The 72,089-nt window shown below is 43.5% G+C and overlaps 4 protein-coding genes across 9 annotated transcripts in view; all 4 read right to left on the bottom strand.

The window, feature by feature from the left end:
- loxl4 (lysyl oxidase-like 4) overlaps positions 1 to 25,192 on the bottom strand; it is a 336,094-nt gene extending 310,902 nt beyond the window's left edge. For all 4 annotated transcript variants that reach the window (XR_014569801.1, XR_014569802.1, XR_014569803.1 and 1 more), the window contains exons 1-8: positions 25,095 to 25,192; positions 23,071 to 23,436; positions 20,559 to 20,863; positions 19,465 to 19,679; positions 10,301 to 10,339; positions 9,722 to 9,941; positions 9,067 to 9,244; positions 1 to 61 (exon numbers count right to left, since the gene is read on the bottom strand). The exon at positions 1 to 61 is cut by the window's left edge and continues 94 nt beyond it. Coding sequence is in view for 1 of the 4 variants with exons in the window: in XM_083774165.1 (XP_083630291.1) it covers positions 1 to 61; positions 9,067 to 9,244; positions 9,722 to 9,941; positions 10,301 to 10,339; positions 19,465 to 19,679; positions 20,559 to 20,863; positions 23,071 to 23,422 (1,370 nt within the window). In the remaining 3 variants the exon portion in view is untranslated. The remainder of the gene's footprint in view (positions 62 to 9,066; positions 9,245 to 9,721; positions 9,942 to 10,300; positions 10,340 to 19,464; positions 19,680 to 20,558; positions 20,864 to 23,070; positions 23,437 to 25,094) is intronic.
- Positions 25,193 to 30,581: 5,389 nt separating this feature from the next.
- On the bottom strand, positions 30,582 to 51,633 carry LOC310865521 (uncharacterized protein). Of its 3 annotated transcripts, none has more exons than XM_083774666.1 (16): positions 51,444 to 51,633; positions 44,610 to 44,689; positions 44,422 to 44,502; positions 44,087 to 44,143; positions 43,235 to 43,447; positions 41,950 to 42,063; positions 40,287 to 40,332; positions 39,755 to 39,845; positions 39,455 to 39,596; positions 37,615 to 37,719; positions 37,315 to 37,408; positions 36,449 to 36,488; positions 36,190 to 36,267; positions 35,056 to 35,158; positions 34,397 to 34,518; positions 30,582 to 33,158 (listed from the first exon to the last, which is right to left on the bottom strand). In XM_083774666.1, the coding sequence occupies exons 1-16, from the start codon at positions 51,499 to 51,501 to the stop codon at positions 33,023 to 33,025; spliced, it is 1,560 nt and encodes a 519-aa protein (XP_083630792.1). In that variant the 5' UTR covers positions 51,502 to 51,633; the 3' UTR covers positions 30,582 to 33,022. The 3 variants fall into 3 exon arrangements, 2 of the variants coding, with proteins under 2 accessions (XP_083630792.1, XP_083630793.1); XM_083774667.1 differs by lacking the exon at positions 51,444 to 51,633 and adding an exon at positions 51,127 to 51,378; XR_014569829.1 differs by having other exon boundaries at positions 33,144 to 33,158; positions 34,397 to 34,510.
- A 1,598-nt stretch (positions 51,634 to 53,231) lies between these two features.
- Positions 53,232 to 65,194, bottom strand: pyroxd2 (pyridine nucleotide-disulphide oxidoreductase domain 2). Its single transcript, XM_083774609.1, has 16 exons — positions 65,071 to 65,194; positions 64,350 to 64,369; positions 64,030 to 64,123; positions 62,956 to 63,029; positions 62,669 to 62,824; positions 60,420 to 60,576; positions 59,216 to 59,277; positions 59,021 to 59,118; positions 58,700 to 58,841; positions 57,080 to 57,214; positions 56,533 to 56,605; positions 55,943 to 56,096; positions 55,711 to 55,862; positions 54,756 to 54,862; positions 54,088 to 54,208; positions 53,232 to 53,402 (listed from the first exon to the last, which is right to left on the bottom strand). Exons 1-16 carry the CDS (start codon positions 65,189 to 65,191, stop codon positions 53,332 to 53,334), a joined length of 1,737 nt encoding a protein of 578 aa, XP_083630735.1. The 5' UTR covers positions 65,192 to 65,194; the 3' UTR covers positions 53,232 to 53,331.
- Positions 65,195 to 71,813: 6,619 nt separating this feature from the next.
- sanbr (SANT and BTB domain regulator of CSR) overlaps positions 71,814 to 72,089 on the bottom strand; it is a 16,727-nt gene continuing 16,451 nt past the window's right edge. The window contains exon 19 of the mRNA XM_083775859.1: positions 71,814 to 72,089. This exon is cut by the window's right edge and continues 221 nt beyond it. Within this exon, the coding sequence (XP_083631985.1) occupies positions 72,087 to 72,089 (3 nt within the window). The 3' untranslated portion in view covers positions 71,814 to 72,086.

Here is a 72,089-nt window from a genome sequence, read left to right as displayed (position 1 = left end):
TCCGTAATGGAGCGCTCCTGTCCCGTACACTGGACATTGTTCATATGGATGGGTCCAGTGCCTGAAGGAGGGAGGGGGGGGGGGGGGAGGAACAGGACAAGACAAGAGGTATAAGCTCAAATATGGGATGAAACAAAGAGAATCAAGGGTTAGGGAAGAGTTTATACATGATACATTGAAAATAGTAAAAAAGGCAAAGAAGTTTAAGGATAAGGGGTAAAGCACTGCCGAAAATAGGGCTCCACATTTCTACTGCTAAGAGGGAATCCCCATTTGGCAAAACATTGTTCTTATGAGCTTCAGGCAGCATTACTTAAACCAAGTAGTAGCTGTCCTTACCTAACACCAGGGTCTAAAGGTCTCAATGGAATAGTGGGGAGACCACCTGCAGCCACTGCAGATGTAGTTTTAACATACTCTTGCAGCTTTAAGCTGATCTTGTGCAAAACAACGCAGACATCAGGCGTCACACTGCATTCACCCTGAACGCGCTTTATCTATACCTGCGGATCATCACACAATGAGACACTTGCAATGCCACAAGAAACGCGCGCGCGCACGCACACGCACGCACGCACGCACACGCACACACACACACACACACACACACACACACACAACGTGTCACATTGTGAGCTTGCCACTCTTGCCGAACGTTTGCCGCGCAACATGGGCACTATAGGGTTCATGTGGTAAACTTAAGCGATAACAGATAGATAAATGTTTTCCGTGTGCACATGTCCACGGAGGCTGCTTTGTGCACCTCTGCAGCAGTATCAGTGTAAAAGGTTCCTATCTGCCGGAGCGAAAGATTTCTGGCACTATGAGCAGCGATGCCACCATCGTCGGTCGTATATCAGGGATCTGTCACAGCTCATTACCGCCATTCTCTCTTGCTTTTGGCACCACAACAACTACTTTCCCCCCAAGGCAGAGACACAAGATGGAATTGCCAGTGAATCCCAGCAGAGAGCAGGGCCAAATCTAGGTCAATAAAACCCACAAGCTTTATGTACAGTACAGTCAGTGCTTCCCAAATCTGTCAGCCCGTAGACGCAAAACAGAAATTAGATATTCGCCCGGGACCCAAACTAGTGAAAATACAGTGTTTCCCCTAGCCAGAAGCTGATAGTGTGGAGGAGCTTTCACGCATGCACGTTTGTGCAGCGCGCGTGCATGCGTCGGACCCGTGCACAGGTGCAGGCAACATTTTGTGATTTTTTGCGGTCTTTTGCAGTCTTGTGGTTATTTGCCTTGTTTGGCCTATCGCGGCCGCCTACTAAAGATCATACTGTGGGGGTTGGTCATGATTGTGTGGGGGGCCCCCACACAATAATGCATATAGGGGAAACATGGAACTAGCAGATCTACAAGCTCACAACGTGCACAAAATCTAAGGGGACCCATAACAATGTGTCCACGACCCACAAATGGGTCCCGACACACTGTTTGCGAAAAGTGCAGTACAGTAGCCTATTATACTATATACTCTATTGTTCGTTTTAATGTTTGAAACAAGACGAGGCCAAAACGACACAGAGGAGCGGACGGCAAGACAAAGCTGGTTGTGAAATAGGACAGCTGATGACAAAATGCTCAAACACAATGCTAAATAATAAGCGCGTCGGCATATTCAACAAAAACTAAAACCCCCAAAAATGTAAGCTTGGAAATTTGGTACTGTACCATCGAAATAAATAGAATACACTAACTATAACCTAAACCACACAAAAAACAGAGAGCGGATGTGTGCGCGTCTGTGTGTGTGTGTGTGTGTGTGTGTGTGCGTGTGTGTGAGAAAGAAGAAAGGTGGTTGAGCTAGTAAGGAATAGTTTGCCAGATTGTGGCCCTAACTTGGTGTGTCCCTCCATTGGTTTGGGCAGATTGCAGGCCTGGTTCCATATTGGTCACAATGCGTGGGTGGGTTCATGTTTTGCTGCACTAAAAAGGCACAACAGAGCCCATGCTTCCGCCCTCTATCTGCACGGCGCAGACCGCGGGCTGGAACTAAAACTCCTACTGTTTGACTTATCAGGATAAACACGGTGACCACATGATGGCGGCGAGGTGTCCTGAGGATGCACGGCCATATGTGTGGCGACCGACGACCAGGTTGCCGAGTTCTGGGAAAACGCTGGCCGGGAATGAAACCAGAGCCTTCCCCTCCGATATGTATGTACGGCATATATGAACCTCACAGTTAAAATTACACGGTGAGGCAGAAAATACACCGACGTCGGTCGAGTGAGGAAATAGAAGCAGAGACATTGTCCCTGTAATTTACCTCAGTGATGAATGTAATGATGATGACAGTTGGGAGAATGGCAGTGGATGGGGTGGAGTCTAGACTCAGTTTAAACAGCGCTTTTCCCTTTCACTCTCCTCGTGTGACATCGATTTACCGATTGGCGGGAAATAACGAGGCGCTTCGATTCGCCCATGCAAAGTGTAAACAGCGCCACTTAAATATTGTACTTATACGAGAAGCATTTTAAGCAACAGATCACGCTATAATTACAATCAGAAGATGCAGACGAATCAATTGGACACATTAGAAAGAACACACGGTGATGGAAACAGTCCGGTCACATACTTGTTGAGAATAGCACACATAGTTGGTCAGCGGTTTGCAGGGAAACCCTTTCCTTTTCCTCTCTCTGAAATTACCCTCCGTTTAAAGCACATTAATATGTGTTTTTACTGTTTTTCTTTCCATGGAGCTTCTTTTTCTATGTCTCTAATCCACTTTGTGGGTCACTTTCTTGTCATCAAATAGGCCCCTTCCCTCAGCCAAGCCTAAGTAGTAAAATCATAGAAATTGTGCGCGTTGTGTGGAACTTAATCCAACTGGCAGGCACTGAATCATTATTCCGCTGTCGACCAGTTTTATTGTTGGTACAAGTTTTGTGACACTGTCTCGCTAAGACAGAATGTGTGTGTGTGTGTGTGTGTGTGTGTGTGTGTGTGTGTGTGTGTGTGTGTGTGTGTGTCTGTGCGTGCATGTGCGTGCGTGGCCTCCTGCATGAATACACAAACCTGTTTCTCTAAAGCCTCCTTAGCCTACACACACCTGTCGACATGTGGCAGTATTAAACTTTCGCAGAGAAATGTGTGGTGCGAGTGGTGACTTTCTTCCAGCAGTCGAAATATTATTAAATTAAATTTCAGAATGGTAGACCTGAGGCCTGAGGCCTACCATTGCGTGGCACATCTATGCACGGAATGTCTATGTTCACAGGCTTCTGTGCGGCCTAGAGGGCAACTGAGCATGTGCAACACCATACCTCTTACACCATGGTGTAAGAGGTGTCCTATGGGAAACCAGGCCAAGGTAAGGTAATGTTTACAAGGCATCTTTCAAAGCATGGCTGAGGAAGTAGAGTGGAACTGGTAGGTTACCCGGTCCATCACCGGTTCCCCCTGACTGGCTCCCTGAGGACGTGTCCTTGAGCAAGACACTTAACCCCTAAATGCTCCCAAAGAGCCTTGCATGGTTGCCTGGTTGCCTCTGCCATCACTGTGTGAATGTGTGAGAGAATGTGATGCACATTGTAGAGTGCTTTGGTGCTATATATAAATGCAATATTTACCATTTAATAAAAAACAGAATAACACAATAATATGTGTGCCTCCGTTTTAATGATGAGTGTATATATTTACGGTAGGTGCAAGCAATGGCATGCGTTTCAGGCTAGTTAAAAGAAGTGAAGACCTCAACCAGTTAGATAAGGCAGTGGTGTCTAATAATAATAATAATAATAAAACTTTATTTGTATAGCACCTTTCATGACATGAAATGCAGCTCAAAGTGCTTTACAGAACAATGGAGAATAAAAGAAAAGCAAGGCAATGACATTAAAAAACAAGCAGTAATGCAGTACAGTGAGGACATGAAAAACAAAATATATATCAATTAAAGGCAATGTTGTAGAAGTGGGTCTTGAGCTGAGCTTTAAAAATGTCTACAGAGGCTGCCTGACGAAGGTACAGTGGGAGTTTGTCTAAGAAGTAAGAACCACGATATCATGGTCAGTATATGATGTTAGCATCATTTGGTCAGTATCATGTCTAGAAGTAGAAAATGAATTGAATCAAACAAAGTCACAGAATGAGAATACCAATTGCACACCAATTTCAGCTCCCAGTTATATCTTAGAAAAGTGGTAACGTTTCGGGCCGCAGCACTTCCTCAGACAGTATCATGTCAGCTAAATGATTGGTAAATCCGAGAGTTATGGGGGTATGTGGCCTGATACATGGTAATCTGGGGGTCCTTAAAATGTTTAAAAGTTTGAGAACCACTGCCGTAAGGTTATGCGAGGTGTGGGTGTGTGTGTGTGTGTGTGTGTGTGTGTGTGTGTGTGTGTGTGAGTATATCATGTCAGTATATCATGGTCAGTATCATGGTCAGTATCATGGTCAGTATATTATGGTCAGTATCATGACAGAATCACGGTCAGTATATCATGGTCAGTATCATGACAGAATCACGGTCAGTATATCATGGTCAGTATCATGGTCAGTATATTATGGTCAGTATCATGACAGCATCATGGTCAGTATATCATGTCAGTATCATGGTCAGTATCATGGTCAGTATATCATGGTCAGTATATCATGTCAGTATCATGGTCAGTATATCATGGTCAGTATCATGGTCAGTATATTATGGTCAGTATCATGACAGCATCATGGTCAGTATATCATGTCAGTATCATGGTCAGTATATCATGGTCAGTATATCATGTCAGTATCATGGTCAGTATATCATGGTCAGTATATCATGTCAGTATCATGGTCAGTATCATGGTCAGTATATCATGGTCAGTATATCATGTCAGTATCATGGTCAGCATCATGGTCAGTATATCATGGTCAGTATATCATGTCAGTATCATGGTCAGCATCATGGTCAGTATCATGGTCAGTATATCATGTCAGTATCATGGTCAGCATCATGGTCAGCATCATGGTCAGTATATCATGGTCAGTATATCATGTCAGTATCATGGTCAGCATCATGGTCAGTATCATGGTCAGTATATCATGTCAGTATCATGGTCAGCATCATGGTCGGTATATCATGTCAGTATATCATGTCAGTATCATGGTCAGCATCATGGTCAGTATATCATGGTCAGTATATCATGGTCAGTATATCATGTCAGTATCATGGTCAGCATCATGGTCAGTATATCATGGTCAGTATATCATGGTCAGTAGCATGACAGCATCATGGTCAGTATCATGGTCAGTATATCATGTCAGTATCATGGTCAGCATCATGGTCAGTATATCATGTCAGTATCATGACAGCATCATGGTCAGTATCATGTCAGTATCATGTCAGTATCATGGTCAGTATATCATGGTCAGTATCATGGTCGGTATATCATGGTCAGTATCATGACAGCATCATGGTCAGTATTATGGTCAGTATATCATGGTCAGCATCATGTCAGTATCATGTCAGTATCATGGTCAGTATCATGGTCGGTATATCATGGTCAGTATCATGACAGCCTCATGGTCAGTATTATGGTCAGTATACCATGGTCAGTATCATGACAGCATCATGGTCAGTATTATGGTCAGTATATCATGGTCAGTATCATGACGGCATCATGGTCAGTATCATGGTCAGTATATCATGGTCAGTATCATATCAGTATCATGATCAGTATATCATGGTAAGTATCATGGTCAGTATTATGGTCAGTATATCATGGTCAGTATCATATCAGTATCATGATCAGTATATCATGGTCAGTATCATGGTCAGTATCATATCAGTATCATGATCAGTATATCATGGTCAGTATCATGTCAGTACCATGACACTATCATGGTCAGAATCTTGTCAGTATCAGTATCATGGTCAGTCTCATCATCAGGAGGTTTCCTTCAATGGGTTCTAGTGGGTCCCCAGCTATTGGTAAATCCGAGAGTTATGGGGGTATGTGGCCTGATACATGGTAATCTGGGGGTCCTTAAAATGTTTTTTTTAGAACCACTGCCGAAAGGTTATGCGAGGTGTGTGTGTGTGTGTGTGTGTGTGTGTGTGTGTGTGTGTGTGTGTGTGTGTGTGTGTGTGTGTGTGTGTGTGTGTGAACCTGCTGGTGGCATGCTGCCCTCCTATCACACCTGGCTGTCACTCAGTCATACTGATAGGCAGTCATCCACGTCTTCTATCACACATAGAGCCTTCAGATCCGCCTGGGGGTTCTGACACTGAGCAGCCATGTTTGCTTTGTGTCTCTCCAATCCCAGACAGATTACCATCCGACGCACCGTGAGGTCATAGAGACACAGACCTCTGACTCCATCAAAGATAAACATGTTTTTTTGTCCCATGGCAACACAACATGTGCCTATAGGGAATTACAACGGCTTTAGCTATAGGGTTCATGTGGTTAACTTAAGAGATAACGGATAGATAAATGTTTGTCCACAGAGGCTGCTTTGTGCACCTCTGCAGCAGTATCAGTGTAAAACGTTCCTATCTGCCAGCCAGAGCACAATATTTCTGGCACAATGAGTGACGATGCCACCATCGTCGTGAACATGTTTATTTTTCTTACAAAGCCGCGATAAAGGAAAGGATTATGTCTATAGGGAATTAACGGCTTAAGCCATAAATTATAGTTTGTACTTAGTTGTACGATGGCAATTTTTTTTTATGTACAAGCTTGTAGATAGGGAAATTCTTCCCTCTCTTAAAAAATAGAAGTACATTTCTGACATACCCAAAACAGATCCGCAAGGTTCCTTGAGCAAGAAACTGAACCCCTAATTGCGAGTGCGTGTGTGAATGGGTGAATGTAATGCACAATCCCTGTAAAGCGCCTTGGATAAAAGGCGCTATATAAATGCACCATTTACCATTTGGCGACAATAGCATTGTGAGATTATAGATCGGCTATTATCGCTGAAGAGGTTTGCTGTAGAGGGAAAAACGCAGGGGGACTATGAGTGTAGAACTTTGGCGGACTCCAGTCAACTATAGGGAATAGGATTGCAATCTGCTCTCCGCTTCGGAAGAAAGAAATGTATTCGGAAAAGCGTTTTAATGTTCTACGTTTTGAAACACACCGTTTATTCTCTCTATCCAGCGTTCTCAGAAAGGTTTCATTCTACCGCCGCGAGTCTAATTTAAGCTCTTTCCAACACCATATAGGCCTGTGTTTATGTGGCCTCCGGTCGGAGTGCATGGAAAATTATATGTGACAGTAAAATGTCTAAAAAGCAGCGTGTTATAGAGTGGCAGCCGTGAGGACACTTTGATGTCCGACCCTGCTATGGCTGCAACACAGCAGCATGTGTGTGTGTGTGTGTGTGTGTGAGAGAGAGAGAGAGAGAGAGAGAGAGAGAGAGAGAGAGAGAGAGAGAGAGAGAGAGAGAGAGAGAGAGAGAGAGAGAGAGAGACACTGTTACCTCCATTCAGGAAACACAGTATAGAGGAAACCTGCATTTCCAGGAGGAAGACAGAAGCAATAAGAAATGAACCTGGCATTTATCAAACCAGACTACAGCTGCAGAACCACATCATAACGGCGCACACACACACACACACACACACACACACACACACACACACACACACACACACACACACACACACACACACACACACACACACACACACACACACACACACACACACACACACACACACACACACACACACACACACACACACACACACACACACACACACACACACACACAATGTTCTTAAAGCCTTAATTGCGGGTGGACCTGGAGGAAATATGAACTTATTTTGGGATCAAATTAAACCCTCTCGGTCCCCTCCTTGACAATTACAACACCTCTGCATGCAGACTGCTGGAACTGTCGGAAGCACCGGAGCTATCCGGCCTGCATGACGACCGAAGGTGCATTTTCAGCTTTCGTCCGACTCAGGGGGAAAAAAATGCCAATGTAGAAAACTGACATCATCTATTCTGTACGCACAGCATAGTACTGACTCAGTGTCAATTAATCCACGTGTTCCCTTATTTTATTTGTTACATTAACACCGGGGATTTTTCTCACGCCGCATAATGCATTAAAAAATAACCCTGGAGCAGCTAGACAAGCAAATGATGAGCTCCTATTTCATCTTATTCAGTGTGATTAGGGACTACGCCCGCTAGGTCCCAGGGCCCGGGGAAGCCGTTCTCATGTCTGCTGATGGGGTGTGGACACCGCCGGCACAGCTGGAGACCCGACTGGGAACATTTTCTAGAGAGGAAAAGGGGATCAGTACACTCGCCAGGTTGGCAGATGAAAAGCAGCGTTTGTGGAAGTCGGTACGATACACGCCTGTGACTTCTTAACAGTCACCCTTTGCCAAAGTAAACCACCACGGCTTACAGCAGAAGCAGCCTGTAGAGAGAGAGAGAGAGAGAGAGAGCCTGAGCAGTTCCACTTCACTCCGATAGCGAACCAGTGCGTGCATCTGTGCAAGATGTTTGGGCAGCTGGCGCGCCTGGTCTGGTGGCGGCTCACGGACTGTCTCGCACAGCTGGAGAAGAACACAGACTGTGCTCTGCCCTCAAAGTAATAGCTATAGTGTGATCAACACATTTGCAGCTTACACACACACATTTTATGCATGCAGACACACACACGGCGCGCGCAAACACACAGCACACGTGCGAGCGCACACACACACATGCACACACACACACACACACACACACACACACCCCCCCCCCCCCTCTGGAAATTCTGTGGCCATTCAGTGCCAGACGAGCGCAGCCTGTTAGATAAGCTGAAGACTGGAAAAGTCCCTCCGAATCGGCCTGGAATGCCATGAACCACTGCCGAACACATAGATCCAATTCAGATTACATCCAGATTGAGATTAAGATCCCGAAGCACGACTTTGACCCATTTAGGACTGAGGCCGGTTCTAAAAACGCCTTCTAAATCCTAGCCTATAGGTTTTCTGAAAAACTTGTTCAAAGTTGTTCAAAAATGACAAAAACGCGTTCCCGTCCTGAATGTGTTACGGCGCCGTACTCCGCTCTGCTCTGGCAAAAGTAATAAAGCTCATCTCACCTTGTCCCATGAAGGCTCCGATGGGGGCGTCCTTGGCGCTGCCAAAGCCCAGCTCCCTGCACACCACACTGGCTGCCGTCCTGTCCCACAGGTGGTCCACGATGGTGCCCCACTTCCCCTCTCGCAGTACCTCCACCCGGCCCGCACCCAGCCGGGGTCCCGACTTCAGGCGCACGGGCTGCACACGGGAGAGAGGGGGAAAGGTTTAGAGAGTGTGTGTGTGCGTGCGTGCGTGCGTGCGTGCGTGCGTGCGTGCTCTCAGGCTATACTGTATATCAGGCCTATAACGTGTACAATGTCAAATCCATGAATGCTGAGAACCTTCTTTTTTTAGGGCCCCTCCTATGCACAGCTTTGTTGTGTGTAGGTGTGTTTGAGTACGGAATGTGATGATTTGATTGGCTGATGTATGATGATAAGAGCGCCCCTCACTTCACACAAGTTGTAATTCTTTAGGGGGGATATAGCCCCTCCTATGTCCAGCTTTTGGTGTGCGTGCACAAACTTTGTCCTACACAAACATTAAATCCCATTGACAGTGAATGGACAATTTTGAGTGTTCGTGTAAACACAAACATTACGTGACACAAACATTGAAGACGAAGGTGAGTTGTGTGTGTGTGTGTGTGTGTGTGTTTTGCAGAGTGTCTCTCACCACAACTGCATTAGGGGCCTGGGGTCTCCCCGAAGATGAAGATATGCGTGCGAACTGGGGTCCCGCCACACACTTGGCCACGGCGTGTCGTCCACTCTTACAGGGGGAGGGGTTCCGCGGTATGGACAGCTGAGCGTGGCACTCTGAGAGACTGTTTTCCGTGCCCAGGCAGTGCACCTTCTCTACCCAGAAGCCCTTTTTCTTTGCCATGATGCTCAGCCTGGGGAGGGAGAGGTCAAAGAAAAGGTTATAAATGGATTCAATTGTAGCGACCACCAAGTGGCACGCTACGAGCTTGTAGGTCTGCTACTTTCGAAAAGTCATTAAAATATTTTAACTAAAATATTTGCTTCTGGGGGGTCCCTGGAACTACATATTTTGAGATGGGGGGTCGGTGGCCCAATAGATATAATTCTGGGGGTCCTTGACATGAAAAAGGTTGAGCACAACTGACATAGACATGGGTTTTTCAGAAAACTATTAGGATTTAGAAGCCTTTTTTTTCAGTCAGTCCAAAATGGTTTAAGTAACGGAAAGAGTGGTGACCACCAAGGTGACTAAAATTAATGTCTTTCTTACCTTGTTGAAGGATCTGCAACCTTGGTGTCCCAGACTTTCCTATGAGAAAACAAAAAAGGAAGAAAGGGAAGTGAGTTCCATCAGCTCTGTATATTTGCTGAGGTTTCTGACGCACACACACACACACACACACACACACGTCTTTCATCCCAAGAGGTGAGCTACACTGTATATGACCAATTCCCCCAACAAGAAGACAGTGCTTACTGTGAGATACAGTGTTCTGTTCTGCCACACAAGACGGACTCCATTCTCTCTATCGCACACGCACACATGCACGCACCCCCACCATTTATCTCAATAAAACTAGGTTTATTTAGCTTCTGGATGACCTAACGATGCCCTCTGCTCTCACACTGAGAAAGAAAACAGGTAGCACAGCACTCCATCCATATAAGTAGCGTCACGCTAGGCTACATGTGGCTTTGTGGGGAGTATAAAGTTAGGTATATGGAGTGGCGATGACTGGTATAGTTTAAGCAAGAATGTATTGTACTGTTTTCCCTGACCAAGTCCACCAGTGTATTTCCATCTGGAATGTCTAGGCGGGCTGTCAGCGTGTATGTGGAGAATGAATGGTTAGAGTATTGAATATGAATATTCCAGACATACAGGGAAACAATACTGCTTCTTGGAAGCGTATTGTTGGAAGGAGAAGTGTTGGGCAGGGACATGAGAAGGAAATCTGCAAGCCACAGTTTGACCATTTCACTTGAGTTTGTCTACTGTATGCAAACTTTCATATGTAAAAGTGTAACCTCTGTGCCCAGAGTCAAATTGTTTCTATGGATTTTTTGTTTGCAATGTTTACATTTTGATGTACTTTATTATTTTCTACCAATGAGCTGGTCTATGAGATTTTGCTATTTATCCGCTGGACTATATGCTACAAGAAGCCAGTGAGATGCATGTGTTGCATGTGTTGTATGGCAACAGTGATTGAGAGACCCCGCCCACAGCTCACCTGGCTGATTGAGTGACGGGCAATCACAATGTTTGGGCCACCTGGAGAGTTTCCGTAAGGCCAGTGTGGAGGGGAGCAGAGAGTGAGACAGACAGACCCCTTTTCCACCGGTTGGTTCCCAGTGGGAACCGGTTCAGTTCTTTTTGGTTTTTCGTCCATGAGCCAGAGGTCCAACATTTGTGGACGAACTATACACTATATTAAATTGTTTATAGGATCAATACAAGTAAATAAATACATGATAACCCTTCCACAGTAGTAGCTTTTTCATATTTTCGATTATTTTGCATATTTTCCTACATAATGCCTCATTTGCATATTAAAAAATGTAAAATTTGTAATACAATAAATCATTGTCTTCGTGTAAGTACTCAATTGGGGAAGTTTCATGGTGATAACAATCTAATATAGGTATGGTTTTTCCCACTCAATTCATAATTAACGTTTCAATTTTGGAGCTCTGGCTCATGGACTAAAAACCAAAAAGAACTGAACCGATTCCCATTGGGAACCAACCGGTGGAAAAGGGGCCACAGTCTACTGAGAAGCAAGAGGATTTATTTTATCCCAAGTCTTGCTACATTGTTCGTTGGATTGTATTGGATATCTCCCTTCGGATATAAAGACCTTTCTTTCCATTTTGGAGTATTTTTCCCGGATATTGGATTTCTAAACTGGACCAGACTTTGCGAAGGAGTTTAAGGGTGGCCAGAGGAGACTGGCCACATCCGGTGCATACTGTAGACTAGTTTGGATTTTATTTCCTTTTGGACATTTGAGTTTGTTTTTGGACAGTGCCAGGACACTAATTGATTTGCAGAAAATGTTTAGTTATAAAACTATTCGCCCGTTTCCCAGAGAAGCAGAGATGGAGCGCACGATGGGAAAGCAAACATACACAGGCAAGAGTAGACATTTGAGCCACAACAGTTATGTTGCGAGTCCTTTGAGGAATGAAAAAGTATAGTATATAAAATAAAACAGAATCATCATGTTAATAGAATATAGATGGTACATCGTGCTGCAAATATGACTTAGCGCGAGAGAGAGAGAGAGAGAGAGAGAGAGAGAGAGAGAGAGAGAAGAAACAGTGATGTTCACTAACTATAATTGGATTTAGCCAAAGACGCAAAAACATAGATCATGATGTTGAATCTCTTTTGTTTCCATTGTGTTTTGTAAGACTCATGAGAGAGTTATGTATGGAGTGTATCCTGTAGTTACAGTACTGCATGTATAATATACTGTAAATACAGGATGTTAGATATATAATATAACTGGATGAAAATAAAAACATGACATTGAAACGGGTCCTTAGACGCCAAAGCCACATGTAGAGGTTAAATAAAATTGTGACATTCAACAAAAGCCAGCGTACGGCATTGCTGGGAAATCAAGGCTTAATCCAGCAAGCAAACCACCAGTCCGAACACTGGCTCTGTGCTGGCCAGCACGTCCGAGAAACGGCAATGACCGAAAAAGGGAGAGCCATAAAACAGATGTGGTGACCGGCCAGTGGGGGTTGGGAGAGGCATTCCCAAACACACCACATAGTACACACACACACACACACACACACACACACACACACACACACACACACACACACACACACACACACACACACACACACACACACACACACACACACACACACACACACACACACACACACACACACACACACACACACACACACACACACACACACACACACACACACACACACACACACACACACAAATATTCACATCAATGGCTCCAAACACTCAGGTTGGAGGTGATCTCCCTACTCTTCCATTGAGAACATAAACATTTATAGATTACAGCTAACTGTCACAGGTGTGTTAGTGTCACCACCTTCATCTTCTTGTCTATGTTTTGAAACTATACAGAGCACTGCTGACCAAGTAAAGTCACGTAAGCTTCTGAAAACAAACTGAGGACGCTGGACTCAAGGGCCACATTGTCATTTACCTGAGTTAGGTCATGGGTTTCTGTGTGTGTGCTTGAGCTAAACTATAATATGGTTATGGTCAAAATGACTCGTTTCCTAACGACAGTGGGACAGAGAGACAACCTAAAAATGTAGTCATGGTATGGAAAGACTTACAAAGACGGACATTATTCCTCTCTTAACGACTAAAAGCCTATATACGACTATAGGCCCATGGGCTGTATTTTGCGTGTCTTAAGTACCAGGTCTTATTCCCTAACTTGAGTAAACTAAAGACCTGGAGGCGTGATCAATGCCATTTGGCTATTCTGAGTGGCCAAAGAGCATTGATCACGCCTCCAGGTCTTTAGTTTACTCAAGTTAGGGAATAAGACCTGGTACTTAAGACACGCAAAATACAGCCCCAAGTCTCTATGTCCCAGAATAGGGACGGTAGGGTGGTGACAAATACTATATTGCGTTTGGAAGATGAAATGTCTAATAATAAATTACATACTCTTCACATTGTCACATCTCATTCAAATGGTTGATGGTGATTCTAGAGTGACAACAGAACTGAAATCTTTCAGTTGCTGCACCGTTGCTTTAACCACAGCAAGTCTTGGGCATAGTAGGCGAACATTTGGTGAAAGTAGGCAAACATTTGGCAAAAACAGACAAACATTTGCAAAAACAGGAGAAGTTTGAAACGTATCACATTGCAACGTGTTGTGAGCTTGCAGCTATTTGATGTATACATAAAGTGTATAGGTATTAAGTGGCCAATAGTAAAGCTGTGGTCAGCCTTGTATAATTTATGAAGTAAATTAGGTTCATAGTCACACCAATGACTTATACCTTTCAAGATTAAACATCTATACAAACATTTTGTCTATGTAGGCATAAATATGGCGTAACGGTGTCATTTGAATCGCGTTGCATGACAAACCCACATGCAATGTCACAGAGTCTGTGGTGAACTCAGACTGACGTACTGTATAGAATTTAACACTTATTCTTAACAGAGGCTTGAATTACTCTCATAAAATATCTTGAATGCGTCTGCCATGTGGCTCTGTAGTAACATGTCGAGAATAGACAGTGGTGCCTAAACACATACAGAAGCGCGCGCACACACGCACACACACACACACACACACACACACACACACACACACACACACACACACACACACACACACACACACACACACACACACACACACACACACACACACACACACACACACACACACACACACACACACACACACACACACACACACACACACACAATTTCCCACGAGTCAAATAAGTCTGTCACTTGATTATGAACCTCACCACAGACCCATCACTTTTTAGTATCCTCAGAAGCCCACACTGCCTGCAGTTCTGCACATGTCATGAGACTAATGTACAGACAATTGAAGGACACCCGCACCTCTTTTATTTGACTCCATTACATCACTGTTTGTACAATTTGTAACCATGGCAAATGTCACACTCTCTCTCATCCTTACTTTTCTAAGGTATGAACCTCAACTCTTCTTCAGTGTTATGAGGTATACAAGTAGCTCTGTACGAATAGAGCAGACTAGACGAGCACAAACATGTGGTAGTAAGCAAGTAACAGCTTTGCAGTAAAGTGCTAATTTAACCACATAAACCTCTGCATCCCTGTTCTGGGCATGAGGAGAATACAGTCGAACATTCTGCAAAAATAGGAGATCTGCTTTTTTTTTTACAAGCTCATAACACTTCTGGTTGCAATGCATTGTGAGCGTGCATAGATTGTCCATTTTAGTGTACAGTGGTTCTCACACCTTTTAATTTCAAGGAACCCCATAACTCAGAGAGTGCACAAAGTCTACAAATGGAACCAAATGGACCCGTATCTCACAGTTACACACCTGCACAGGGCCACTTGTAACCCACCCAAGGACACTTTGAGACCCACTGGTGTATAGTAGAGTGTTTCCAGTGAGCCAACATGCACAATAGCAGCACCCCGACTCTGCTTAACCAGAATGGAACAGAACCTTCATTAGTATCATCGGTAACACCTGTGAAGGAAGTAGGGAAGTGGCCCAAGTTCTTTCCAAAATGGCGTGTGTGCATATAGCCCCTTGGAAGTGTTGATAGTTCTATCTCCGAAGCCTTCATCAGAACGATTAATTAAAGGGGAGGCTCCACCCCTCGTTGGGGGAACATGGGAGACTTGAGTGAGGCTAATGACAGAGTCCCGCCCGCCTCTTAAAGGACAACAATCACACCGCTGTTCGTTTTACGGCAGCCTCACACTCCCTAACCCTGGCATGCTCCTTAGGCCAGGGGTGTCGTAACGGCTCGCCACAACTGCTATGGAGCTATATTATATTATTGCTCAAGATACAATAGGACATTTCAAAGTGAAGTGGTACGATAAGAGTGTTCCCAATCTGTTGCGTTTCGTCAAGATGTTTATAGAAGGGATATATACAACACTGTGTGAAAATGCCACTTAGGTGAACCTAAATTGCAAGACACTCCCAAAATAAAATATGCTATAAATTGCAAGAGTCCCAAAATAAAACACGCTATAGCTGTTATTATGAAATCTACAGAAGGCAACGGAGCCGATGGCTCCTGGATTGCAAGATAAATGTACCCTGCACTGAGGCAGATTGAACTGTTAGATGTTGCTACATTTCAGCTTGGCTTAGAAGTCCAGGTTCCACACTCTGTTCCAAACCACGAAAAGATGGCGCTGGCATGCATGGGGAAATTAAAAGATGGCCAGATAAATTAGAGAGAAGCTCGTTGAGGAAGATCACACGGACTTGGGACACCAGACCCGACTCGGTTGCACAAAATGTCATCCTAAGGACTGAAAATGATACCCCCCATCTTAAGGAAAGTTCAGCAGAAGCATAATTAAACATAAAATGGTGGTTAAGTCTCCAAATGGCCGCAGAGACAGACGAGACGGGGAACGACAGACAGCTGCTGACACAGCGACCTATTGCAGGCTGCAGCTGTAATTGGGACATATTTTACACCAGCATGCGAGAGATCCTGGGATCTCTGCCTCCCTCTCTATCCATCTGTCTCGCTTCCTCCTCCTTCTCTTGGTCTCACCCTTCTCTAACTCTCTCTCACACACACAGCTATAATTGGGGGCATTTTTTTTCACTCTCAGCAGAAACCCTGGACAGACTCAGTCCTACCCAACCTGTAATTACAGCATCTTCAGAGTCCCATCCAAGAGACACAGCCAGCCGGGAGACATGGTCTGGTCTGGGCTTTCTAAGAATGGACCAGATGGACAAAGAGCAAGGTATGTACAGGAGTACTGTATGCAGAGGCAGCAGGAATGCCGCTTGGCTAACTCTAAACACTTCCAGGCTCGTCTCAAAATTGACGGGGCGTCTGGTTGGCGCACTAGTTCCTGCCCACCACCGTGGAGGCTGGTGTTCAACAAACTCAATTGGCTGTGCTCACGGGTGTGAGGCCAGCAGGGAAGGGCAGGCACTTCATCACCGAAGAAGCATTGGTTTCCCTGTACTCTGCGTCCAGAGGAAAATATTTGGCACTTTGGCTATCAGTGTGTGCGGCCACTTACTTGCTCCTGCAAGATCCTATTTACTGTAGTTCACTCTCCCGTGGATCGGCACCACTACAAGGGCTTTGGTGTGCTTCGGTACAATACAAAATACATACAAATAAATACTGTACAGATTATGCCAATCATTATATGGTCCACTGCCTGTCGCAGAACATCAGCGGAAAATCAAAGCCGGGACACAACAACCAAACCGAATGAAGACAACCACTTCCATAGCAGAGTCTTTCATTTACAGGAGAAAGTAATCTACATAATGACATGCAAATCTAGCAGCTTGAATTTAAGTCTGCACAAGACTTTGCTGTGCACTTACGTAGAGGCGGATATGCTGGATGTATCATCCACTTTGTAGTGGCTGTGAGGTTAGAGACCTTAAAGAGCCAATCGCGCTCTATTCCTCAACTTCCTTTCACTTGACCTTAGAGGAAGGTTTACATGCAACGCCCTAAAAGTGCCAGTGAGCGACGCCTCCCCGTAGGCTTAGCTCCAAGTCCTTCAGGCTACAGCAGTCCTGTCCTCCCTTCTTGGTGAGCTGCCAAGCCCCTCAGGTTTCGCCCATATACATATCAAGCTATACCATCCACCCCACAAAGCCATTACTTATATATATACCCCTCATCTCCCCTTGTCTTCATCAACTACGCTGCGACGGAAATCAAAGACGAGCAGTGAAAACCGTCAAGCCCGCAATGTGGGGAAACCTCCGGCAGGCTGACATACGATCCAGATCGGACCGTGCTGTTTTAGTTAAAGAGCATCCTTGAGCATTGCTTCTCATTAAACGTCGTGATGTCTAATGCATGTCCACCTCCAACGGAGGAATCATTTTATAGCCCGCTTTGTGTTCCCTTTTAAACCCAGCATAGAGCTCGGCACAGACCTCGTTTCTTTCAAGGGCAATCCGGGAAATACTTGCGTGATTCATACTTCAATATGGGCAGTTTTAGAAAGCCTATAAAGGAGTTGGAGAAGTCTATAAAGGAAATGAATTGCCCCCAAACAGTAGCAGCCTTTCGGCTCTGTGGAATCTAGCACCTAGAGTACACAGAGCAGATGTTGTGGTCTATCACCCAGTTGACTCAGTGTACGCCGGGCCAGGGCGCAGCCACGTGAGAGCAAGCACAGCCGAGCCGTGAATCACCCAGAAACAGCAGCCCTCCGGGAACGTGCTCCATACGGGGCGCCTCGTCCTGTCCAAGTCAAGTGAACGGATGGCGGCCGTTTGTTCTCATAATGGCACTGGTGTAATTCTCTGCTAATGTGTGGTCCTTCCCGCGGTCACGTCTGCAAACCGCTCTGTCTGTTTTCTCTACAGGAGGAGAGGAAGTGCAGCCGTGTGTCGGAAGGGCCAAAGGGAGACGCTCGCCCATGTCCACACACACACTGTACAGCACCCCACAAAACACCCACAGCACCCAACCCAACATGTACAGCACCCTGCCCATGTTTACACACTCAATGCACCCTATACCCAACAACACCCACATCACCCTAACCAACAGCGAGTGTCGGATTTGCACGCACGCACGCACGCACGCACACACACACACACACACACACACACACACACACACACACACACACACACACACACACACACACACACACACACACACACACACACACACACACACACACACACACACACACACACACACACACACACACACACACACACACACACACACACACACACACACACACACACACACACACACACACACACACACACACACACACACACACAGCTCAATGAAGGTGCTATTTTAAGAGCAGGCGAGAGCGAGGGGATAAATGGCTGAGTTAAGTCCACAGAGAGAACCCTGTCCATAAAACAAAGAGGCACACCCATGCTCTCCATCCAGCAACGCAGCATATTGACAGCAGAGTTAAAGACCAATCAGCACCGATATTACTCCTCTTCACACACCAATCTAAAAGTTAAAGTGGGGCCGTTTGTCTGAGACCTGTGCGTTGAAAATAAGCATCGGAGAGAGTGGAGTGCGTGTGTGTGTGTGTGTGTGTGTGTGTGTGTGTGTGTACGTGCATGCGCTTGCGTGCGTGAAAGACAGAGTAAGAGGAGAGGAGGTGAACAGAGGAGATTGGCCTAGTCAAGTAAGGGCAAGTAGCGAGGGAGTCTGATCTCTTCATCATCACCGGAGAAGGGAGGAGAGGGGGTGGTGGCAGAAGCTGGGAGAGGAAGATAAGCCCAGAAAGGGGGCTTTTACTCAAAGTTGCTAACTTGCTGCATTAGCGGGGATGCGTATGTATCTGTATCTGGCGTGTGTATGTGTGTGTGTGTGTGTGTGTGTGTATGCTTTACTCTCTCCTCCAGAAGTTTGTTTATTCATTTAACAATGGAATGAATGGCTGAGGTCATCACTCCCGAGAGCTGAGGCCAGTGGCGCAGCGCTGGCACTCTAAAGGGTGATTTATACTGCAAACCTGAGTTGTACTTAGTTGCGCACGCCGGAAATAGCCGATCTACAAGCTCACAACGCGTCGCTCACAGACGCGTTGTGAGCTTGTAGGTCGGCTATTCTCGACACCTGCTGCGGTTACGCAACCAACTATGAATCAAGGGCGACGACTTCGGTTCAACAGAGGTTCACCGGAATGTTTACAGTTACGAGGTACAAGGAGAGGGTGACTTTACTTACTTGTATGTCTTGGCGTTGTGCTGGGTGGCCTCTGGGAAGCCCAGCATCCCGCACACCACTCTGCTGCTGTTGAGAGTCCAGCCAAGGTCGCACACTTGCCTCCACCTCCCAGCATGCTTCACTTCCACGACGCCCTCCGTGGTCAGACTCTTCCTCTTGGTGTGCATGAGGATGGGCCGAAGGCGCACCTCCTCGATGCGCACCTTGCTTTGACCCTACATGGGAGAACGCAGACATGACTCTGATCTGTCATGGCTGAATCAGAATGGGCTCTATATGCACACGCGCCATTTTGGAAAGAACTTGGGCTCCTTCCCTACTTCCTGCACAGGTGTTACCGCTGATTGATTGATTGATTGAAGTATTTATTAACAGTTTGCAGAATTACAGTACATTTCAGGCACAACTCAATAGGGATGATACTAATGAAGGCTCTGTTCCATTCTGGTCAAACAGAGTCAGGGTGCTGCTGGTGCATCTTGGCTCCCTGGAAACACTCTGCTACACCAGTGGGTCTCAAAGTGCCCTTGAGTGGATTCCAATTTCCAAATGGGTGTGTAACTCTGAGTGTACAAATGGAACCAAATGGACCTGTAAGGCTCCATTTGGTTCCATGTGTATACTCTCAGAGTTATGGGGGTCCTTGAAATTAAAAAGTTTGAGAACCACTGCACAAAAAAATGGAACAGAGCCTTAATTAGTATCATCGGTAACACCTCTGAAGGAAGCAGGGAAGCAGCCCGGAAGTAGAAAGAGAGCCTATTAAAGCTGCAATGTGGAGCGTACATGGTTCCATTCTATTCATTAACAGTTGCGCTAGTCAAGTTTGGTTTGATTTGGATTAACAGCCTAGAGAACAGGTCCATTTGAGAAACACTAGACCCTGCGGTGTCAGGTCGGACAGGTTGTTAAGTAGTACTACCAGAAGCCCATAAGCCCACTATCTCTCTATAGGCCAAGCGGGGACTCCCTCTAGTGTGAGCGGTAGATGGTTTCGTCTACCACGCAGGAGAATGTCCCGGGGAGGACATCCATCCAACTTTCCAACATTTACACTGAGGATTTGACTGTGTGTGCTGCTGCTGTATATATACCTGCAGGTGGTTGTTTTCTCTGTAGAACCTGGGGACGTCCTGGGCGTGCCCGTTGCCGTGGTAGCCCTGCGGCGTGGTCCTGCGACTGGCCAAGATGCTCTGCCACTGTGGCGAGGGGCTGACGTCGGGCCGCAGGGCGATGGAGTGCGCCCTCCGCGACGTCTGGTCCAGCCTGCGCTCCGGGCTGCACACCACCCCCAGGTCCTCCGAGTGCTTGCAGTCGTTCACCCCCCAGCCGTTGTGCTTGCAGTCCCTCAGCGACCTCTCGGTGCCGTCGCAGCGCACGTTGTCCATCCATATGGGCCCTGCGCGGAACGGACAAAGATTATTCAGCGCCTCGCTTGATAGCATCGGTGTTGTGGCGATATCATGATATGAGACTGGATACCGTCTAGGATGTTGGATCGAAATCTGATCGTAATATTAAAATATGTTAACTCATTTTTGCTATTTTTGTTATAGTTATAGTTATAAATGTCTGAAAAACTAAAGTAAAATTGTCATAAAATAAGTTCCTCACCTCACCCCATTTGACTTTTACTGGTGTTTACTGATTTAGGGTTGTTCCTTTGCAGTGTGTTTGGTTTGGTAAATAGATACACAGTATTTCACAACATGCATCCGAGGCCAGGGAGTCGCACTCGCACGCACCTCTATGCCGTTTGAAACCACTCAACCCTCCTCTTTCATTTGGATTTAAAGGCAGCAATAAAAGAATGTCCATAAACCGCAGCAAGTGTAGCACAAGTCATTATTCTAAAACAAATGCCCCTCTCAGGGCATGTCTTTGCCACGCCAGTCTGCCAGGCGACCTTAATGAGGACTAGCACTGGAATCACTGGGGTTATCTTTGTCACTTTATGATGGCTCTTAGGCTCTCCCAAGTTATTTTGAATGGCTTAATTGATGGTCTTTTATGAAAGCGTGTTGTTAGGGTAATAGGGTGTTGTTGGGCACAGCAATTGGAACAATGTTGATTTTGACAGCAAATTCTGATTTTAGTTTTAGTCATAGTATCTTGAATAGTTTTCATCTAGTTTTAGTCACATTTTTGGCACCTGGAAAGTTTTAGTGTCTCATAGGAGGGATGTGGGCAGAAACCGTCCTTCAGTGACATCATCATTAGGCAGATTATTTTTTAAACAAGATTTAGATTTTCATTATCGTGAGAACGATGGCTTCCCTTTTCGCATTGCAACTTTTCAGGACTAGAAAGCCTGCAGTTTCTATTAGCTTGTATTCCCCATCGATGAGGACGGTTTCTGAACTGCCCTCCTATGAGACAGACAGAGTAGAAAAATATTGCGCCATTTCTTCATGATTATTAATGAGGACCTATTATAAGATAGGTTGAAAATTGGTCCTTTAACAACAGTTTTGTTTGACCATAACTACTGAAGCCCTATTTAAAAAAAAATAGCAGATCTACAATTAGATATCTAAATAATATTGTATTGACATTTGTTTCGTTTTTTATTTATTCTCGTGTTTTCACCTATATGACCATAATCGCTTATAGTTACCAGCCTACCATAGGGATGATGCCTGGTTTAAAGTGGTTAGCTTAACCAGCCTGCTGTGAGCCTTGGGTAATAGTGATGAGTATGAATGGAATGTCTTCTCAATGCTAGCCAAGGGAGTTACTATTTAATCATCAGATTGTTCCTGTTCGTCTGGCTGGGCAACCTTCCAGTCGCAACAAGCATGATCCTCTAACCTTCAAGCCACCGACTGATGGTTGGTATGTTGTTTTATTGCCGGCTGGACAACATGTTGATCTATACCTCTACTAGCAACCGAAGTAGAGACTTTTCATCATTGGCTGCCTCTAAGCCAATGGGAGACATACCCTTGATAAAACCCATAGGCTACTCTGAACGCCACAACGTGAAGCCATGAGCTGAGGCAGAGGCTGTGGCACACAAACTGATTATAGATGTTCATAAACGAAAGCTTGCTGTAGCTGGCAATTATGACTGAGTCATTCTGGATTTTTTTCTTTGTTCCAGGTAACAGGTGTTGGACTAAAGCGCACCTCCTCAATCCATGCATGTTGTATGACCGTCCTGCTAAAAGCCTAAGGCTTCGTACACACATAAAGAACAAATGTTCTGTGCTCTGCCTGTGTTTCATGGCCGCCCCAATGCTTTTCCAATGGAAGTCACGTGGTTTGACCAAACACTTACCGGTATGTTTGATTGGGGGGAGGGGGGAAATGTGTTATGGCCGCCTCAATGCATTTCCAATGGGAGTCACATGGTTTCATGACACAACATTGTTGCATGGCTGTTGCATGGCTTCTGCCCTCCCCCTAACCCCCCCCCCCCCCATGCAAAAAGGTTGTGTCTTCAAACCATGTGACTCCCATTGGAAATGCATTGAGGCGGCCATGACACACACAACACACAGGACACAAGTGTGTCTTGCGTGTGTCTTACGCGTGAGTGAGGCCTAACATTGTGAACGGGCCATATATATCAGCCAGGCGTCATTCACCACAGCGGTCGCTCACCGTCTCCCTCTCCGTACTTGGCGCTGTGCGCCCACGTGATGCTGCTCTGGAAGCCCAGCTCGCGGCACACCACGTTGGCCAGCTTGATGTCCACCTCGTCGTCACACACCGTGCCCCAGGTGTTGTTGTGCAGCACCTCCACGCGCCCCTCGTTGGCGTCCCGCGCGAAGTTCCCCGCCAGGCGGACCTTGGCGGCCGGAGCGCGCGCCGAGCGGCTGGGCTGGGCCGACGTGGGCCGGTGTTGGCGGGGCCGGGGCTCAGCATGGCAGCCGGGAGGGGGAGAGAGGCATAGGAGGAGGAGCAGGGGGATGCACAGAGAACTCAAACACAGGGTGAAGAAGGTGCGCGTCATTGTGCGTCAGAGACCTGCAGGAGAAAGGTTACATTTTCATTGGACCACTGAGCAGCAGATACCACGTCCATGTTTCATTTCATTTCGTCCAGATTTTTGGGCATAGGATTTAATATTTAATTTGATCAACCACACTCGTGTTAAGTGAGGGGCGCTCTTATCATCATACATAATCACATTCCGGCCAATAACTTTTGGCGTCCTCACTTTTTATCTTCACTTTTTAAGCCCTCAGCCAATCAAATCATCGCTATGGGGTACACACAGATACTCAAAGCTGGGCATAGGAGGGGCTAGCACCCCTAAAAAATAGCAGATGGCAATTACACACCGTGGCGTGAGATTGTAGATCTGCTATTTTCACCATGCAACACTAACATACTCATGCAGTGATTAAGTGGTGGATTTGATTTACCAATCGTATGTCCCATTGCACGTCAATTAACAAATTATACGCCAATGATCAAAGCCTATCTTTTAAATCCTACATCTTTATCTACACTGCCCTGGGGACTTAAAGACAACTGTCTGGCTAATTGTAGTTTCACAAGCCAGCCTCTACTCTATTCAGGCTAATTGCATACAGCACAATATAGCAGGTTGAGAGACTGAGGTCTATTATAGTAGACTACAGCAGACCAATGGTGACATCATCTGGACAGATGAGCACACAGGTAGCCAACTCTTAACCACATGCGTCCCTATTCTGGGGAGAACGCTTGGCAAAAATAACAGATCTACAAAGTTACAGCATGTCTCAAAGCATACATGTTGGTGTAGAGAGGAAACGGGAGAGTCCTAGTAAGCTGTAGACCCCTGGGTGACTCCAGAGAACAAAGTATAGGCTACGGATTAAGTGGGTAAAAGATAGTACAGTACCAAGTACCAACTGTTACAAATCACTACATAACGACCCTCACACTAGGAGGTTATATGACAATCTGAGAGACGCAACACAAAACTATTCTACTGTCTAATAGATCTGTCATTAAACGACCTACTGTACATTCCAATCTTTGCTGAAACATTCCCCTCAGGGTAGGCTAAAGGACCCAAGAAGAAACCAACGCACCTGAAGTTAAGATAGTTTTTTACCACTATCAAACATAGACGTATAATTACTGATTATGCACTAAAGTGCTGAAATTGAAACCGTGCGTTGATAAACATTCCTTCAGGCTACCAAACCATATTTCATCGCAATGCACAGGGAGGGGAGTAACTGGAGGTTAACAAAGTGTCACAGTCGCACAGCAACACGCTAGTCAAGCTTTCAGTCATCAGTGTAGACAGCCACTTAACATCTGAGACACCTGGGTTCACCTTGTGTGTCATGACTCATGATGGGCTACAGTAGGCCTCCAAATGTTGGACATTTGTCTTCCTTACAGCGTGTCAACCTTCAAAAATCACAGAATGCAGCTGGAACCAAGCAGCCAAGAACCCATATGAGCGAAAAGCGCTCAGCACTATTATAATGTCATCCCTTAAACACCTGTTGTAACGCGCACCAAGATGTAACGCGCACATTTCACATGAGCCAAAATCAAGACCGTGTTCCTAATTTGTCAAGTTTGTCCTCAGCTAAACATAGTTAAACATATTTCAAATAACACACACAAACACAAAAGGAATAGAAAGGAAAAGAATGAAAAGTTGTAAGTTCACTCACCTGGCACACAGCTTGTACTCCTGAATGTCAGGCACTAGGGGAGAGTGACTGTGTGAAGGAGTGCGCCTACTAGATGTTCTCCAAAGTCAATCCACCCTTCATCCTCTCTCCCTCCCCCCTCCCTCCCTCACTTCTCCTCCCTCCCACTGGTCTCTCTCTCTTCACACACCCCCATCCTGATTTAGCTATAATTCCTCGTACTACGGAGCATAAATTAGGCATCCCTCACTGCCTCTTTTAAGATGTTTATCAAACCGTGGACATTTGGGAAATTGTGTTAAGATATGGATGGTTGTGGGTAAATCATTATCACCCCCACATACACACTCTATCTCTCTCTCTCATTCATTGTTTTGAGTAAAGGTGTTGAGTAGGTTACAGTAGTTACAGTACTAGTGTTCCCCGTTTGCCACTAGACCACCTACGGCAACTGTTACATTCTACAATCTTAGTAAGCTAATTTTTCTTTTTCTAAGTGGCCCACACACCTACACATCTCTGATAGGCTACTGGGCTTTTTCTTTCTGTCCTTTTTGTTTTAACACAACCTCGCCCGCACGGCTTTACACAACATTCACTGGGGCAACGTGTGTAAAATGCGACCAACAGGAAGGACCTGGGTCCAAAATAGTTTCAAACGTCAAGTTCCAAGTATCCAAACGAAGCTCCTTAGAACCACAGGGTAGATATTTCCTTGTTGAGATGGCCACAAACCACCACTTTAAAAAGAAAAAAAGTAAAAAAAAGGTCCAGACTACTCCTTGTCTCTGTACGCCTGTAGAGATGGTCGCCATGGTGAAACGAGGGAAACGTGACTGGTGACACATCCCTGCCCTGGAAGCATTTAGCGATGGTCATACCTGCCACCGTGGAACAAGGTTACACTGTCGTTCTCCGTGTCACACAGGAACAAATGCATAATTATAGGCTAAAAATGTAACGTGCCCATATAAACCTGAGCTTATTACATTTTCTAGACTGGAGGCCTCTACGACGGTACCCCGTTGGGAACTGGCCTAATTGGAATGATGCAAGTTGGAAATGCATGCCCCATTATGTCCGTGTCCCTTTTATGCCTGACCATCAGAATGATGTCAGATTTCCGTAGACAACGCCCTGGTAACGTCTGTCCCAACAGCCAGGAATCTTGGTGTTGTCCTGGACAGTCAGCTCTCGTTCAAAACTCACATCACAGCTGTCACTCGATCCTGTAGGTTCACACTCTATAACATACGACGAATTAGACCGTTCCTCACCCAGGAATCAGCCCAGCTCCTAATCCAGACAGCAGTCTTGTCAAAACTCGACTATTGTAACTCCCTCCTTACTAGCCTACCAGCATGTGCACTTAAGCCTCTCCAGCTGATCCAAAATGCCGCAGCTCGCTTGGTCTTCAACCAGCCAAAATTCTCACATCCCGGTCGCTGCCCGCACAGAATACAAAACTCTGATGCTGGCATTCAAAGCAACCAAAGGTATGGCTCCCCCATATCTTGCAAGTATGATCGAACCCTACAAACCCTCCCGCGCACTCAGATCAGCCAAAGCAGGGAAGCTGGAAGTACCCTCACTAAAAACGCTGGGACAACGCTCCACACGTCCCAAACTCTTCTCCCTTCTGGCTCCAAAACTGTGGAATGCACTTCCCATTGCAGTCAGAACTGCAGCATCACTCCCAATCTTCCGCCGTAGTCTGAAAACCCACCTTTTCAGACTCCATCATGGCCCATAGCACTTACCCCACCCCCTTAGATAGCATTTCTGTAGACTTAGATAGCATTTGATACAGACTTATAGCATGTTATGTAGACAGCACTATAATTGCATTGTATGTAGTCATAGCACGTCATAGTACATATGTATAGCATAGTAGTATAGATGTATAGTTTATATGTATAGCTTCATTATATAGATATTCCACTGTTACTTTCTTAGCTTACGCATGTTTCTTGATAAAAAAAATTATGTGATGTATTCCCATGCTTTTTTGTTCTTGCTTAATGTAAATCGCTCTGGATTAAGAGCGTCTGCTAAATGCCTAAATTGTAAATTGTAAATTGTGTCAGCCATGCACAAATATGGAGTGTTATGAGGTCAGAACAGGCCAGCTCCATATATGGACCCTGGGCAGGGGCCCAGCCCAGAGGCGGTTTTTGGACAACCGTGGGTCCGACTAACGGTTCTCGAGTTATGTGGATTACAAACGTACAGACGTACACAGACTTGGTGCATTTATTTAGATGTGAGTGGAGAAGGGGGATCAGTCAGTTTCATGGCCTTGGAGCAGGGGTCAATTCAGTGCTCTGCCTTGATTCGATTTGTTCTCCCTCTCTCTGTGTCCATTAAGGCCTGTCCACTTGTTTTGAAAGCTGTTTGTTTATTTTGAAAGAACGTTTTTCTCAGAGAGTGCATGACTAAATTAGCTGCGTGGAAAGTTTTGGGTTCCGCAGGTTGTTTTGTTGATAAAATGTATTTCAGTTTTAAGGCAAACCTCAGGGGTGCCATTTTAAGGCTGCAATGTATATTCATAGACATGAATAATTTATATCATGACAGGGGAGGTGAGCAGAGGAAAAACCCAACATTTTGAGCCGGAAAAGCGCAACACCTTGTTTTTTGATCCGTCTGCGAGGCCCAGCTCCTGTTTAGAACATACATATAGTATATACAGTACGTATTTACGTATGCAAGAAGACAAGCTACAATGCTGCATTGCTCACATACTTTGTTTGCATTACTGCACTTTTTTTGATTTTTCGTATCCATTAGCTTTCAGAAAACGTATAAGCTCACAATGACACACAATGTCAATGACACACTGTGAGCTTGTTAGATCTAGATATTTTAAGCTATAAATCGAGTTTTAGACTAGAGGTACCTAATCAGAGATTTCATAGGCTGATGGAGACGAGAGAGACAAAAAAAAGACAGGAGGGACGGCAAATATGCAATAGTCAGGACTCTGGAGTAAAATCTTCAGAACTGCCCGCCATTTTAACGACATAATCCCTAGCATCACTATTCTAGGTACAAATAGCAGATCATACAAGGTAATATATAGCATGTCGCAACGTGACACGTCGTGACATGACATCATGCTTTACTTGTGCCGTGAAGGCTGTCCTTCACTAAATACATTCTTGCGTTGACTAACAGACGACTAATCAGTCAGATGATTTCATCAACATATCTGTAAAATTGCATTTGCTGCATACAATCATGCAGAGACCAGCCTTTTCAGATGAATACAAGAACGCTCGCCCCTGGTCAAAACCGGCGACCTCGGAACGGTCGACACCAGGTAATCCTAGACATAACCATAATCCTCAGTAAAACTATGCCTAAACCTAACCTTATAACTAAATGTAACCTCTGTAAAACTATGCCCAACGCAAAACGTATTCCTAACCTTACTACTTACATACTCAGTTAAAGCGGTTAGCTTTCAGATTGGTGAGGTTGACAACTCAACATTCTAGTGTTGATTTTACAATGGCTACTAGCCATACTGTCACAATTAAAGGGATATATATATATATCATTTTTTAATAAGAAATGTTGATGGGGGGGAAAGCATTATATTTTTATTATCAACAATAATCAACTAACAAAGTCTTGGTTGACAAAGACCAAACCGATATTAACCGATATTAATGGGGGACAACCCTATTAAATACTGTTTGAAACTTCATTTAAAGTCTCACACAGAACAGGTGCCATTATTTTCTGTGTGTGTGTGTGTGTCAGTGAGAGTGCATTAGAGGGCTCCTGGAGGGCCCGCAGGGCTGAGCCTCTGAGCCCAGCAGCTCTCTGTGGCAGAGCCCTCTCTCTCTCCGCCTCTCTAATTACGCCGCCCCGAGCCGGCTCTGCCCTTAGCCACAATCTGTGGAGGCATGAAATAAATACATGCTCTCCAACAATAAACAAGTGCCTTTTCAAAATGACAGCACCTCCTTGTTCTCACCCCCCACTGCTGCTCCGAGCTTTCATACAGCTTTTTTGGCTTTCGTAATGTGCTCTCACACACACACAACATGCCTGGCAGGCATCCTTCTGTAGAAGCGACAGGGCATCTAAAGTCTTCAAGCTTAAGTAGACGGGGACATTATTGTGTGTAACGGGTTTCTGTGATGTGGTAATTGAACATAAGGGCAATAGCATTAAGCGTGCTGGCGGTTTCTATTGTTTTGCAATCAACGAGATGAACCTTCTTTCTTTGTAACAAAAGGCAGCAGATCTTTAGTTTCAACATAAATCCACAGATTTTGTGATTGTGGCTGTGGATTTCCCCCAGTCACAGCCACAGGAACAGGCCTTAGTCACAGTTACTCAACATCAAAAGATGATTATAAAAATAAAAAGGTCCACTGCAGAAACACAAAAGGTGTGCATATCCTGTAGTTTGCATTCTGGACAAATGCAGCATTTCCTTCTAAGAGAACTGTGTATGTATGCACACACACATTCACACTCACAGTACACAATAAAAGTCAGTTTTTTTTTTTTTTGTATTTGTAACCAAATGAACCCGTAAGCAGGTCCACAGCTAAATGATTGACATTTCCCAAACGGCCCTTACAGGTCTATAACTCAGTGTACACAATTGAATTGAACCAAATGGTTGCATTTGTACTCTCAAGAGTTAAATTAGCACTCAAGATATCACAGTGCAGGTGGCACCAGGCCCCTGCAGTGAGAAATGTCTTCTCCGTCACGGTCGCTACGTTTCCCACACATTCTCTGCGCCGTTATCCCAAAGGGCTTGAGTGGTAACAGATTCCCTGATGCATCCTTAACGCCGGCCGCACAACTGTCTCACACAAAGTGATGACAGGGTTCCCATGTGCTCCACATCGGCCCCACATGCTTTGATGAACCTCTTCAATCACAGAAAGTGTCACAGCATCATGAATGACTTAAAGCAGCCTCTCAATGCTTTATTACTGGTAGTTAAAAAATAAGCCTATACAAGTATACAATATCACATACCGACTTTCAAATCGGTGCTGAAGTAGTTCAATGGGAACTATTAATAGAGGCAACACTGCCGCCTTGTGGAAAGAGAACCACATCCTGCTTTTGTTTTCTGTCTTTTAGATAAATCACATAACTAAAATACTGAATGCAAACTGTATATTTTTGTCCATATAGGCTACTAAGGCTAGAATGATAAGACAGTTTGTGTAATTCAAATAAATGTATTAAATACAAAAGACTCTTTGGCAGTGCAGCACAGAAAAACCGAATACACATATTTGGTAGATTAATAAAAAATAAACAGGTTGCAGCTCTCAAGTTAAACCAAAGGGTATATACGCAAAGTCATTAATTAAAAACGCATTTTCCTGTAATGTTTTTCTTTGAGTGTGAAAGAAAATATAATATAATATAATATATATAAATGTACTAAAATTGCATGCCAAATAATTAACAATGAACCCAATGGAATATCTCAGCATTTCTTTCTCTTTCTTTCTTTTTACAATTAAAAAAAAAAAGGCGATTTTTTTTTGAAAAGAATAAAAACCAAGAACAACTTTGTAAGTCTTAAGAATACTATATAAATTGTAACACACTCTAAACCGAAGTTACCAACTCCAAGACACTTGAGATCTAGTCGAGTTTGTTTCATCAACAAGCGCCGTTGCTTTTTCCTCTCGTTTAAATTCTCTTTCACAACTTTGGCCCACACAACGAGGCAAACGGAGGAAGACAACACAGACCCACAGGAAAGCAGAACTGCAGCACGTGACAGTGTTTTCACTAAATCCTTAAGACATCACCATCTCTCTCTCCTTTAGCTCCAGTGAGCCTCAGGTCCAAGGCATAACAACGAATAGCAACATGTGTCTCTTCATTAGCTAACCCGAAATGAGGAGAAAGTATTTTGTTAGCTGACCCGACGTGATGAGAAAAAAATAAAAAGAGCTGAATACAGCTTCCAAGGTACATAGTTTAAGTCAATATAAATAGGACAATAAATATTTCCTCCATCATGTACATAGTTTGAGCTACAACGTACTGTAGTGTGGACTAAAAGGTGTAAAGATAGCCTCACGTGTTTGGAGTGGAATCTTAACAGATCCAGGTATGAGTTTTAATGCGAAACACTGTTTCATAGTGTTATTGTGACCAAAACAAACAGCAATATTTGGTTCAGTGGAATACTGAAATGGAGGCATCTAAACAAAAACACTGCTTTGAAAAATACGACTCTCAACACGCTACAAACATGGAGCCGTGTGCGCACGTCTTTATGTAAAGAAGGGTGCAATATGCGTGGCCACGTGTTGACGTTAAAAGTTCACAGACACCACGGCCGTCAGCATGCTAGGGTCGACACCCTACAAAAGGAAAAAGTGTGCATGTGTGTGTTCCGGAGAGGGAGAACAGTACTCACCACCATATTTACACACTTCTCTATAAGATTAACAGGTTGTACTGGGATGCCTTGCTGTGCGCAGGTCGCCCCAATAAAGGCATATATGTGATGCAAGTGTTTATAAAAGCATTAACTAATTAAGAAGATAATACCGTAGCTATTCTGCTGCAACACGCATCACGCTATCGTCTGCTCTAAGCCTCAGAGCAGGGTGCTAGTCGATGCTATAATGTAGAAGAAATTATATATAATTATTAATTAAGAAAAGCTTATTACTTATTGTCCATTTGTTATTGAAGCAATCTGAGCAGCACTCCAATCACTGAAAGCAATACATGGAGGTGTATCTAGTGTGTATAACTGTGTTATGTCTGACTACCTAACAGACAGGGAGTGTGCATATATCAAGTCCTCATGTACTAAACTAAATAACAGACTGAACCCATGTTTTGAGACAACAAAAAAGTTTACATTCCCTCCATAAAGTGTTTTGCGTGTCGGGCTGGGCAATATATCGATGTATTATATAGATATTGTTTGTGATACGAAACTAGATTGGATCAGATTTTAAACTTAAAACAATTGCCTAAAATAGCCCACCTACAAGCTCAGAAAGCATTGTGAGCTCGTAGATGTGCATCAGCTACTTTTGACCATTTTTATACAAAAATAAAAAGGACATTTGCGCCCCAATAGGACATTATCATCACAATGATATCCGATTCCTCCTTACTGCCCAGCCCTATATACTGACCTCTCTGAGTCTCTTACAGTCTGGTGACTAAATGATAGTCCCTGTCTGACATTGAGAGGGCTAAAATTATCAAAGTGAGTCTTCAGGTTGGTCTTTGGTCTGTTGGCCTGATAGTATTGGGCACAGGTAAACAGACTGAGGAGCAGGCTAGAATGAGAGCCCTGTCTCAGCCACAAGTCCAATACATCCATGACTGGTCAAGCCCAGACCAAGACCCACAGATCTTATCCTGAGGACCCCTCTGTACATGGGGTCAGTTGTTCATTCAACAGTAAGCTCACAAATATTTAGCGCCAAATTAAAAAAGAAATAAAAAAGTAAAGAAATAAAGCTAGGTTATGCCACACTGTGACAATATCAACTAGGCCCAAATCCACAAATGATGCTCATTTCAAGGGAAGTTAGCACATTCCTTTGGAACACGTAGTAGATACACCAAGATGTGCTTGAGTCATAGTTTATATACAGATCTGATCCCCAGGATAATCACCAAGAGGTTTTGGCCTGGAAAATAAATACCCAACTCTTTCCATGTCGAGGCCAGAGCCTTAACTCTTTCAACAGAATTAAGGCCAGGTCAGGTTCACTTTCTCAGCGGAGGGGAAATCCAACAGTGAAGAGAGGTTGAGGCTGTAGGCCTGTGAGGTTACTTTGTATCCCTTAGAGCCTGAGTGTTTTTGATGTGGTCCTTGTTTGACTTGGTCCATTATGCCAAAGATAATCTGGTCCATTCTGTACCGCTTGTCTTGGCTCCAGTCCGTGCGCCCCAGTCTCCTTTGAACCCTCATGGCCTCAAGGCTGCCAGGGTTTCCTGTCCTTGCCCTTCTGATCAGGAATGTGCTTGTAGCGACACTTGTCCCCAAAATGGCACCCAGTGGTTCTCCAGAAGTAACACTCGTCTCCGTTCACCGGGCCGCGGCGTCTGGGTCTAAGCACAGAGGAGCATTACAACTCACTTGCCTAACATCATCAGTGCAGCATTGAAAACACATCTCCAAAGTAAGGAGCTTCGTGTTTCCATCCGACGCGGCATCTGCGGGTGTCAGCAGCACTTCTAAATGTAAGATCTTTTTTAACATCGGGTGCTAAAGATGAGTAATCTCGTTTTAAGGCGTTTTATATTGATGAAGTTAGAGATCGTGCTATACTACTGTCTATCAGCGTCTGTGTTGCGCAACGACAAACCGGAAGTCAATGGTCCGTCAGTAGATTGGTTGACTCCAATTGACTCCATTGACTCCAACGTTAGCCGAAATCTTCCCACCCCTTTATCTCTGAATCTGATCACAGATTTTTATTCTGATCAAAACAAGCTTTATTGGGAGCCGATCGCTGGTCTTGGTAAAATAATTCAAGCCTCGGGTGGTCCGCGACCCTCCCGCGATAAGATTGCTCATTGAGCTAACTTCCAGTTAAGCCCCGGGTATTTTTTCCCTTGGAAAAAGGCTATAAGGCTCTAAAACTCTTATATCAAAATGAGCCATTGTTAATCCAGCAACCAGCAACCATATTTAATACCTTGTGGTGAGAACTGGATATGTCAGGCATATGCTGGAACATGTATTTCATGTTCACTCAACATTGAAAATACCATTAAAAACACTGAAAACTAGGGTTTGAGCCCCATGAGGCATAACTAAGCGAGCAGTAGACTAACAGGAAATGGGGAGAGAGATAAAAGCCCTTTGAATTGAAATTGAATTGAGATGGGGGGGTGACACGCAGCAAAGGTCGTCGTGATCGGGAGTCGAACCCGCGACACGCTGTCAAGCCGGATTTCCAGCCTAGTTGACGGTTACGCCAGTCGCCTGGGCCGAGAATGTACTGTTAGGTGTCATCTGCAATCCATAACAGTAATTGCAATATTAAAGCAATATGTATTCGTCTATGCTATACTTTTGAATGCCTTAGACACCAAGAAATCGTTAGCACTCAAAAAGCGTATGCAACCCCAGAGTGTAGGATGAGTCATCAACATTTATTTTTCCCTTGAGTATGACGTTAAGAGCAAAATGGCCACCGCGTTACAAAGGTGCGAGTCAAGTATCAAGTATGAAAGTCAGTAGCTTCAGCACCATGGAGAGGGAGAGAGGGGGGAGAGAGAGAGAGACAGAGACAGAGAGAGACAGAGAGAGAGAGAGAGTGAGAGAGGTGTGATATCCTTACCCAGCAGCTGCCCCCATCTGCTGTGTGATGGACAGGCTGGTCTTCAGCGGGATGGGGAGGACCCTCTGGGTGCGACGGTCTGGATAACGCACCACCAGCCGCGTGTTCTCAATACTATAACCCTAGGAGTATTAACACAAGTTGCAATCACAAGTAAGTCAACCCTACAGGGTGAGAGTACAGTAAGGCACAGATTCTCAGCCTTTTTAACCACCTTATTTGATGAATTGAACAATGTGGACCCTGCTGTAAACAAGTGTAATCCTTAATTGGGTCGTCCACTCACAGTTAACAGTCTTTGTATTGAGTTTGTGCTTGAAATGTACTGTAATTCTGCAAACTGTTAATAAAAATTTCAATCAATCAATCAAACCTCATTGCAGTCCCCAGACTAGGCCCACTCCTTTTCCCCCTCTGCACTTTAATGTTCTTGAATCTTCACCAAAAATAGCCAATCTAGAAGCTACCACGTGACACGATTTGCATCTAGGGGACTCGTACTCTACACTGAAAAATCCAGTATGGGTCCATTTGGTCCATATCTATCAACCATCAGCTAGAGATCCCCTGGAACCCCAGAGATCCCAGCCACCCCCCCCCCCTCAAAGACCCATGGGAGACCCACCCACTGCAGTAAAGGAACCAATCCAGTCACTCACATTAAGTTTCTCCATAGCGTGAGCTGCCATGTTGGCATTCTTGAAGTTGACAAAGGCACAGAAGCGCTCGTGCAGCACACGAATGCTCTCTATCTCCCCATACCTGCCAAACAAAACAAAGACAAATCAGATAATGAATTTCATTTTTTTTCGGTCGTCATATGTCCAGCTCAGTGTCACAAAGCCACGCCATTGTCTCTGGTCCCTCGTGGAAGAGGCCAGCCTCTGAAGGAGGTCTGTACAGAGGACAGGTGGTGCATTTTTTTAATGAATTGCATTTGTAAAGCGCTTTTCCAAGTGCTCAAAACGCTTTACGATAGTTCATTCATTCATACAATGACAACCAAGGAGTTGACCATAATTCTGTTCAGATAGAGAAAGGTCACATTGCCAAAATGTAAAAAAAAAAAGCATGTGTACGAAAGCATTAACGTAGATTGTGATTTGGACTCATGGCTGCAACAATCGATGATCTTCTTAGAGATTACTTTTTTGATTAATCGAATAATCAAGAAGCACTTTCTATAAAATATATATTCAAGCAAGAAATGTTTTGAGAAAAAAAATGTTTTGCCTATTACGACATGCCCAAAACCAAAATGGGGATTAATTATTATTAACCCATTCTGACCTGAGATCAGATTCATACGAGGTTTCCACTGGACACACACTGGTCTGATGAACCCATTCTGACCTGAGATCAGATTCTAAAAAAATTCAGTCGTTCTTCGATTTTTCCAAAAATAGCAGACCTACAAGCTCGTATCGCGCCACTCGGTGGCGCGATATGAGCTTGTAGATCTGCTATTTTTAAATAGCTAAAGCATAACATGATGCTGACACCAAAATGGGTGCCCGGTCAGAATGGGTTAATAATAAATAAATAATAAATAATGTTTTTTTTCTTCTTTTTTATTTTTATTTTAACTGTTATGTTTCTTGGACTGGCTATTTGTAAGGTTTGTAATGTTGATGCAGCTTTGTACTGAACCTAGATCTTGTACGATTTTGAAAAACAAATACAATTTTGAATTATAAAAATAATAACACTATTTTATTCAATTATTTTGTATATGTATAACTGCTGCACCCCTAGTAGACATTCACAAATAGTTGACTGTAAGAGGCTCGTACATTTTAAAAAGGTCCCACAGATGCTTCTCAGTCAGTTCTGTTGTCACGTTTCCCACCCACAGAGACGGACATGGACTTCTGATGGAGAGAGAGCAGGAAAAGATAACGGTAAAACATTCCACATCGCTAATAATGTATTGTAATCAATTCTACAGAAGAGCAGTTGCATCCATAGTGACATAAAGCCTGTCAGTGAAGTCATTATATCCTTGGCTTCAGACTTTTACCGGACAAACATAAAAGGCAAGTGGTCACATACCCTGCCTGACCCGTGAACGAGTACGAGTCCTGGCTCCCAGCTGCAAAGAGACGATGAGCGAGCGCGCGCACACACACACACACACACACACACTTAAGCCATGCTTTACAATTCGTCGTACGACAGATTGTCAAAAATAAGTGAAAATAGACAGTCTACAAGCAACACCTGAAAAATGTACATCTTTACATAATTTGCCCAAAATAGGAACGTTAGGGTTCATGTGGTTACGTAGATACACGTCCGTGCACACATTGCTTTTTCTCGGTGCATGTGATGGGAGGAGACATCAGATGAGAAATCAAACCAAAGATTCCCCACACACAGGGAGGCTGAATTTATCCAAATTCACATTAAACCACAATGTTTTTAAACTAGCATTTGAAAAGGCAATTCAACCTCGTCATGTGTGATTTTTTTTTTTTTTAGTTAACTTAACACACACAGATATACACATTGCAGAATTTAAGTCCTTACTTCTCACTGTGATTTCTTTCATGTTAAATCTAATACTGCCCTCCAGTGTTAAAAAGATAAACTGCAGGTCCTCCTCACCTGCTAAGTGTAAGGTAAAGCCCAAACAACACCAATGATTCGCCATGCAACATGCAACAACGTGCGACAGAATTTGTCCCAAAGTAACTGCAAACGATTAGGCTACTATACAAATATATGCGTTTCCATAAACGGTTTAATTGCATCTCAAATCATTGGTGTGGTTTGGGCTCTGTGTGTGTGTGTGTGTGTGTGTGTGTGTGTGTGTGTGTGTGTGTGTGTGTGTGTGTGTGTGTGTGTGTGTGTGTGTGTGTGTGTGTGTGTGTGAGACTGTGTGTGAGACTGTGTGTGTGTTGTACGCAAGTACTTACCCCTGGCGGTCTCTGGATAAGAAGCTAGAACAGCCTGTACAGTGGAGCCTTTCTCCAGTAGGACAACACTTTGCATCTCTTCAAAGCCAAACTCCTGGTGAAACAAGAACACATGCAGGCAAATATTGAAAACCACAATTAGGCTATCAATCAAAATGTTGTTTGCTTATAAGTTACATCTTTCAGTTCCCATCTTTCATTTGTTTTTTTCTTTTACAATATACAATTTCATACCCCAAAAGATCTAGAATCCATAATTAGCATGCAGACCTTATGAGGTCTGAAACCATTTTCTTTTACCATTAACTGCAGCACTTTGCAATTGAAGAGATCATTGACCGCTTCCTCGCAGTCCTTGTCCAGCTTCAGCACCTGCTCCATGGCCTTCTCTGCCTCACTGTATCTCTACCACACAAACACACAGACACAATGATGGCCAGACCTTAATACCATCACGTGCCCAGCCTTTATTTGCACAGGGTGTGATAAAAGGGCAGAGCGTGATAACCGATATAACGGTTAGAAGCTGATACAGCAGTGACTGACTGATCACTGCAAGCTAAAGCATGCCCTGCATGCTGAGCAAACTATCGCCTCGTAGGCCTCAGTTGAATAACCTCAGGCAATGATGAATGGCCCAAGTGATGATCATCACAGACAAAGCCTTATGGTCATTCCTTTGTGGCAGTAGCCATCAAACTCCACAGCCCTGTGAAGACTCCTACTTCACTCTGGCACATTCACAGTCACACACTGCTGAGATGTACTACTCAGATGCCTGTTAAGGATAATAACTGCTGTAAACAGTTTATTGTTGACCAAGGGTGTGTTCACACCGTCTGCCCGTTATGGGAAAAGAAAAAACGTTGTTGTGGATGGTTGGGCCAGCAACCTTGGGAAGCAAGTAATCATGATTGGTCAGCTGATTCTTTTTTTGTTTCGTTTTTTTAAATAAATAAAAAAGCGGCCCACGTCATATGCACTTTTTTTTAAGACAAACTATTAATGTTTTAAAGTGGTCCACTGAGCAAAGAAATATATAAAACTAGATAAAGTGCCAATCGGCACAGGTCTCCACCAGGATTCTTCCTCAGCCTAGTGGGAATATGCGTGCACAGTTTCATCGCAATCGGACGCTGCGTTGAGGAGTTGTGGCGATTTGTACAAAGCGGGCTACTCCTGAAAACTGTAGGAGCCAATCGTGGCCAATCAGGATGGAATATGAGAAATCAAACAAACCTGTCTTGATCACATGACTATGGAGATCATGTGTACCGATTTGCGTGAAATTTGGATAAAATCTGAAGGAGTAATAATAGAAAATGTGTTTTACATATGTGGGCCTCCTGGTGGCGCTATAAAGAGCAGATGTGAAAAATTCCAGACAAAGGTTTTTCCTTGGCCTCTAGGGAGTTGGCATAAAAAGTTATCCACAGTCACAGATCCGTGCAGTCAGAGGTAAAAACACTTTTCGCCCAGTTATAGCGCTACCTTGAGGCTGAGTTGAAATTGTTCATGTGGCATTTCGTCCTCGGCCTAGTGGGAATGTGGGTGCACAATTTCACGGAAATCACGCGATGTGTTCATGATTTGCAGCATTTTGTTTGAAACTGAGCAGTCCTGTGAACTTTGGAAGCCAATCTTAACCAATCAGGATGGAGTGTGAGAAATCAGAAAGACCGGTTTTGTTGAATGGCTGTAGAGAGACTGTGTACCAATTTGCGTGATGTTTGGACAAAATCTGTAGGTGTACTGTGCAAAAACTTGTTTTGCACAAAGCGGCCTCCTGGTGGCGCTATAACAGGCCGTTCTGGAAAGTTTGGGGCAGAGGTTCATGGTTGGCATCCAGGGAGTGTGTGTGGAAAATTTGGCATGGACCGGGTTAACGGTGGCCGAGATTAGCTGCTCACGGACGGACACACGGACACACGGACGGACGGACGGACGGACGGAGTGCAAAACATACTCTCCCCCATGCCTTCGGCTGGTGGAGACAATTATGTTGACCAGCGCTTTTGCTGATTTGTGACTTTTGGTCACTTCAAGTTCTCATACCGCACTGACGACAGAGGCTAGTAAAGGTGGAACTCCCTTTAACTGCATTGTTATATGTGCCATGCCCACAGCATCCAATGCCCACCTTCATGCCCATGAGAGCACTGCCCTTGCGGAAGTGTCCTTTGGCCCAGTCCGGGGCCAGCTGGATGGAGCGCTCTGCGTCACCCAGGGCCTGGGGGTACTGATCCAAACAGCTGTAACAGTAGGAGCGATTCCCGAAAAACCTTGTTGGCAAGACACAAAGACAAAGTCACACGCCTGCTCCAGCGGCCCATGTGCCTGTGTGTGTTTGTCATAAACATGTCATGGCCACCCAGTTGATGTAGTCTGTGTATTTGTCATAAACATGTCATGACCTGGGTGGTCATTGATGTTGATGTACCTGTAATCTTTGGGGTCATATTTGATGGCCTCTGTAAACATGCTGGCTGCCTGGGAGTACTGGCCCTCCTGCACCAGCTTTATCCCTTTTTCTGCACAACAAAAAACACAAAAAAGCATTTGAGCCAATGTTATGCTCCATCGTTCACTTGCCAACAGAACGAATCTACATAAAGCACATTTATGGATTTGCCGTCATCATCAAGCGGTGCCGTCGCTACGATGAAGTAAACATTAAGCATAAAGCCTGATTTATACTTAGTTGCAAGCCAGTGTCGTGTGCCAAAATGAGCAGATCTAATATGTTGTGAGCTTGTAAATCGGCAATTTAGTATAGCTAAATAAAGTATAATTAAGTATAACTCAGGCTTAACTTTGGCAGGTTGCCTATGGGGCTCAGTTCTCTTCTGGTACTGTATGTTTGTATAAAGGGGAGGGGGCTGGGAGTCAACAGTTAAGACATCATTCCTCAACATTTTTGTTTCAATTTTAATCAATGACTTATTGGCTGGTAGTTTGTGTGCCCTCCTCACCTGTCAATGAGGCACTTCTCTTACTCACAGTGTCTGATCCATTCATCTGGAAGAGAATTGTGACCATTGTTATCAGCTCGTATTCACAGCCACACTAATGCCTTTGAATGATACATTTCTTCTCTCTACATTATCCCACCTTGCCCAGATTTTACAAAAAGCAATTGCCTAAACTCCTGTCTCAATGACAAATGAACCTGACTACATAGTTCAAAAACTGTACGAGTGCTCGGGATATCCAGCACATGCCGCCGTTTCGTTTTTCTGGGCAGTGGATGTCTTCTTTTTCCTAGTGGCAAAGGACATACAAACTTGACGTCTTTCCATGACTCAAGCAGTTCATTGGCCTTAGGTAATGCAATGCATAAGGGCCAAGCTATACTGTACAACTGACATAAAAGTGGGGCAATGAAGACAAGAATTCGAACAAGCAGTGCAGAGTCCATCTTTGCTTGTATTAGACTTTGCACCTCTGCTAGAGCAGCCAACAAGAGGACATGATTCAGCTTGAGGGATAACTCTTAGCTCCTGATTCAATAGGAACTAGATAAAGTGCCAATCGGCACAGGTCTCCACCAGGATTCTTCCTCAGGCTAGTGGGAATATGCGTGCACAGTTTCATCGCAATGAATCGGACGCTGCATTGAGGAGTTGTGGCCATTTGCTACATTTGCTAGGCAATCGTGGTCAATCAGGATGGAATATGAGAAATCAAACAAACCTGTCTTGATCACATGACTATGGAGATCATGTGTACCGATTTGTGTGAAATTTGGATAAAATCTGAAGGAGTAATAATAGAAAATGTGTTTTACATATGTCGGCCTCCTGGTGGCGCTATAAAGAGCAGATGTGAAAAATTCCAGACAAAGGTTTTTCCTTGGCCTCTAGGGAGTTGGCATACAAAGTTATCCACAGATCCGTGCAGTTAGAGGTAAAAACACTTTTCTGGCAGTTATAGCGCCACCTTGAGGCTGAGTTGAAATTGTTCATGTGGCATTTTGTCCTGGGCCTAGTGGGAATGTGGGTGCACAATTTCACGGAAATCACGCGATGTGTTCATGATTTGCAGCATTTTGTTTGTTTTGCACAAAGCGGCCTCCTGGTGGCGCTATAACAGGCCGTTCTGGAAATCTGAAAGACTGGTTTTGTCGAATGGCTCTAGAGAGACTGTGTACCAATTTGCGTGATGTTTGGACAAAATCTGTAGGTGTACTGTGCAAAAACTTGTTTAGCACAAAGCGGCCTCCTCAAAGCGGCCTCCTGGTGGCGCTATAACAGGCCGTTCTGGAAAGTTTGGGGCAGAGGTTCATCGTTGGCATCCAGGGAGTGTGTGTGCAAAATTTGGCATCGACCGGGTTAACGGTGGCCGAGATTAGCTGGTCACGGACACACGGACGGACGGACGGACGGACGGACACACAAACGGACGGACGGAGTGCAAAACATACTCTCCCCTAGCCTTCGGCTGGTGGAGACACATTTGTACAAAAGATCCTTTGTTCTTAGAGTGATCAACCACCCAAACAGAAAATGTGATATTCGCTTTTTTCCTTGGTGTATCCGTCTGTAATTGTACAATTATTGTAGACAATGTTATGGCAACGATTGACCATTAAAAATGTTTCATCTATGCCACAATATTAGATCAACATGTATTCACCTCTCTCCTCGCCTCATTCTCCTTGTTCTCTTTGGACCGGCGACTTGAGCCTTTGGGTTTGATATGGCTAGCAGCATTAGCAAAGAAGGCACTGCTTATGTCCCACTCTGGTTCCTGAGGACACAGGGAAAAAAACACATCCTTATTCACTTTAAACCTGACCTCCCCATTTGAAAATGTCATTATATAGGTGTCTTGAACATATAAATAAAACTTTTTCAAACTAAAATGGTGAAATGGTGAAGCATAAACATGACATTGGCTGGGTTCTTGCATGGTTGATATACTTTCTCCCCCTCTGATCGAGCTGATATAGGCAATTTGCGCTGACTTGAACCGACTTGTTCATGCCGATTGGCACAGACATCAACTGTTGCCTCACAATGCCAATTTGTGCCGACTTCGGCAGGTCCATACTTCAGGACACAATGTTCAGATCTACAAGCTCAGAAAGCCTTGCAGATTGACACCATTGTATGACGATGCATAAAACCGATCATAAATAATGGTTTACCACTTTAACCCCCAGCGTCCATATTCCCGGGGGAATATTAGCCAAAAAATAGCTGATCTACAAGCTCACATTGCTTCATGCTGTGATGCATTGTGAGATTTTACATCAGCTATTTTTGGCGAAGAGTTTGAGTAGACAGAAAAAGTGGTTAAAACACAGTTGTAAGTCAAGTCCAGTTCTCTAAAGACAACAGGGGTTTAAGTGATTAAAGGGATAGTTCAGATGTTTGGACTTAGCTGTAGGAAATACCATTAATATACTGGTTTCAATTTGCAACGGTATTTATTGATTGCCCGAGTCCCGTGGTGGGTGAGAGTTCTGGTCTGGTTTAGGTGAATATCAAGTAGTTCCGGTTATTTGGTGGTCAAATTTTGGGTCACTCATTAAAAATGAATTCACAAAACTAGCATAATTTGTATTGTTGACTTATTTCTACCATATAAAGTCAACTTTCATTCAACTTTGACCTCTCAGGACAAAAACATTCCATGTGACAGAACGGTGAAAGTTGAACAAACTTTGCGCTATAAGGTAGAAATAGGTCAACAACACATATTTGTGGATTTGTTTATTTTAAATGAGTGGCCCCCACCCCCAGTACCCCCCACCAAATGACCGGAACTACTTCATATTCACCAAAACCAGACCAGAACTCCCACAACGGGACTCAGGCAATCAATTAATATGTGGTAACCACTATACTAATGGCAAGTATTTCCTACAGCTTTAAGTCCAAAAATGTGAACTAACCCTTTAAGAGGACATACAAACCTCTTCAGTGGGTCGTCTCGCTTGGGTCTTCTGTGGCCCTCTGGTAGCTGGGGGAGCTATGGCTGGAGCAGGGACATATTTCATGGCTGGTCGCTCAACCTTTTGAACCTCTTTCGCCGATTCCATGGCGGCTTCTGCCTCAGAGTCACTCCCATCCAGTTCAGAGTCCGCACCGCCATCTTCATCGTCATCGCTATCGTCGTCATCTTCTTCCTGTTGTGCAGGCCCGTGTAATGAGAAGACATTCTGAGCAGAACCAGAGGAACGTGCTGTGGGTGGGTAGCACTGGGCCACAGTATTATGGCTGACTTAAAGCAGCATTGTGTGGGTTCAAATCCCAACATCTATTTTGCTTATGAGCTTCAGGCATAACTACATGTCAAACAGTAGTGGCCCTATTTTCGTCGGTGCATTACCCCTTATCCTTAAACTTCTGTTCTAGTAAAAAAGGCAAATAAGTTTAGGGATACAGGGTAAGGCACTGGTGAAAATAGAGCCCTAGGTGTCCTACCCGACACCACGGTGGAGTTTTCTCAGTGGAAGAGTAGGGAGACCACCTCCAACCACTGCAGATGTATATAAACATACTCTACCATACAGACTAATATACTCTTTTATTCATTAAAAAGTTCCAGATTGCAATTTTAAAGATGAGAGCACAATGGAAATGTGAATTATATCTGGGCAAGTACATCTCTCACAGTTTGTCTGTCTGTCAACTTCCTTCATTTGACAGTTGCGCAGGCTCAAGTTTAAAAGGGGAAGCCACAGACGGAGAGAAAGACAGGACGTGATTTTAGCTAATCATCAGAAAAGCTTGAATAGGCCATGTTCTGGCTATTGTTTAATTACCTGATCAGCATTCCCACTCGGCTTAACCTGCTCCTGCTTCTTACGTGCCCGACGCCGCTGAAACAACACACACACACACACACACACACACACACACACACACACACACACACACACACACACACACACACACACACACACACACACACACACACACACACACACACACACACACACACACACACACACACACACACACACACTCACACACACACACACACACACACAAAGATTATATTCTTTACCTCTGTAAAGTCGATTCCCTCTATGCAAATTGAAATTAAATGAAATTATGAAGGCTGTAAGTGTGTGCGTGTGTGTGTATGTGTGTTCACCTTTCTCTTGGCTCTGCGCCGCTCCGCTCGCCGTTTCACTTTCTCCTCCTCGCTCAGACCCTCCTCCCCATTCAGCGTGTCCTACAAACGCACACACACACTTTTATATTGTATATTCTCAGTGCCGTATGACAGCTCCTACACTAGTATGGTTACTGTAATTCATTCATATTGTAGAGAGCGTTTACCTGTGACAGAGTGGCATCATGTACAGGTTGATGGGTAGCAGCGCCGCAGTCCATCTCCTGCTGTTGCTGGTCAGGGGGGCCTGTTGGATAAAACACATTCCATGTTTGAGTGCACCAAATGGACCAATTGGTTAAATTTAACTACCAGTTAACTACCAATCATTAAGCTGGGCACCACCAAGGCTCCACCAGTCATTTCCTGAAAAGATTGTATACAATGTAAGGAACCCAGCAACATTTGAGAAAATATGGGATTCCTTTGTCTATATTACCAACATATCGGGTCCCCGGAAGTTACAGACCACAGGAATGAGCCCAGGGTACCGTCCCAGTTCCGGCGAGCCGCCCCGCGTCCGAAACGGTCGAGAAATGACAGAGTTACCGTGTGGGGGTCCCTCTACTGTACTGTACTCGTAACTGTCACATCCAAAATCACGTAATGGCTGCTAACAACTCAGCTTCCCATCATGCACCTGTGCACAGCACAGTGTGAAGCTCAACAGCGCCACTTTGTCACCTGTTGTACTTGGTACTAGTCTAAACAGACACACGCATACATACGCGTATACAAAGGAACACACATTGGTGGGCAAGAATTAAGCTATGCAATAGTGAAACTTGACAATTCAAACATTACATTTGGTCAGCTGTCTGCTCACCACCATTACACAAGTGCAACCAACACATCTCCCCATGGGGATTTAATTGTGGCTCACATTGAGACAATAAAACCACAAGAAAACATTACAAATACCATAAGAACATATCGGCAATGATAAACATTGTGAGTGACCAATACTTTAAGAAATGATATCATCATTATCAATAATTGTAATTATTAAGGTTACAGTGTTATGCAAAAGCGTTTTAGCCATTATAGTGTGGCCCAACTGTGAACTTTGTGTTACATTTGTCCAACCATGCAGGATTCTTAGACAGACAGACAGACAGACAGACAGACAGACAGACAGACAGACAGACAGACAGACAGACAGACAGACAGACAGACAGACAGACAGACAGACAGACGGTAGTTGGAGGGGCTAGCAACACTAAAACAAATAAGAAAATATTCAAGAAAGAAAGCAAATGAGATTCAAAGCTTGACCAATACATCTCAAATGCTGTATCCTAGCATTCTAATAACCACTTAACCCATTCTGACCTGAGATCAGATTCATATGAGGTTTCCACTGGACACACACTGGTCTGATTAACCCATTCTGACCTGAGATCAGATTCTAGAAATGTCAGTCGCTCTTCGATTTTTCAAAAATAGCAGACCTACAAGCTCGTATCGCGCCACTCGGTGGCGCGATATGAGCTTGTAGATCTGCTATTTTTCAATAGCTAAAGCATAACACGATGCCGACACCAAAACGGGTGCCCGTTCAGAATGGGTTAAAGGCTCATGGCTTGAAGTGGCTAAGAATGCTAAGTAAACAGGATTTAAGGGTTCAACTGTCTCTCAAAGCAGACAATAATTCCACAATCAAATGATACGCAGTCTGTAACTATGTCTCCTGAAAGTTAGAAGCTCACAACGCATCATACACGCAGAGAGCTTAAATATCTGCTAGCACGTCGCAGAATAGGGATGGTTCAAGTGGGTAAAGAGGAACAGATTACAACCTAGTTCCTGTAATGGGAAATGAAAGTAGAATGGATCAGGATCGGAATGAGATGTGATAGGTACATGCGATCCGCGATAGAGCAGGCTACTCCTCTTTTGCCTCTACCTAGAATGCAAAACCTTTCACTGGTCGCCAGCTGAATCAGACGATCACAAAGGAACCGTATCTCCCTACAAAAGAGGCAGTGCCGTGAACAGAAAGTAGGCTACAGCTTAAGAAAGGGCTGTTCTATTCAATACAGCATGTCCTTGAAGTGAACATGTAGCCCCTACTCTCAGACCAGGCAGTAACATCAACCTCTGAAAGTCCAATTCTGTGACAATTGTATTGTAGTTACGTAGGCCTAAGTACTTAACCACATGAACCTCTAGCGTACCTATTTTGGGGTGAACATTAATTTTGCTAAAATATAGACGATCTAGAAGCTCACGCCGCTACGTGGGGTAGAGGGAAAAAAGGAGCAGACAAAGTAGAGAGCCCTGGGGGACCCTAGTCAACTAATGTGCTGGTGTCCACCCATTGACTACAACCTGAGAGGAGAGAAAACACAGAATACAGTCAGATATTTCCTAGATGAACGATACATTTAATTATACAAAACTGTACTTCATCTGAAGGAGGTGAATTACAGTAAAGCTAAAAGCTCTTCCGGCCTAGCCCACATCCATGAGTAGATGACAAACTTCAAACGGGGTAGAAACATGCAGACAGGAAATACTATCAATTGACTGTTTGTAATGGCAAAGACCACCTCTATTCATAATTTTTCGTTTTCATTCTCTATTTATTTATTGAATCACAAACATATCATGTCATATGATCCATAATTGGGTGGGGCCAGGAAAAGATGATGTAATGGTTCCTTCCTTGCAAAAGCACCGTCTGAAGAACAACACAAATGCACAAAGAACAGGGTCAGACAAACTCGAACTCTATGCCACTCTTTGGTCTAAAAAAAGGGGGACGTGTTTACTTTTCCCACTGCCGTAAGCATGAGGTCCAGTCTGACTATCTCAGATCTGAATTAAGCTATATCCAGTGGTGTAAAGTAACTAAGTACATTTACTTAAGTATTTCCAATTTCCAATACTTTTACGCCACTACATCTTGGATCGAGATAGTGTACTTAGTTGATTTAGATTGTTATTACAAAACATACATTACCCACTTCAGCCCTATTACATTTCGGCCATTTGAAAATAGCCGATAGCTATTTTGAAAGAAATCACACCTGTGTGAACTGAGTGGTGCAACTCCCCTCTCCCCCTCTCTCGCTCTCTCATTAGCAGGCAACAGTGCACTATCTCTCTCTCTCTCTTTGTTTCCCCTACTGGTACTCTAAACATAGTAACAGTCACATAGTCCCATAGGGACATTGCTGTTCCTTGGAGTGGCTGCACCACTCAAAAATTGAAAACTTTAAACTTTCCACCACTGGCTATATCAGAACACACCACGCCTTGTCTCAGCCATTTCAACAACTGAATATGGACATAAAAAACAATCAGCGTCCTCTGGTCTGGGCGGGTGTGTTTGTAGCTGGGAGACGGAACCAGAACACTGCAGCTGACTTAAGCTCCCTCGTGTGATGGTAGCCCAATCAAAAAAGGGATCCGAACCATAGCAGTTTGGGGAGTGGCTTTGCTATAGGTCAATTCAATGAACATTAAGGTTAGTTACTGTGGGCAAGCAGGAAGCATAATAGTGTCAAGTTTCTTTCTGCTCAGCCAGAGATTTCCCGATGAGGACAAAGTGACACATTCGTACTCTCAGCCCGTGACTCATCTCACAAGACAATGATGGGGTAATCACAGCTCTCCTGTCTGTGGCCCAATGCAATGTGTAGGCCTATGTGTGAAAGCCACTTCCGTTTCGTTCTCTCACCTCGGTCTGCTTCAGTCTAGAAATACAGTAATGACGGCATGCAAAAAAGACGCTGAAATAATGACTCAAAAGGAACAGCGGTACTCCACAAACATGAATGAATGGAAGATGAGCACGATTTTCATTCATTTAAATCTTCACGTCAACAATAGGGCTGAGCAGTTCAGACGAATAACAGTCTAAGTCCACACTAATTATCCATAATGTATAAATGATGGATATGGGGTCGGGACAACTAGGCCTCTTCGTGGAGGGGTCAGAATACATTTTAGACTTAGCCTCAACTGCTCTAAAATAATCATAAATCACGGTTGTATGTTTCACAATGATGTACCCCAATTGTAAGATTTAGCTGACAAAATAAGATGTTTCAATTAATTACTGTAGTGCTGGCTGTCTCCTCACTGTAACATTGTACAACTCTTCTCTCCATCCATCAGGATCACAGAAACACTAATATCAGGGGCCATTACATGCCATAATTGCTCTAAAACTTCACAAAGCTTTGTGGTGTGAGCCTGTAGATTGAATATTTTTGCTATTTTGCAGTGATAATTTTGTTTACCAAGACTAAGACTAAAGACTAAGTCGACAAATGTTTTTCAGAAGACTAAATAGGACTAAGACTAAATGATGTGTTATTCAAGAGACTAAGACCAAATTAAAATATTGTGGAAAAAATGAACACTGCTATTTTGGACACCGATTTTGAAAACAGTTAAGCAAAATATGCTTTAGTCATTATCCTGTAGCCTAGTCAACACTCAACATTGCACCCGACCCCACCGTTCTACCTCACTTTCTTGCTGGGGGCCACAGCTGTAGACTTGAGTAAATACAGAGGCTGCTGTCCCCCTTGGCAACGAGATAAGAGTCTCCAATCTTATTGACGGGGGAAGGAATTTCAGCTGTCCATGCCTGACCCACTACTTGAATGTCTCGGAGACACAAGTGCTTCAAAAAGCAATCAAGACTTTTCTTACATCTTCATCACAATGGAATGCGTCTGATGATCCATGATCTGTGGACAAAAGAATCTTTGTCCCCTTACTACTCCCCTTCAGAACTATGGCTAAATTAGTGTTGGGCTGAAAGGTGAAACCTTTCCAGAGGAATGCAAAATACAGCAACATACAGTATCACCAGACCCCATACTGTACCTCCTCCTCTGCTACAGTCCCCCTCGAAGGAGAACATGTCTACATTAAACATGTTATGAATCTCATAGCTGAGTGTTCATGTTCAGTGTACTGCAAAAACTAGTGCTTTCATGCACAACTAGTTAAGCAACCTTTTAGTCACTAAAAGGATGTTTAACTAGTGCATGAAAGCACTAAATATGCACTAAAATGTGTGCATATTACAGGCTAATAACTGACAAATAAACGCTGGTCATTTAAAAAGTATTGCAATGCAAGCAAGGTGGAATTTTGAGCATGCTCCCAAGCCTTTACAAAGGCATCAGACATCAAGGAATCGTAGCGGTGTCTTGGAAACATCAAAGTTTGGGGAGGGGGGCCTGAAAGGAGTTCTACAAGCTGCCTGGAAGGAACCACCGAGTGAGGAAATTATGCTGCAACTTGTCCTCTACTAGCCTATTATGTCTAATAGTCAAAAAGTGACACTACAAGAATATCAGTCTGTTAGAAGAAACTCATTCCTGTAAATATTGAACATTCAACATGGTAACAGTCAGGTACGCAAACACATGAATGAATCGCAGCCATTGATGTGGATTTAAGAATGAGTCATTTAGAATATATTAAACCTGTCCCACGGTCTCTATGGATGCAAACATGAAGCTATGCCCCTATCGACCAATCTGTGTCTCTCAAATAATGACTAATTTAAAGCTGTGCAATCCAGAACTGATTTGAATGATAACTAGCACATCTGCAGTGGTTACTTAGAGGTGGTCTCCATACTCTTTCATTGAAATGGCTACTGGTAGGATTACTAGGATACCTTCTGGTTGGCAAGTAGTTTTGCCTGAAGCTCATACATCCAATATCTCTCCTGGACAAGAGGGATTCCCTCTTGGGAGAGCAGTAGACGTTTTCTCTCCAGGGTTCAAATCCCGGGTCGGTCATGAAACTCAACAGACCGCAAAGCACCTATGGGGCACGTTTGGTGTGAAAATGTTTTTGCAACCATTTAATAATAGCCTGGCCAATTTCCCACACTCTTATTGTGGGGCTGAGATAATTAAACAGTACAGTCATACAGAGTTGTACAGTACAAATTTGGGGTTTTATACTTTGGATTATACAATTATTTTCCCCCATTCAAAATATATTTAGTTGTCTACAAAGTAAAATTGTCCATTTCACTGCTAGTGTACAAATGTAACAAATTGACCGTATGACATAGGGGTTTATATTTGTTACATTTGTACACTATCAGTGAAATTAACACTGACAATTTTACTTTGTAGACAACTAAACTATGTTATACTGTAATGGGTCTGTCTAGTCATCTAGTGTCTACTCAACATGGGTGTATATTAATCCAGTGAGTGGTTCTCAGTGTAGAGGCTGAGGAGTGGGGACCATGGGTGGGGTTCCATGGGGTCCCCAGTTAAATGACTGACAGTTAATCTTCTTCACCATTATTACATTAAGTAAATACAACTAGAGAACGTACAAGAATGTCTATTTTGATGTTATCTCGACCAGCAGACTACACAGACGGGAAAGGAATTCTGGACCAAATGAGACAGCCAGGCCATATCGAACAATCAAAATGTCCTTTGGAAGTAAACAATCTGATCGACCGGTGGCCTAATAATGTAGCCTATATCAAATTATGGGTCCTTGATAGCCTACGATTTCTCTCGTAGATGTATTTATCGATTCTGACTACGAGAGTCTAAATCTTAGGCTAGGTCCTTGAAATGAAAAGGGTTGACAATCACTGGAATCAGTATGACTGGTCTAACTCGTTACAGTGTAACTCTGAGAGTGTAACAAATGTCACCAAAATACCAAATGGACACTTACGGGTCTATTTGGTTACATTACACTCTGGGTCATTAGTTTAACTGATCCAACTTGAGCAGGGTGTAGTTTTTTTTTTCTTTTTAGTTCGCAGCCATGTAGTTCAACGGAGTTTGCATTGTTTCACCAAATATGAAGTAAACTTTGAAAGCAACGTTCCGCTCCATCAGAACAGAACCCATGGTGTCGAGGCCTGTATTATCAGTGACACGGGAACAGTTACTGTAGTCTACTCTGTACCAACAACTTTCTTTCTTTTTTGGAACTGGTGAAAGTATCTCAACTTGTGAAAAAAGTGGGGAAGAAGTTTCTTTCCTTACCGCTCCCCAGTCCCAAGAGCCGGCAAATGTCTCTGGTGAATTTCATGAGTGCAACCATCCATCCAGCATTGTTGTCTCAAAGGTAACAAGTTAAAAAATGTGTACGTTTTTTATTATCTAAAAAATGGGGACCTTCGTGAATCGATTTCGGCCGCATCGAATCTGCGGGAATCTTTCGGTAGGTTATGCTTCCTCCTGAGCGACGACGTCACTGACGTTACCACTCTGCCGTCCCATAGCCCGGAGGGACTGCCGCGCTGCGATTGGCTATTTGGTTGCGTTGGCAAGTGATTGCATAAATGTTTATTTTATTAATAAAGTAAGTAAGTACAAAAAAAAAGTTAAGTACAAAAAAATCAACCAGTGGTCCTTGAGCGGATTCCAGGTGCATGGTCCCCAGCTGGATGGAGAGTCGATAACCTTACCAAATGGACCCTAATAGATATTAAAATCTATTATACTTCGGAGAAATTATACATTCTTTATATGAATATAAATACATATTCATAAATATTGTGATTCTTTGGGACAAACATTTTACTTGAGTCTTCAAACATAGTGTTAATTATGAAGCGAATGATGCATCTGATTTCATTTTGGTTTTTATTTATCATTAAAGAAATAGTTGAACAAAGTTACAAAGGAACATTCCCATAATCATGCTGTGATATGTACATTGTTGGTCTCGTTTCAGATCATCTATTGTTATGTTGAATTCATTCATTCATAAAAAGTATCAAATATTAAGACAATTATCAGTTCTAAAAATAAACACTTTATTCTAAACTTAATTGCCTTTGTTATGACATATTTGTTAGATTGTTTTATATCAATGAGCCATGACTGTAACTGGGGTCACACAAGGATTTAGTGCAGCAGTAATTCCACCAGTCATGGTATTATATCAATGATAATACTGGCTTCATGGATGAGGTTTTTAGAAGGAGGAATTCTCTGAAGCCTAGCAGGAGTGTTAATGATTTTTTTGTTTACGCTTGTCAGATGTTTATTTAAAGTTTAAACAGAGTAATTTACCCATCAGGGTTGTTGTGACAGTCAGAGAAACATTTTAATCCTCCACATAATGTTTAAATCAGTGCACCTGCTGCTGACGTCCACAACAGGGGTCATCGCCATGCTGGCTTGTGGTGGACATTTTTGTCAAAAAGTCTATTTTTGCCATGGACGTACAAATGAGTGGACAATAATATTATCAGAAACACATAGCAGACCTAGCAGCCCTGAATGAGCATTACAGGTCTGTAACTCTGAGAGTGTACATTGGTTCCATTTTGTACACTCTCAAGAGTTATGGTGGTCCTTGAAAATAAAAAAAGTTTGAGAAACCACTGTACTAGTGGACTCCTAATGTGCCATACTGTAGTGTCATAGTAGTTTATGTAGACTTAGATAGCATTTTTGTAGACATAGCACTATAAAGTATACATGCATAGTTTCATTATATAGATATTCCACTGTTACGTTCTTAGCTTTCGTATGATTCTTGATAACTACTTTGCCATGCTTTTTGTCTTGCTTAATGTAAGTCAAGTCGCTCTGGATTAAGAGCGTCTGCTAAATGCCTAAATTGTAAATTGTATAGTAAATCGGTGTCATGCATACTCTGAAGAAAACCTGGAGACTGACATTCAGTAATGCGGTCTTGTGATCAAAATAAGAACATTATAATGTTATGTAAAAACAAAATCTAGAAGTTGCCATGCACGGACAAGGACAAGTCTCGCCACGGACACATTTGTCCGTGTACGGACATGTTGTTGTCCACAGACTGCAGGTGGAGGTGATGTGATGACGATGTGTGATGAGGTCTCATCGTCCACAGACTGCAGGTGGAGGTGATGTGATGATGATGATGTGTGATGAGGTCTCATCGTCGTTTCAGGTCAGCTATGGCAGTGAGGGCAGCGTTCCAGCCTGAGGAACCCATCACTCCACCACCTAAGAGCAGGGGTGGAACACGTACTGGCATTATTTACTTAACCCATTTTGGGGCGGGAAGCATTGGCGTTAGCATTATGCTATGCTTTAGCTATTGAAAAATAGCAGATGCTTGTAGGTCTGCTATTTTTGAAAAATCGAAGAACGACTGACATAGAAACATAGCTTTTTCAGAAAACTGTCATTTTCAAACAGACATTTTTAGAATCTGATCTCAGGTCAGAATGGGTTAAGTATCAATATTGCAATGTAGAAAGATACATGAAGTAAAAGGCCCGGAATTAAAAATGTACTTGAGTAAAAGTACAAAATTATCGGTATCAAAATGTACTCAAAGTACCAAAAGTAAGTTTTCAAATGTATAAAAATCTAACCCTAAAACCCTAACCCTAACCCTACAATATCTACAGCATGACTATGTGCAGTATTCAAAAAAATGTAATTTTTTTGATGCTGCTATATAAATATTTGAAGTTTTTCCAGCAAACTTAGGTCAGGCCGCAGTCCAAAATGGGTTAAGTACAGTACATGTACTTAGTTACTTTCCACCACTGCCTAAGAGATCATTAAACAAACACTGAGCTGTGTCTTTCCTCAGCCATATCCCATCAGGTACATAGAGTGTGACCAACCCAGAGCTCCACTATATGAAACATGGGGCTGTTTAAAAATATTTAAGACAAACCTGGATGACTGCCACTCCCACAGAGGTATAAACCTTTAATTGGTGAACGATAATCTGCCAAAGAAGGCAAAGGTCGTGCAAGGTAAAGCTGGTCCAATGACATTGATCCATGAAAGATATTCTGTAAAGATATAAAAAGAAAGAAAAGAAAAGAAGAAAACACACATCAACATTTGTGTTTAGGTAATTGCTTACATATTTCCTTTTCTTGTATTCCTTTCTCTGTTTAATTACATGTCTTGTAGTTATTCATACTGACAGTTACACCAGCTGTGTCATAAAGATCTGAGCAATAAGCAGTAGCTCAGACCGTACATCAACCGGTTGAGTGACTTTGCATAGCGGATAAGAACTTTGATTGTGATTGACGATGTGTTGTAGTAAAACGAGTCTGTAACCATTAACAGCTTTAACAGCCCTGGTGTTACTGTTATGTGAAATGCAAAAGAAGGAAGATGGTCCAGGATATAAATGACTTCCTTTTTCAGACAATAGTAGGGTGTGATGGTAGGCAAATCAGCTGCACAGTGCACACCAACCTTTAAATCCCTGCTCAGACTCTGTTTTTATTTCTGAATGTACTTCTATTTGTAAAAAACAAAAAATGAATAAACAGAACATTAAAAAAAAAAAAAAAATCCCTGCTCAGTGTCACCGTGAATACATACCCCTCCTGTAAGGCCAAAGATTCTCTCCAGATCAGGGGGAGCCAGGATGTCCCTGCCTACAACAGACGCTTTGAAACCAGGAGCGTACTGTTCCACCCAGTCAAACGCTAAAGAGACAGACACACAAAAACATGCAATGTTCATTATGACAGTGACCAGTGAGAACAACATTTTAAAACCATGTTTCCTATACTAACACAGATGATGAAGCACAGCGTTTATACAGGGACATGTGAGTCGCATGCCTAAAGCTGTAGTCGGCTTCAGTCAGTCATTCCTATTTTCATTCACATCTCAGCTGATCATTACGTCACACATTCATACTCCAATCAGAATTTACGCTCAAGCATAGCGGTCCCTTTAAATACGGCTTGCATTCACTTCACCCCTGCTTGTCTTGCTGCCGCCTCGCATCCACTGAGCTTAGCGCCTCCTCCACCCCAGCCTCCACCTTTTGATCAGAGCCTGGCATAGGCTGTTCAAATGTCAATGTCTGCTGATTTAAGTCATGTCAACATATTGCTTATGTATCCCTATGGGGGTTTTGTAATGTTATCGTTCCCTGATTTAGCTTAGCATGCTTGCTTCAACAAAATTCAGGGATCATCTCTCCAAAACTGTTTACTGTACATGTTTTTATTTTTGATTACTACTCGCTTATACAGTATATTTGTCTGTCATTAAATGTTTCAATTAATTGAATACACGGGACCCCAAAGGGGTCTTTGGCTCAATCCTTTTAGCATTGTGTTTGTATTAAAGTGTAATACAAACACAATGCTAAAAGGATTTAAACTGTACTTTTTGTGCTTTTTTTCTTTTGCAAACTGTTATTAAAGTAATCAATCAATCAATTAATCAATCAATCAATCAAACTAAATGATAACACAGCAGTGCAGTGAAATCATTGCTGTTTGACTGTGTGGTTAAGCTCTGTCTATTTTCTGTGTCTCACCAACGTCAGCGTAAGCCTCCCGGTCCTGGTCCGTCCACTCCCTGCCTTCCACACGGTATGGGGTGTACTGGGTGAACAGTGACACTACATGACAGCCAGGGGGAGCCAAAGTAGGATCCAATACAGAGGGGATGGTCATCTCAAGCATGGGCCTAAAAAAATAGAACATAATGGAGTTGAGGCTGAGTGGTGCGTGCGTGCGTACTGCGTGTGTGCGTGCATGCGTGCGTACCTTGAGGAGGGGCGTCCATTTACGGCGTCGGTGTATGCCGTCTCCAGGACCTCCACATTCTCACAGTTCAGGTGGATGGAGCACTGATGATGAGGGCCAGGCTTCCCGTCAGGAGTGGGAGATGATAGAAAGTTGGGAAGCTTGTCCACAGCCACTGTGTTTGCATTAGGATTACTTATTTATACTGTATGTATTTATTGTTTTTGCCATAGCATTTCTTTTGCCATAGCTATTTTGACCATAGCAAAAACAATAAAGCGTTACTACAGGGGTGTTTCCAAATCTTTGTGTAATAGGAATATTAGATCTACAAATAGCAGATCTACATCTCTATTTTCGGTTTGGTCGAGAAGGAGTACAGAGCCAACGGTCAAAGTATTGAGGGTTTAAGTGTCTGTTGCTGTCAAACAGGTCTATGAAACTATCTATGAAATATATGATTTGAACTGCGACACAATTTTATACAATATGTAATTGTAGGGGGGTCCCATTTCATCTCTCTCTCTCAGCTAGGGGGTCCTTGGCTTGAAAAACGTTGAAGACCCCTGATTTAACGGACACAGTGGGGTTAAGGGAAATGGACTGTTTACCATTGATCTTGGTGACAGGAGAGGTGTAATCAATCTGATCAACAGCTCTGATGAAATCAGCAGACAGGGAACCCTACAATGACCAAAATTATTACAAAACACATTAAACACCTTCCAGTTCACATTACAGTGTTGGCCTCCTTTTTGTCAACATAAAGAAGTTATTTCATTATATATTTAATATATATTGTCAATATAAACACAAAGATGCATCCCTGATTAAAGTCGCATTCAATAATAGCCAATATGTGTGCTATAATGTGTTTATCGTATAGGTCAGGGGTTACATGTCTAATACATGATACATCCCGGTCAATTTATGGGCCATAATGTTTGTAATCCTTTTTTTTGTTTCTTAAATCTATTTTCAACTGTGTTTTAAGCATAACCAAATTTCATTCTGCTATGCATCCCTGATGTACAGATATTAAAGACAACAAAGGAAACTTGAACTCGAATATAGACTAGTCAAGCATTTCACATGTAAAGATTGCTATATAAATAAAGCACAATATTAATCATTTATTAGCATTGTTCACTTTTCTACCTGCGGCGCAAGCTTCTTAAAGGTGACATATGGTGTAGCGTTGGACAGAACCACTTTACTATGAATCTCCGTGCCATCTTTCATCACCACGCCCTTAGCAGCACCGTCTGAGCCAACCAGCACCTGCTCCACCTCCTGAAGAATAGACCACAAAAGACCACATTGCTATTGGATAAAATACACCCAATCGGCTGCTGTACAAAATGGTTCAATTAGAATGAATTGCGTGTATTGCAAATATGAGTCATCACCATATTGTACAGTATCATTCCAGTGAATAATGTCCAGTGAGAAACATGCCGTCTTCACTTGGACGCTATCATTTACTGAGGAGTGAGGACTGATAGAGCTAGATCAGGGTTCCCCAATTAATTAATTAATTTGAGGGCGTTCCAGGTGGTCCCCAGCTAAATGATGGAGAGTTGGTAACCAAATGGGCCCTTGTAGATCTTTAACTCTTGAGAGTGTAAAATGAATTCATTTTCAGGGCAAGACCCCATTTGAAATGATATGGTGGGGCTCTAGCAGTGATTCTCATTTTTATTTGAATTATGCCCAGTTTGACATGCATAGGCTACTGACCCCCATTTAATTTATATCTGGGACCTCAATTATAACTTTTATTTATTTATTTTGATATCCTAAAATCAATGTCAACTTAACTCTGATTGAGTACAAATGGAACCAAATGGACCTGTTATGGTCCATTTGGTTCCATTTGTACACTCTCCACTTGTACACTCTCTACAAGTGCCAAAAGCCCTTGAATATGATTAAGGATTACTGTCATTATGGTAATCTCACACTTCATATCACACACACCATACCTGTAACTTTCATTAGCCCTATTGGGGAACCCTGAGCTAGATGGAGCTTCAAAACATGGTGCAATAACCTTCACCTGAAGCTCAATGTCAGCTAAGCCAATTAACCCAGTTATCCCAGTTTCAAGGGGGGGCACCCAGCATTAATTCACCAATTCCTTATCTGACCAAATGTGAAATAGGTTCACAATCTCCCCTTCTTTTCCTGAGTCTACATTTTGTAACCAGGGATCATATCGTTTAGAGAAATGAGGCGCAAATAAAGCTCATTTTGAACAAATTGAGCACCCGAACCGGAGTCTTACGAGGGCGTAGAGAACACAGTTGTGAACCGTAATCAATTTATATTAAAATAGGCGTCAAAAGGTGAACTCGGCGCAGAGGGCGTTTGGACCAGGAGGCGTCAAAAGGCGATGTTGACGGTAAATGAGTTAAAGGTATTTAATTGTCCAATTGTCCAAAAACTGTTTGTGCATAACATTATGATGTTGACCTTAGATATTTTGGACATAAAATGTCACTACTATGATTTTACCCTATTAGACAGTTATGTTGAAATACTAATAATAGTGTTTTGTGAGTTCACGGTGACCCTGACCACCAAATTCCATTCAGTTCATTCTTGTTTGTGCCAGATTTGAAGAAAGACATTCCTGAGATAACGTGTTCATGAGACTGGGACATATGGTTGGACATATGGACAACAGCTGTCGGTGGAGCCATAAAGACATCATCATGAACACCAATAAATGAAAGCAGCAATGGACGTCTAGAACAGGAGACAGAATCACCTCACCTGTTCAGTGAAGATGTGCGCACCATGGGAGCGCGCAGAGCTGGCGATAGCCTTCGACACACCTCCCATGCCCCCCTCCACATAACCCCATGACCCTTTCTCCTTCTCCAGCTCCCCCATCACATGGTGCAGGAGAACATACCTTCAAGTCAAGAACATTACACTTAAAACTGATGATTTGAACAGATCACATGGTGTCTGTGTGCGTGCATGCGTGCGCGCGGGTGGCTGCATGCGTGTGTGTGTGTGTGTGTGTGTGTGTGTGTGTGTGTGTGTGTGTGTGTGTGTGTGTGTGTACTGTATGCTTGATGTTTGTCTCACCCACTACCAGGATTGTTAGGACTGGTCATAGCTCCTATGACAGCATCAGTAGCCAATGTTGCGATGAGTGGTTCGGACTCAAACCAGCGATTCAGGATCTGAAGATGTACAGTAGGTCAGTCAGGCTCAGTGGTCTTGAAGCAATCGTTATGAAGTTTTAATCAAAGCTAAATCATAATGTCAGGAATGGCAAACCTTCATTGCTGGTGCAGTCACAATCTCATAGAAGTCAGGAATATTCTTTCCCAGTTTCAGACCTGTCAATAAAATATAGTTAGCTTTAAGAAATACTGAGTTAAATGAACAGTTCTATTATTAAGGTAAATACATGTTCCACCTGTAGTGGACTGAATGCAACTATCTGGGTGATGGCCCTATATGTCAAACAAACATGGGGGGGGGGTGGTCGCTGAAACAATCGGCGGCCGATTACATATAATTTCTGTGGACCTTGACATGAAATAGTTTGATAACCACTGACATAGAAACATGGGTTTTCAGAACTGTCAGGATTTAAATGCATTTGTAGAATCGAGCTCAGGTCTAAATGGGTTAACCATGGGCATCAACATACCACATTTAACACCCCGATCGTCCCGGGGCGAAGTTCACCGTCCTTTCAATTAGTAACACCCAGCGCCCAGGACGAAGTTTGATCAAAAAGACGGAGGTTATTGATATCAAAACCAATCACATCGCTCCACAGCCTGACAACATTCAATGTTGTGCATGTTGGGACATCATAGAAAATGTCCCCCCCCCCGTTTTGCCGACGATACCGAAAGTCTTAAAACGTTAATAACTCTTGATCTAAACCATAAAGTCTAATTCTAAGAAAAGTTCATGTCTTAGATGGCCTAGACTTGAGTGTTTTGGCTAAATGTAGCTGCTACAGTCACATCCGGGATAAAATCCGGTCCGTCGGTAAAAGTGCTCCGCTACTATAAATCGCCGGGCGCTATGGTTTAATGGATTAAATAACCCGGGTCAATTAGGGTGTTGATCATGGGCATCAGAGTCCACATACGACATTTTAACCATGGTCATCAGAGTCCACATACGACATTTTAACCATGGGCATCAGAGTCCACATACAACATTTAACAATTGACCATATGCAGACCACGGCCATCTTGCCATCAAGTTTTGTTTGAAAGCAGTGTTTGTTTCATAAAAATCCACCGCTGTAGACATGTTAGCTAGAACTTCCTTGCAGGTGACTATTTTTTTAAGTGGTTGAGTTTGGAAGTGCTCGTTTGATAACAGCCCTGCGTACCACCCGTTTTGAATTTGCACAATGCAGGAGGCAGCAGGATGATGCTTTACTGAAAAAGAGTGCTTCCAAACTCCAATGGAAACATGGCCGCTGTCTGCATATAGTCAATCAGAGTCAACATACCACATTTAACCACAGGCATCAGAGTCTTAGCTGCGGCCAGCCTCTTCCTCAGTGGTCCTGTGTTGATGATCCCTGGGATATCGACAGGAGGGGCATCCAGGAGAGGGTGGATGGCCCCTGCTAGTTTATCCAGGTATGAAACAAATCTCGGAAATGCCTGCGTAGAGGTCAAAGATCATTAGTGTATCGGTTGGGGTGACACACCTTTGTGTGAGAGAAAAGAAGACAGGCTAAGATATTGATGGAGAGGAAAGGTTCTCGCTGAAGCGAGTTGAACTGGAAGACTAAAATTGAAGCTGATAAATGTGCACTCTGTCCTGATTGGATGAAATTGGCTACCCATGTACACCCAACCAGTGTAATTTTGTATTATTAAAAGAGCTGGAGAGACATGGGGAGACCCTACTGAACAAACACTTTTGTCTGAGCATAGAGCTTTAAAAATCACACCCGTGTGAAGTGAGGGGCGCTAATATATTAAAGTCTAACTCATGTTGAAACCATTGATGTAATGGTGATGTAAAACAAACGGTGCCAACACAAACTCAACACAAATTCTCTTCATTGTTAATGGCATTTAATGTTTGTGTTAGGGACAAGATGACGTAAATTTTCCCTTCATTGTCAATGGCGTTTTTAAAACAAACACTGAACTAAAAACAAACATTAAACCTGTATATAGGTGTATATATGTTTAACCAAAAATACCAATTATAGTACATTTACATTGACTGTGATTGTCATTAGTTTCTAGTTTGAATAGCAGTTCAAGTCAGCCACTTGAGGGCAGAAGTGTACAACATCACACTGCAGTGAACATAATGCTTGCTTGGTCTTCAACCAGCCAAAATTCTCACATGTCTCCCCCCTCCATTGGCTCCCGGTCGCTGCCTGCACAGAATACAAAACTCTGATGCTGGCATTCAAAGCAACCAAAGGTATGGCTCCCCCATATCTTGCAAGTCAGATCGAACCATACAAACACTCCCGCTCACTCAGCCAACGCAGGGAAGCTGGAAGTACCTTCACTAAAAACGCCGGGACAATGCTGTCCCAAACTATTCTCCCTTCTGGCTCCAAAACTATGGAATGCACTTCCCATTACAATCAGAACAGCAGCCTCACTCCCAATCTTCTACCGTAGTCTGAAAACCCACCTCTTCAGACTCCATCATGGCCCGTAGCACTTGCCCTAGCCCCGACGACCTTACAGGCATATGCGAAGGCTCAACTTAGGTAACTTAGATAGCATTTTATGTAGACTTATAGCATTTTATGTAGACATAGCATTATAATAGCATTTTATGTAGACATAGCACTATAAAGTATATATGCATAGTTTCATTATATAGATATTCCACTGTTACGTTCTTAGCTTACGTTTGATTCATGATAACTACTTTTTTTGTATGTGATGTATTGCCATGCTTTTTGTTCACATGCGCTGCCTTAGACGCATTATGGGCATCACCTGGCAAGACAAAGTGCCAAACAACACCGTCCTGGAGAGTGCTGGAATCCCCACCATGTACAGCACTCTGAAACAGAGACGCATGCGCTGGCTCGGTCATGTGGTGAGGATGGATGTCGGACGGATTCCAAAGGATCTCCTCTATGGAGAACTAGTTAACAGAAAACGTCCTGTAGGCAGACCAAAACTGCGCTACAAAGACATTTGCAAGCGAGACCTGAAGGCCTTGGACATCGATCTGGATACCTGGGAAGCTGCAGCATCCGATCGCACAGCTTGGAGACAGATCATCGAAGGCGGTCTCTCCAAGTTTGAAGAAACGCTCGCCCAGCAATCCGTGGCAAAGAGACTAAGGCAAAAGAATAAGGCCCAAAACCAACCAAACAGACCAGCATCAGTCTTTCCCTGTGGGAAGTGCGGAAGGGAGTGCAAATCCTGCATTGGTCTACTCAGACACACTGAACGCTGCACCAGAAGCTGAAGAACCCCTTTCCAGAGGGCGACTCCATAGTCTCTCGAGACTAACGGATGCCAATGAATGTAAGTCACTCTGGATTAAGAGCGTCTGCTAAATGCCTAAATTGTAAATTCCTAAATTGTAAATTGCAGTGTAGGCTACTGTAGCAGTGCATCGATGAATGACCTACCGTAGGAGTGGTCTCCGACGAGTAGGACCATGACAGTGGACTACTACTAGGATATACATTTCCTTCAGTACGGCCAAAAGGTCTTTCAGGTAAGCTATACTAACAGTGACCAATGATTATGCACACTGTACCTCAGCATCCTTCTGTGAGAACTTGCCAATCTCCCTCTGGTTCATGGCCAGGTCTGCACCCAGGGTGAGAGACCTGGGTGGAGCACCTCCCACCCCCTCCTCCAACATGGGGGTGAAAGCATGGGGGTTCCTCGTGTACACCTTGAGTCCATGTTTCTAAAGCACCCAAATAAATAAAGGCAAATCCAAAGGTAACATTATTGTATATATATTATTGTACATTAATACCGATTTTTGATTTGATGCAAATGTATGAATTAAAAATATAACACTTTGGACACGTTTACCTTGAGCTCTAAGTCTGCGTAGATGTGGGGTCTCAATAAACTGAGCAAATATGAACATCTGGAGAAGTGGAAACCTGCATATAGAACATTTATGGAATATAATTAATTTGTGCTTAAAAGTTATGTATAATTTTTACCATATCCACCACCAAGTCAAGTACAGGACAACACACTGCCCAGGACTGGTGCAACGCACATCAGGTCGTGGGCCTGGTGAGAGCAGGAGGGGTATGATGTTCGAGAGACACGAAACCCTGATGACCTTGGGATACATCACTGAGGATACATCCCAGGTGCATCCATGCAATGTTTTATTTTTTTGTTATATAAGGAATAATGGTAAATGTATCCACTCACTACTATGTATTTTTACACACTCACACACCACTTGCCTAAATAGATTCAAAAATGTAATTTCCAGTTCCACACACACAAGTTCACCTCTGCCATTTTGTCCGGATGATAATTCCTCAATACACTGAGAATGGATCATGTGACCAAAAGAAGTGATCTTGTGTGTTTGCTGTAATAGGCTCTATGCACACAGAATAAATCTTCCTATTTAAGGCCCCTTCAATACTTCCTTCACTGGAAACACTCTGCTACACCAGTGGGTCTCAAAACGTGTCCTTGAGTGGGTTCCATATGCGCACGTAGCCTGCCCTATGGGACCTACTGTATGGGACATAGGTGAGCAGAGTGTGTAACTTTTGGTTCCATTTGTACACTCTCAGAGTTATGTCCTTGAAGTTAGAAAAGTTTGAGAACCACTGTGCTACACTAAATAGTCTTGCGTGGCCATATAGACGGTTGCCTCCTGCAATTTTCAAGTGCTTTCGTCATTCGGAAATTGTGGAATAGTTGTCTGCAGCTACGCGAGACTGTACACTAAATGTAACAAAGCGTTAATAAGTAGCCTATTGGTAAGACCTGTGAAGGAAAGTTGGGAAAGGGCCCAAGTTATTTCCAAAATGGTTGATGTGTGTAGAGCTTAAAACCTATTGAAATGTTACTTCATCATCCAGACCCTGGTTGAACCACATGATGAGCCCCAACAACAGGAAATCATCATACCTGGAAAGATCTCTTCTGTCACAGCTGCACCTCCCAGCACATGTCTGCGCTCCAACACTGCTGTTTCCAAACCTCCCATTTGGAGATAGGCAGCCTGCAAACCAACAAACCACACACACGCGCGCGCGCACGCACGCACACACACACACACACACACACACACACACACACACACACACACACACACACACACACACACACACACACACACACACACACACACACACACACACACACACAGCCATGCATATTCTAGAAAGGAAAGGAGTTCACAGATATGTTGGGATATTGTTGGAATATAAACAGATGTCATTACTCACTGCCACCAGTCCATTGTGACCTGGAATTTAAAGATAATTGTTAATTATTGTTCAATCTGAGAATCCCATCGTCAAATATTCGGGAAAACAGCGACCCTGTTGTTCCTCGAAATTTGACTGTTGTTCCTCGAAATTTGAGTTGACGTGAGTCAACAACAGTCTACTCTGTCTTGAGAGACTACTTATTATTTGTTACTGACATGTGTAATATTACTGTAACATCGAGGTTAAAGTCCGTTTAGAAGGGAAATGTATAATATGAGTATATTAATTGGCAAACTACATAGATGTACCTACCGTATATTCTCTAATGGCTATGGACAAAGCAATCTAATCAATTAATAATTTATTAGGCTATATTATGGAAGGTCTGTAGGACAGGACAGGTCAGCTTGCTTTGTGCAAGCAAGCTGGTGACTTTTATAGGCTGCTGTAAGGTCGGGGAGTCCAAAGTTGACTCAGAGTCATAACGGACAACATATACTGCAGACTACAACTACATATTATATTGATATTATAGCCCATTCAAACATCAACAGTCATTCAGTGATTTCAGTCAACGAACCTTTGCAAAGATGATGCAAAGTCACTAGGCTATTCGCCAGCCATCACAATTGCAGCCGTGATAGTTACAATACAAACGGAAAATATAGCACATTATAGTATAGACTACTCCTGTTAGCGTTTTAGGCTGCTTTTCTTTCCATTTTCACTGACCTACCTCCTCCGATGATCAGTGCATCGTATTGTGCTTTGATCGCGGAGTGGCAGGCTCTCGTCACTGATGTCACCAGAGTTAGAGCAGTCCGCCGACCTCGTCCCTTACAGATCGCCGCAGCCATAGCAAAAACTTTGACGAGATCAAAACCCCTCCCACTTTCTTACTCCCAGGCCGGGTTCAGCGGGGGTCAAGCTGACCTATCGTCCGTTTTTTAACGATGACAAGACATTAACATTAACACAGATATCATTCAACATACTTTTACTCAGTGGTGGAAAAAAGTGTAAAAGTATACGCCGGCAATATAGAAATAATAGGCCTTCAAAATGTAATTGCGTAAAAGTACAAAAGTATTGGCATCGAAATGTACTTAAGCCTATACCAAAAGTAAAAGTATAGCCTACTCGTTGTACAGAATGTCCCATTTCAAAAATAGCCGATCTGACTACAAATATAAGCTCACAATGCGTCCCATCTATTTTCAAATGGCCACAGTATAGGGCTGAAGCTATATAACTCTATGGGCTGAAGTGGTTAAAATAATGTAGGCTGTGAACCTCAACTCAAATTAGCATCCTCCTACTCCTAGCCTCGTTCCCACAGACCCGGTCATCTGGCGAAGAGAAAGTGGTGAACGCACATGCGCAGTGCGCAGCGAACCTAGTCGGAACACTATCGTTTCTGATTGGTGGAGCTGCGCGTTATAACCATGGTAGCGCCGCAGCGCGTTATTTAAATTAGGCCAGAGTCAGGCTGTTTCCACACGCCCGTTCACGGCATAGACTGTAAAAAAGGTTTTAGCACGTAGTCGTAGAAGCTGGGTGGGCGTGTCTCAACTTGACCGTGACGTAGCCCTGACCTCGCTGTGAGGCGCCGCGTTGCCATGGTTTGTCAACAAACCACGTCACGTTAAAACTGCGTTGCCATGGTTTGTCAACAAACCACGTCACGTTAAACTAACGTGACGTGTCTTGTTGATGGAATTCGATGTTACCATGGTTTCCACTTAGTTTTTGTTGATTTTGATTCACTTAAAAAGGCAAGTGACAGGATACCATAACTCATTGTGAAATCAGCAGCTGTATGTTAGAGTTTTACACTAGCACCGTAATCTACTGTAACCTACTTAAACTACAAAGTGAGCAGAATGATCAAATCAAAATCCCACAAGTTGGAGAACAGCAGAGATTATCCTTCTGGTTCCAGTGAAGAAGGGGAGACAGGAGAAACAGCAGGGTTCCTGAGACGGGTGAAAAAACGTTTGTTCAAAGTGCAGAACAGCCCCGATCCAGTAACGCTACTGCGTTTCTCCAGAGTGGAGGACATCATCAGCACAGACACCCATGGGTCCAGTGAGGTGGAGGAGGGCAGAAGAACGACAGCAGGCTACCAAGTGAACAGATCGATGATCAAATCAAAATCGTACAAGTTGGAAAACAGCACAGATCATCCTTCTCCTGGTTCCAGTGAAGATGGGGGGACAGGAGAAACAAGGGGATTCCTAAGAAGGCTGAAAAAACGTTTGTTCAAAGTGCAGAACAGCCCCGATCCAGTAACGCTACTGCGTTTCTCCAGAGTGGAGGACATCAGCACAGACACCCATGGGTCCTGTGACTACAAAGTGAACAGCAGGAAGGAGAAGAAGAGTTTCTTTGGAGCATCGAAGAGTACAAGCGGTTCTTCTTCACTCATCATCAGCGCTCCAATGCAATCACCTCAAGCCCAGGATGAACCTTTTGCTGAAGATGGCTTCAGCAAAATCTGCACTCCACCACCATCTGATACTGAGCAGCCATCCACTGCCACCAACATCATCACAACTGAATCATCCATCCAGGTTGTAGCATTAGTTCATGCTACTGAGCATCCATCGTCCACCGCCATCAGCATCATCATCACACCTGAATCCAGTGAGGGAAAGCCAGCAGTAGTTCAAACAGACCATTGGGAAGAGGGTGCTGATGGAAAAGACAAACTGATTGAAAGTCTCCTCACGCAAGAAGAGATGAACGAGATGACGGCGACAACAAAAAACAACAACAAGGTTCTGAAAATGGAAGGAGAGAAGAATGGGGTGTTCAAGAAGAGAACAACATGCCCCAAGTCTCTGCCCAGACTGGTAGATGAACCCTGGCCTGGAGATGCAGGGACCTTCACTTCAGAAGATGATTCAAGCCTCATCAGCACACCACCTCAGGCCCAGCTTGAACCTGGGCCTGAGGATGAACCTTCTCCACCACAACTAGTCCAGGAGATTGGACCTGCTCCACCTCTATCATCGTCACCTCAGTCACAGGATGGACCTCATGCTGCTGAAGATGCAGGGACCTTCAGCGCCTCAGTGGGAACTCCTAAAAAGAAGAAGAAAACCTGGAAAGTAGTGAAGGAAAGAATCAGGGACACTTTTGCTAGATGCATCATCACACCTGAATCCAGCAAGGTGAGGCCAGCATCAACACATTCAGACGAATGGTATGAGGCTTTACAAGAGATACGACAGATACTACAACTAGATGAGTTGGAACGCCAAGCATCTCAACAAGCCCAGGAGAATGGATCTCCTTCACCACCTCAGTCACAAGTGGATGTACCCTGGTTGGAGGAACCCTGGTCTGTCCAAATTCATCAAAAGTTGGTTAAAGTTGGTCAAAGGATCTATGACGCTCAAGATATGGCATTTTTGGGCCTTTTTGGAGATTTTTTAACCGTAAAAGAGTACCTATGCAGAAAAACAGCAACAAACGAACCGCATCTTTCAGAGGCTGTAATAGAAGCATGAGAATGCTCCGCCCCGTGGGCGCCTACTGGCACAAGAACAACTGACTAGCATCATGTTTTCATGTGTCTTTATACCTCTCTCCCAAGCCAGGCACCCAGGGGTCCCATGAACAAGAAACAATAGGTGTGGCAATGTGTAGCTCTGTGTACACACTGTTTGTACCCCCTCCAACTGTATATATTTTCTCCATTTTCAACAGTTTTTATATTTTGACCCTTGCTTTGACAATGTAAATGTATGTTTTCTCGTGCTAATAAAGCTTCTTTGAGTTTAATTCAACTGAATTGAATTGCTGTATTGTGTATACAGGTGGGGTGTGCCCCCTGAAAGGACGTCAGGCAAATGGCAACTTGTGATATATGCATACATTCAAGAAATGGTAGATCAATAAATGACAGAAATTGCCATAACACTCCCTCCTCTTGGCACCTTTTGCATACATGAAAATTGTTAGATTAGTAAGATAAACAAAAAGAAAATTGCAACATAATAGGCCTACAAGAATACACAAACATTACATATCCATACGTTATTGCTCACAATTTAAACAAATAGCCTACAACCGATAATCGAAATTGAAACATACAGTACATGTTAATGTGATAATGTGCTTGTGTTTTTCTATATATGCTTGTTTTGCTTATTTAAGCACTTTACAGTGACATAAAGTGTGTGTGTGTGTGTGTGTGGGGGGGGGGGGGGTGTCCATGTGACACACACTTTACACACACACACACACACACACACACACACACACTCACACTGGTGGAGTAACAATGTTCTGATTTGAATCTATACAGGTTTTAAGCCCAGTCCTTGCAGGCAGTCCTCTGACCCTTACTAAACAAATGCAGCAGGGCTACCATTTTATCAAAATCTGTTTAAAACCTTATATGCATCAGGAATTTGACAAATATATGAAACCTTTATTCATTCTCGAAAAGAGCACTGAGGTTTACCCTCATTTGCAATCTTTAAGATTTTGAATTTGTGTTTTATATAGTCTATATAAAACACAGAAACGACAAGAAACAGAAAATGAGTAAGTAAAAAAGAAAACTATTACATAGTGAGGTACCTAGAGATTTAAGAGCAGGTTATTACATTTTCCCTATGTTTGCCTAATTTAAAACTAAAGGCTTACATTGCGAGCTTTTTCAATCATTCCTCCAGGAGTTATCTAAAGCATAAGGTTGCATTTAAGATTGCATTTCCTATAAATGGGGATTGAACTCACACAACCTTTGACAAGAATCTTCTAATGCACAGAGCCATAACCTGTGCTAAATGCAGTGTGTGTTCACTTTGAGTAATTTTAAGCAATAGACAGACAGGTACCATGGAAGTATATAAAAAAATCACACCCGTGTGAAGTGAGTGGTGCAACTCCGTGTGGGGCCCCCAGAAGTTCCAGACCCACAGGACCACAGCCAGGGTGCCGGCCCGGTTCCGGCGAGCCGCCCCACGACCGAAACGGTTGAGAATACCGTGTGGGGGTCCCTCTGCTGTACCCTTTTGTACTGTACTGTACTGTCACTGTACTGGCACACCTGAAATCATCATATATACAGTTAATGTGTGTTTGTGTGTGTGTTAGGTTGCGCACAGGTGGTGAAAAACAACCATGCTATTTTCGTGCTCACCCACCCAGCCAGCCAACCAGCCACCGAGCCACCCACACACATCGCTCCGGAGTGGTTGCACCACTCAAAAAGGGATGCACACATATTATGTTTATGAGCAGAGTTTTGTAACTTGGAGTGTAATTCATCTGTATAGTTTACAAACTTTTAACCATCTCCAAAGCAGCTATCAAAACCCAACCCTACAAATGTAATATACAAATGCAAATAGCTCCATTTAACATTCAAGGTCATTTTAATGTGTTGGTATCACAGTTCATTCATGTTTTCTTGGTCCCAGTGATGTACAGTATAATCACAGTCCAAACCTTACATAAATAACCAGTCTACCTGACAGAGTCAGAATGTATATTTGCAACTATTTATACAGTGTTTGTATTTAAGAGTATAGCAGGTTTGTAGTATTGAGGACCAATGCAAAGTTCAGACAGGCTGAAAGTCAATAAGTCAATTCACTAGTTGGAATGAACACACCATTGTGGAAGGTTTAAAGATTTTATGAATTAATTAATGAAATGATGAGGAGGAGAGTGGAGGGAGCGGGGCGTGGGTTCCGGGGGGGTAACCTGGAGTCTTTGGGGAGGGGGTCGTGTGGCGGTCAGCCCGCGGTACACGTGGAGGCATGATCCCCCCCGTGGGAACTGCGAGGAAGGGAGGAGGTGAGGAGATGGAGCAGTGGAGATGCTGCTGGTCCTGTGGTGGTGATGGGGATGGTGGCGGGATACGAAAAGCATAGAGGATGCTGGGTTGTATTGGGCGGGTATAAGTAGGCTCAGGTAGATTGGCGTGGAGGGCGGAGGATGGCGTGAAGGTATGGTCAAGGTGTGTTCCTCCGCCTCCTGAACATCTGTTGTTCCAACTCCATTTATTTTCTTATGACAACTAATCTTTTGGGTCTCGAGACAAAAGGTTTAGGAACCAGTGCTCTCACAACACTAACTGAGATCCAATGCTCTACCTGAGATCATATACTACCTATTTAAACTAGGAAGTGTATGGCCTGGTCAGCCTGCAATGACATGCATAAGATCAGGTCATCCCAGCTTAGTAAGAGGTTCAGGACGACCGTTAAGCAGATTCTACTCTATGGCTTGAGACATGGACACTTTCAAAGAAATTAGAGAAACGGCTGGATGACACCTTCTGAGACACCTGCCTAATGAGAGCGCAAAATCTCTCTTGAAGAGCCACCCAACGACTTCTCTAATATACGGCAACCTTCCCTGTGTTTATTCACTAGTACGATCCAGTAGAACAGTTTGCCAGCCACTGCTACAGAGCTGATCATGAGGTTATCTATCTTTCCTTCTTCTCTGGAATCCTGCCTCAAAGCAGACCAGCGGTAGAAAACTGCCGTTCCCTGATGTCATTGCGAGGGACACATGCATCAGTAAGCAGGAACTGGGGATGGCAATGAAGGACCGGGACGTCTGGCATGGCATCGTGAAATCCATGAAAAAATAATTATGATGTTACTATGTATTGTAGTTGATGTGCTGTTCACCAGCTGACTAAGCTATTACCCATGCACAGGCTCCTGTCCTGGGTTTACTGCACCAGGAGAATAACTTAGAGGTGGTCATTGGGAAATATGACTTCCTCCTCTGTGGTAATCCACACATCATCATGGCCACAACTAAACTAAACAAACCATGAAACTGTATTTGTATATCATACTGGTACTGGTTCTAACATACAGCCACTCATTCACAATAGACGTTGGATTGTTGATTCATGTGATCAGCGGTAGCTACTTAACTGAGCCTGTCAGTGACGGTGACCAACCGCCACGAGAAGTGATCCATACCTACTGTATATAAAAGGTATAGAGCTAGTAGGCTAAATCACCCTACTTAAGGTATTGCCAAGGATATCATAACCAGTGGATCTTCATAACACACAAATGGCCCCTAAGGTTTGATCACATCCTCTTCCGTTTGACACAGAAGCACAGCGTCGCTACCAATGTCCAGTCTATACATGGAGTTGTTTATGTCCATTCCTATGTACCTGAGCTAAGCTGGGGATAGAACTGGGGCAAACTGGGCTAAAGCAGTGGTTCTCAAACTTTTTTTGAGAGGACCCTCAGTTTGATATTCATTAGATTAGACCAGTGGCTTTCAACCTTTTTCATATGAAGGCCAATTATTTATTTGTCATTTGAGCCACGGACCACCCTGTGACGACATTTAGACATTTAGTTGTGTAGACTTCTTGTAAATTAACAGTAATGTACGTTCGTAGGCGATTCTTTCATCATTGAGAGCGTAAAATGAATTTTACACTTTCAAGAGTTAAAGATCTATGAAGGTCTATTTGGTTACCAACTCTCCATCATTCAGATGAGGACCACATGGAACCCCCTCATGGACCACTGGTTGAAAACCACTGGATTGGACCATGCCATAAGACAGTGTACGAATGTTCCATTCTTACACTGTCAGAGTTACAGTCCAATAGTATAAGGGTCCACTTGGTTCCCAACTTCAGTATCAATCATTATGCCTTTGAAACCCCCTCAAGGACCACTGGGCGTTCCCGTACACGTACATACCCTACTTTGAGAACCACTGGGCTAAAGAATGATGGGAGAGCTA

This window comes from Protomyctophum parallelum (genome assembly GCF_964188405.1).
Source record: "Protomyctophum parallelum genome assembly, chromosome: 10".
Lineage (NCBI taxonomy): Eukaryota > Metazoa > Chordata > Actinopteri > Myctophiformes > Myctophidae > Protomyctophum > Protomyctophum parallelum.
The sequence above is the reverse complement of the archived record's forward strand: the minus strand, read 5'-3'. Positions and strand labels throughout refer to the sequence as shown.

Bases quoted from the DNA above. Each gene is read 5' to 3' on its own strand.
- LOC310865521 (XM_083774666.1), bottom strand. From the start codon at position 51,501: ATGGTTGCACTCATGAAATTCACCAGAGACATTTGCCGGCTCTTGGGA. The intron at 37,409-37,614 runs GTAAAAGAAAAT...TTGTTTCACCAG, and splicing joins GCAAAGTGCTGCAGTTAATG to GAGTTTGGCTTTGAAGAGAT. The intron at 35,159-36,189 runs GTACGAGCCTCT...TTTGTTTGGCAG, and splicing joins CTGTGGGACCTTTTTAAAAT to GTATGGGGAGATAGAGAGCA.
- pyroxd2 (XM_083774609.1), bottom strand. From the start codon at position 65,191: ATGGCTGCGGCGATCTGTAAGGGACGAGGTCGGCGGACTGCTCTAACT. The intron at 59,119-59,215 runs GTTTGCCATTCC...GTACATCTTCAG, and splicing joins TGACTGCACCAGCAATGAAG to ATCCTGAATCGCTGGTTTGA. The intron at 57,215-58,699 runs GTGAGGTGATTC...TCTATTCTTCAG, and splicing joins CGCACATCTTCACTGAACAG to GAGGTGGAGCAGGTGCTGGT.